The following is a 72,089-nucleotide window of genomic DNA, read 5'->3' as shown; positions in this document are numbered from 1 at the left end:
AAACGACAAATCACAGCGGGATGGTTAAATAGTCTTTGGCTCGGTGGCAAATTCCTAATAGGAAGCAAAACTTGCCATCGGACCAAAGTCTATTCAACCGTTCACAAGTGTTTATCCTTGAACAAGCCACTAGGGGGTGGTTAGGTAATCTTTAGTTCGATAGCAAAGTTCCTAACGGGAAATGGAGCTTGCTATCAAACCAAAGATTATCCAACCATTCACTAGTGTTTTTCCTTAAAAGAGAAAGGCTTCCAATGTTCCAATTCACATTCTTCATATTCGAACACTAGGGGAATAATATAAGGATATGACAACCTGATTACCATGAAAACCGGGACTGCAAGACCCGAGAACAAAAATGTCTCACTGGGACCGGGGACTGCAAAGGCAGCCCTGTAAAAACAAGTTGTACAAATTAGCCACATGTAATGGTAAGTTCTTTTCTTTTAGAAAACGAACGCATATGTACTTTTGAAGATAGAAGGAATAAAATAAAGTCCTTTAATTTTTTTTCTTGTTTCTTGTCCAAACAATAAACTAATTTTATCATGTGAAAGTTAACTAAGTACTTCAAATTCTAGTGTCGGAATGAATAGGAAGTGTTCTCTTCAAGAGCACTGTAAACATAAGAGGTCCCTCTCTTATGAAACCACCATAATAAAGGGTTGATTTTAGAAGAGTTTATGCTTGGAACCCAAAATTTCTATCGGGGGAAAATACACCCGAAGCCTTGACTAATTTGATGCAAAAAGAATAAACTTTGTGCAATGCTCAAACAAAAAGTACTTCTATTCATGAAACATACTAAGCAGCACAAGTACAAAAATACAAAAGGAAAACATGTTACAACCCATATTCACGTACATTAGTTTATGTCATAAGGTAGTCGACGTAAATCCATGAAGATATTATCTTTAATATGATAAAATGTTAATCATATTGGTCTTCGATTATACAAGGGTGTATAAGGGTAGTTAACAAGTATTAGAAGTTAAACGAATCAAGGATGTTGTAACCGTATGTTCTGGTAACCCTAGAGGTGATTAATATACTCAAAAGGTAGTGTATTAAGGTATTTTAATCATATAATATCCGTATCAAAAGTCATGAAGTCAAACGAGTTATGAAACAAAAGTCAACAAAAGTTGTCGCAACTTAGGTTCATAATTTTACTTAAACTTTAGGTCAAATGTTACTAAGCTTTTCTCCCAATTTACTTGGAATTATGGAGCAATCTACACACCAAATTGAATATATATGAATTTAGTTTCCAACACATTAAACTATTTGTTAATACAATCTCAGAGTAGATAGATATTCACATTTTCGCGAGACTGCGCCAAACAGCTCTCTATGGGGCCCACATAGGCGATTTGAGACATATGGATATATATAAGATGCCTCCACCCCGTTTTAAGTCACTATTTTTCAGTATTTTTAAACCTTAGAACCCTAAAAACATTCTCTCAAGTTAATCTCATGATCCAAGACCCAAACAAAGGGCAACAACACAAATCAAGTGTCGGGAATCCCATGGCGCTAGTAAGTTTCTTGTTCTTCTTGTTGGTGCTCATTTTTGTGTTATTCCAGCTCATGTGGAAGATTGTTTTAAGTGGTTTATGTTCTATAAATACTCCCTCAGGTTTTTAATATCAACTCAAATTGATTTCAAGTCTTCTAAAGTGATTCTAGTGCCGGGAAACACTAATTGATTGCTAGTTTCACCTCCTTGTTCTTGTGGCAGCATTGGAGGGATATTTCGTGGATAATTAAGGTCAAATTGGAGATGTTATTTCTATTTAAAGGTAAGGAACCTCTTACTCTACATGTATTTAAGATTATCCAAGTTGCGGCTAAGTCATTGAAGCTAGAACTTGTGAAATATATGTCAAAAGGCTTGGTAGTAATGTTGTTAGTTGGTGGACTATTGTGAGAGGCTCAATATGATTATTATTGATGTTGTTTGGGATATTTGGTGATTTTTTTGACTTGTGGGAAGTCATATAAATAGGGGAGGTTCTGTCCGTTTCATCGTAAAATAGGTTGCGATCGATACATAATAGTTACGACGCTTAAACGATAATGATAGTGTCATCTCTCTTATTGTAGACTAAGGAGTCATGACATTTGTATAGCTTGAGGTTGGGAAATACAAGGTATGTGAGTCTATCTCTTTCCTTCTTTTTCACGACTCCGGTTGTACATAATGTAATGAACGAACTTCCAAAGATACTCTACTCTTAGAAGCTAGCGGTACTTACATTGTTTCCCTTCTTATGGAGCGATTGATGTTGATGTTGCTTCTCTTATTCTTATGTTATAAATGTTGTTGGTACTTCCTCATTCTTATAGGAGTCATGATGAATATTTAGTCCTAACAACGTGTACAGAGGATACCGACCTTACGTCACTTTGAAAGGTTCAGAATTTTATTCTAATGAGTCCAACATGCATTATATATATGTATCTATTTTACTCTACCGAGCCGCGCTATAGACAGCTGGGTACAGAACCTATTGTGCAACCACTAATCAGTTTGGTTTTACTAAGATCCACGTGGTCGGGTACGATTCTACTGAGCCTTATGATGGCCGGGTATATTTTTACCGAGCCTATTACGGTCATGTACGATATGATGATGATGATGCCCACAGAGGCGTACGTTTTAAAAGTTTATGTATATATACATATGTATCATGCATTTCATGTTAGTATCCCTTAGAGATACCCAGATGTTACATGTTGTATATTCTCTATCCCTATTAACATTACAGTTCATACTTATGATTTCTTGCCTTGCATACTCAGTATTTTATTCATACTAACGTACTTTTTATTTGTAGACACAGCATGTCGTACTGCACGTCCTGATAGACAGGTAGACGCAACTCACCTACCACAATAAGCTGCCCAGTTCAGCGGTTATTGGCGAGATCCCTTCTCCGGACTTGCCATGGTCTTGGTATGCATTTTTGTTATAGACATTATAGGTATGTCGGAGCCCTATTTTGGCAATGTAGAAGCACTTATATTCCTTTAGAGGCTCATACACAAGTGGCGTCACATGTATAATTTTGTATGCCTTGTCGGCTAATTTTTGTTGTATAGTGTTTCATGGCAGCGTGGTAGCTTGTACCTTATATATGGTTTCTTGACAGTCTTGGCATCTCATGTTATGTATGCTCATGCCATTATCTTTTATTCTTGGTTGTTCATGATCCACATCTACTATTTATATTGATCTAGTCGGCCCTTAAAGAAAATAAGGAAGGTTAGATAAAATGTACGTTGGTGCTCGCCAAGTATGGCCCGGGTGCTAGTCATGATCCTCCAGTTTGGGTCGTGATAAACTTGGTATCAGAGCAATATTGTCCTAGGGGTTGTCTATGACCCGTGTCTAGTAGAGTTATAATTATAGATGTGTAGTGTGCCACATTTATAATTAGGAGGCTACATGATATCTAGAGTTGTTACCTTCTTCCTAAATCTAGATCGTGCATAGAGTTGAGTCTTAAGTGTTCGTCTCTAATATTCACCTTGTTCTTTTTTAGCGTGCCCTCGACTAGGAAGCAAACAATTAGTAGATGGCTTGATACAGCTACGGGAGAGGGTACCATTCAGGTGCCTCAAGCCAGAGCAGGCCATAGTGAGGCTCAGAGTGAGATGTCGTCTCATACCTCATCTACTTCATTTCCTCCAGAGGATATTAGGAGGCACCCAGCATTACCAGTTCCTCCGTCTCGCACTATAGGCCATAATATGTGGAGTGTGGTGCAGTTGTTGACTAGCTTGGTAGTTACTCAGGCTCAGAGGCAGAATATCGGTGCTATTGATAAATCGATTAGTAAGAGAGTTCATGATTTTATTAATCTAGGCCCTTTACTGTTTACTGGATCACACCCCAAGGAGGACCAGCAGACTTTTGTTGATCAGGTTCATCGTACACTGTCGGTTATGCATGCTAGTGATACAGAGGCAGTAGAGTTGGCTTCTTATTTGTTATGGGATTTAGCAATTTTCTGGTATGATAGTTAAGAGAGATCCAGGGGTCCAATCGCTCCTCCAGTTGTGTGGAAGGAATTTTCTCAAGCCTTTCTTCGTCACTACTTGCCAGCTGAGATACAACGAGTTAGAGGTGATAACTTGTTGAACCTTCGACAAGGTAATATGAGTGTGCAAGAGTATTTCTTTAGCAAGGTATGCTCCCCATATGGTGGCCGAGATGAGAAATAGGGTGCATTTGTTCGTGAACGGGTTGGGATCACATTTGATAAATGAGTGCACGACAACCTCCTTGGTGGAGGGCATGGATATTTCCCGTATTCAGGCTTATGCCTAGACCCTAGAGGATCGTCAGTGCCAGTAAAAAGCAGATAGGGAACAAGATCGGGGCCAGCATAAAAGGGCAAGATTTGCAAGGTATTCTGATGACTTCTGAGGCAGTGTCAGGCCCCATTCTTCGAGGAGTTCGGCGCCACTTGTAGCTAGTGATCCTCCATAGTTTCAGAGGCCTTGATGTGATTGATTTACCTATTCTGGTCCAGGTCAGAGTTCGCGGGCATCAGGCTTGCAGTATCACAAGGATACCATGTTGTGATCAGTGCGGCAAGGCCCACTTTGGACTGTGTCGTCGAGGTTCTGATGCATGATATTCTTACAGACAACCTGGCCATATGATGCGGGATTATCCTAATATAGGAGGTGGTGGTATGGCTCAGCCGACTGGATCTGTGTCTGGTTCTTCCTCATTAGTTCGACCTCCAGCATGGGGTTTTCAGTAGTTAATAGGTCGTGGTAGAGGTAAAGGTGCAGTTTCGAGTTCGAGTGGTGCTCAAAATTGAACCTATGCTCTAGTAGGTTGATAGGATCTCGAATCATCTCCGGATGTTGTTACAGGTATATTGTCTGCATTTTCTTACGTTGTATATGCGCTGATTGATCCGGAATCTACATTATCATATGTTACACCATTTGTGGCTAATACCTTTGGTGTTGAACCTGAATTAATAAGTAAACCACTTGCGGTATCTACTCTGATAGGGGATTCTGAGATTGCTAGAAGGGTATATAAAGGTTGCACAGTGATGATTTATGGTCATCAAACCTCAACAAATTTATTTGAGTTAGAAATGGTTGATTTTGATGTGATAATGGGAATGGACTAGTTGGCCTCATGCTATGCAAATGTTTACTATCATAAGAAGTTAGGTTTCGATTTCCTGGTGAACCCGTCATTGAATAGAAGAAGAACATTGCTAGGCCGAAAGGTAGGTTTATTTCCTATCTTAAGGCAAGGAAGATGATCTCAAAAGGTTACATTTATCATCTCGTTCGCATTAGGAATGCAGAGGCGAAGCCACCTACTCTACAGTCAATCCCTGTGGTCAATGAATTTCCAGATGTTTTCCCAGATGAACTCCCAGGCCTTCTTCCTAAAAGGGAGATTGAGTTTAGCATTGATGTGTTGTCTGACACTCAACCCATATCTATTCCTCCATACATGATGGCCTCGACAAAGTTGCGAGAGTTGAAGGCGTAGTTGAAGGACCTTCTGGATAAGGGCTTCATTAGGCCTAGCTCCTCACCTCGGGGTGTGCCAGTTTTGTTCGTGCGGAAAAAAGATGGGTCGTTAAGGATGTGTATCGATTATCGATAGTTGAATAAGTTTACTATAAAGAACAAGTATCAACTTCCAAGGATTGACGACATGTTTGACCAACTCTAGGGTGCCAAGTAGTTCTTCCAGATTGACTTACATTCAGGGAATCATCAGGTGAGGGTTAACGAGAAGGATATTCCAAAGATGGCCTTCCAGACAAGATATGGGAACTTTGAGTTCTTGGTGATGTCGTTCAGGAAAACAAATGCCCCAGTAGCTTTTATGGATCTCATAAATACTATATTCAGGACCTATCTTGATGTTTTCGTGATCGTATTCATTGATGACATTCTGGTGTATTCTCGTTCGGAGGTGGAACATGCGGCCACTTGCGGATAGAATTACATACGCTTCAGGATCATAAGTTATATACTAAGCTCACCAAATGTGAATTCTGGCTGAACTCAGTAGAATTCCTTGGCCATATTATATCTGACGAGGGTATTAGTGTCGACACTCAGAAGATCGATGCAGTAAAGAATTGGCCGAGACCTACAACACCATCAGAAGTCCGCAGCTTCCTGGGGCTAGCAGGATATTATAGGTGACTTGTAGAATGGTTTTCCTCTATATAAAAACCATTGACTAAGTTAACACAGAAAGCTACTAAGTTCCAGTGGTCTGAAACTTGTGAATGAAGTTTTCAAGAGTTAAATAATTTATTGACATTCACGCCAGTGCTCACTCTCCTAGAAGGAACAGAAGGTTATGTTGTATATTGTGATGCCTCAGGTATAGGTTTGGGGTGCGTATTGATGCAACATGGTAAGGTGATTGCTTATGCATCAAGACAATTGAAGAAGCATGAAAACAATTACCCGACCCATGATTTGGAATTGGCTGCAGTAATATATACTTTGAAGATAAGGTGGCACTACTTATACGGCGTCCATGTTGACATCTACACAGATCACCAAATTTTACAACACATCTTCAAGCAGAAGGAGTTGAATTTGAGGCAGCATAGGTTGCTTGAATTACTGAAATATTACAATCGAGATATTGTACCATCCCGGTAAAGCCAATGTTGTGGCAGACGCTCTCAGTCGTAAGTCAATGGGAAGCTTAGTACACATTGAGGTAGGTAGACAGGGGTTGACTAAAGAGCTTCATCAGCTAGCCAATATGAGAATCAGATGTGTTAGACTCTAATGATGGAGGTGTTACTGTACTTAATACATCAGAATCATCTTTGGTAGCCAAAGTAAAAGCACGACAATATGAAAATCCTACCTTAGTAAGATTAAAAAAGAGCATTCAGTAGTGTAAAATTACGGCTTTCGAGATTGGAGGAGATGGGGAATTGAGATACCAGGGCTGATTATGTGTGCCTAATGTGGCAGGGTTGCGAGAGAAGATTATGAATGAGATTCATCAATCCCGATATTCCATTTATCCCGGGTAGACAAAGATGTATCATGATGTTAAGGAGAAGTATTGGTGGTATAACATGAAGAAGTCTATTGCAGAATTTGTAGCCCACTGTCCTAAATGTCAACAAGTAAAGATCGAACATCAGAAACCTGGTGGATTGCTTCAGAATATAGAGATTTCGACCTGGAAATGGGAGGTGATTAATATGGACTTAATTATTAGATTACCTCGTTCTAATCATAAGTTTGACTCCATCTGGATGATAGTTGATCGACTTACAAAATGTACCCATTTTCTGCCAGTTAAGACAACTTACACGGCTAAAGATTATGCGAAGTTGTATATAAAGGAGATTGTTAGGATTCATGGTGTGCCGGTATCTATTATATTACACCGAGGATCTCAATTTATGGCTAACTTTTGGAGGTCTTTTTAGAAGGGTTTAGACACACAAGTGAATCTCAGCACTGCATTCCATCCGCACACTAACGGGCAGGCTGAACATACCATTCAGACACTTGAAGATATGCTACGAGCATGTGTTCTAGATTTCAAGGGGAATTGGTATGATCATCTACCACTCATAGAATTTGCCTACAATAATAGCTACTATTCCAGTATTAAAATGGCTCCGTACGACGCACTGTATGGGAAAAGATGTAGATCACCAACTGGATGGTTTGAAGTCGGTGAAACAGAATTATATGGGCTAGATTTGATTCACCAAGCTATTGAGAAGGTGAAAGTGGTACAAGAATGACTGAGGATGGCGCAATGCAGGCAAAAGTATTATTCTGATGTCCGACGTTGTGATCTGGAGTTTAAGGTTGGTGATTGGGTTTTCCTGAGGATCTCACCAATGAAGGGTGTTATGCATTTCGGGAAGAAATGTAAGCTAAGTCCGCGGTATATCGGGCCATATAAATTCTTCGACGAATTGGATAGGTTGCTTATGAGTTAGAATTGCCATCCGAATTAGAATTTTTCCACCCGATTTTCCATGTATATATGTTGAGGAAATATATTGGAGACCCTTCTCGAGCCGTACCTATCAAATATGTACAAGTTACAAACGATCTATCATGTAAATAAGTGTTAGTGGCTATATTAGATCGACAAATCCGCAAGCTGAGAACAAAAGATGTAGCTTCTGTCAAAGTATTGTGGAGTAACAAGAATATGGAAGAAATGACATGGGAATCAGAAGAGGTGATGAAGTATAAATACCCTTACAATTCTAGAATAAGGATAACGAGAATGCCAGGGAAACGCAGGACGCATTAAAAGGTGAAATAGCTCTATGAGGTAAGCAATAGCTTGAGAATAGTCTTCATTTATACAAAATGGTGATATGCAGATAATGCACATATCCATAATGCTTTGTGTAGCCTTTTGAGGCAATATGTTAGGTTTTACTGCTTGTAAGTTTGGCTAGTGTCCATATTATAGGGGAAACCCGGCCGAAAATTTATGTTGGAATCCATGATGATTTAGACTGCCCATAAACCTTTACATTCGAGGACGAATGTTCCTAAGAAGGAGGGAGGGTATTACAACCCATATTCACGTACGTTAGTTCATGCCGTAAGGTAGTCAACATAAATCCCTGAAGATATTATCGTTAAGATGATAAAAAGCTAATCCTATTGGTCTTCGATTATACAAGGGTGTATAAGGGTGGTTAACAAGTATTAGAAGTTAAACGAGTCAAAAATGTTGTAACCCATATTTTTGGGTAACCCTAGAGGTGCTTAATATACTCAAAAGGTCATATTTTAAGGTATTTGAATCATATCATATCCATATCATAAGTCTTGAAGTAAAACAAGTTATGAAACAAAAGTCGACAAAAGTTGTCGCAACTTAGGTTCATAACTTACTTAAACTTTAGGTCAAGTGTTATTAAGCAATTCTCCCAATTTACTTAGAACTATGGAGTGATCTACACCAAATTAAACATCTATGAGTCTAGTTTCCAACGCATTAAATCGTTCGTCGATATGATCTCGAAGTAGAGAGATGTTCGTGTTTTCGCGAGACTGCATCAAGAAGCTCTCTGTGGGGCCCACATAGGGGGTTTGAGACATATGGATATATATAAGATGCCTCCACACCGTTTTAAGTCACTATTTTTCAGTATTTTCAGACCTTATAACCCTAAAAACATTATATCAATTTTCTCTCACAATCCAAGACCCAAACAAAGGGCAAACAACACAAATCAAGTGTCGGGAATCCCATAGCGCTAGTAAGTTTCTTGTTCTTCTTATTTTTGCTCATTTTTGTGTTATTCAAGCTCATGTGGGAGGTTTTTTTAAGTGGTTTATGTTCTGTAAATACTCCCTCAAGTTTTTAATATCAATTCTAGTTGATTTCAAGTCTTCTAAAGTGATTCTAGTGCGGGAAAACCCTAATTGATTGCTAGTTTCGCCTCCGTGTTCTTATGGCGGCATTGGAGGGATATTTCGTGGACAATTAAGTTCAAATTGGATGTTTACCATGAAAATGGCAATAACAATTAAATTTGTTGATGGGACTCTAAAAATACGTGATCTATTTTTATGCTAGTTTGCTAAGCAGTTGATGTTAAGTATGTGAGATCTAGACGAAATGGGGTTAAGGAGAGAGCTATGATCAAATCGATAGGCTAGCCACTCGGGGCCTAAGGCTTGTCGATTCTGGGCCTCGAGGTCGATCTCAAGGCTCGGCTACGAGCTATTGAGGGAAATTGGGGTAGAGATAACAGTTATAGGATAATTGAGGGAGGCTCTTTATGGCCAACAATAAGCAATAAATGAAGAACAAGTATGAAGATAATAAATGAGAACAAAAATATCAAGAGAGTATGTTAGAGGGAAAAGAGAAAGTTCTTGTATATTTCTTATGGAGCAGGTGGAGCAACAGACCTTTACAAAGTGACAAGGATCCCCTTTATACAGGAGGGAAATCCCATTATAGTACAACAAGCATTAATTACAAAGAAGCGGAGATGGGACAACTATAAGACATCCTGATTAAGGGCTAGGGTAGCTCTGTCAGTCCTAGTCGCGTGTCTTGGGAACTACCCGTTTCTTCCATGGTCGAGGCTAACGTTTTCCCGAGGTCGGGCCTCGACGAACCTCGAAGGAGGACACATGATCATAATCTTGTAGTTTCGAGACATTGAGATGGCCTTCTGAGGTGCCTCGATGTCGAGAAATTGGGCTCTCCGATTTTAGCGTATACAGATAGTCCCTGCGTTTCATAGATAGGAGTGATAAGAAATGACTTTGACATACAACTCTTTGGACTCCCCACAATGATGTCACGCTGATGATATCATACTTACGATGTAAACCTTCACGCTAACTGGTACGTCCTATGGACTTGTCTTTTCAGTGTCATTCACTGTGCTGGCGATTCCCATTCTTCAATTTGACCGTATTGCCATCGATTCAGTTTCCAATGGTGCATTGATTGCACCTGTCGATCCGTCTTGCAAAGGCATTGATGGCATTGTGGCTATATTATCATCCCCTCCTGCTTTGCCACTTTCCTCCTATTCATCTTCCCCATTGAAGGCACCACTTTGGAAGACCGAGACGAGCCCCGCAAGGCGATGGTGGTAGAAGATACTGCCGCTTAGGATGCTCACCCAAAGGGATGACGCTATAGTGGATGGTGATCGAAGATGTTGTTGCCGATGATGCCCCTTTGAGAGTAGGCTGGGCTCTTTGGCTCGTATGCCTTCTTCTACTTTATTTCCGTGTAGGGACCCCTTGTAGGCTTTTGTAATCATATGTAAGACCCCTCGCGGGCCGTTGTAATCAAATGTTTATGAATATAAAGATGTTTCCCCAATTTTGTCTTCTATGCTTGTGATATTTCCTTTCATCTACACTTATAGAGACTCTAAATGCGTGATTTTATCGGCTACTGCCAATGTCAAACCTACATGCAAATTTTTGTTCCGTCCTCTGATTGATTAATATGGCCTTGCGCGGAACCTTTTGCGATCCCTTGGATCGAACCTGGATCGGGCCGATGAACTCGGGTCGTCGGGACCTTGACTTCGAGTAGAATGAAAGTAATGTTTTGGGCCTTAAAACCATGATTTTTTACTTAAACTCCTTGGTAACCTTTGAGAAGAAATCTGTTCGGAGGCCCGTGGACAGGAACTGTCTTTGATCTCTCGAGGGCGGTCTCCGAGCGGAGGTTTGATCAAATTCGGACCACCTAGAAACTTGCTTTGAGCTCGGTGTAGATAGCCTTAGGGCTCTGTAGATAGGTCTTGAAAGAGGGTTTGTCTGAGATCAGACGGTACCCCGGGGCCAAGACCATACAAGTATAGTTTAAATGCTTATTTCCTTGGATCCTGATTCCCTTTTGACAAAAATTCCCCGAGTTTGGGTACCACCTTGGGTCTCGTAATGATGCCATTGGTTTCCTGGAGCCTAGCCTTCCCTTTGATGGAGATCCTTGAGGTCGGGTACCACCTTGGTGCTGGCGAAGGCGCCATCAGCTTCCTAGAGTTGTGCCTTGTCCTAATTGAGGTCCTCGAGGTCGGGCACCACCTCGGGATTGGCGATGATGTTGTTGGCCTTTTAGGGGCCTAACTTCTTTTGGATGGAGGTCCTCGGGACTAGAGAAGGTGTTATTGGCTTCCTAGAGCCTATCCTTGTTCTGATGGAGGTCCCCGAGGTCGGGTACTACCTCGGGACTGGAGAAGGTGTTGTTGGCTTACTGGAGCCTAACATTGTTCTGATGGAGGTCCTCAAGGTCGGGTACCACCTCGGGATTGGAGAAGGCGGCATCGGCTAGTGTTCTTAACCGATATTGAGGCAGGCAAATCATCGCCATTTTTCCTATACATAAATAAGGTTGTTTCTGCTTTTTCGGGGGTCCCACCATTTTAAGTAGTTGCTCTTCTTTTTTTGCGCCAGCCTTTCAGCACTTTGGCACCAACGCACTTGCACATATCCCCACTTTAGTTTGTCGGGGTCTGTCCGACAGGGAGGGGAGAGCTCCGCCTCCGGTCTTCAGGACCAACGAGAGTACGCCTTGCAGACTAATTCATTGATAGGAGAAGAGCATCTTGAGTTATTGAGGAAAGACGCGGATGGGGGAGAAAGTGATGTAACAAGCATTTTCCCTGGGTGAGGGAATCACAGATCATGCCGATGGATTCTTGAATGTGTACACCTACTCTTTCACATTGGGTCCTCTTGATAGGGTTGTGCTTTGACTTCTACCTAGAGTATCGGGTTACCTTGGCGCAGATCCATCCGTCATTTTGGTGAATAGTGTTGATGATGTGATTTTTTGTGAAGAATGCGGGGCTTGACTTTACTCTTAGTCACCTTATCAGGTTGTATCGGCCCTTCCACCATTGAGGTCTGCCGACCTTGCAATGTCGATCGACTATGCCCTTTGTTGTTGACGATGAGGAAGACAAAGATTGGGGTGGATGAGTCATTTTGTCCGGGTGCGGACCGCCGACATTATCCCCATGGATCTCATGCCATTCCTTGAGGAATGGAATTATACTCATAAGTGGTGCATCTCGTGCTTTCTCAGTTCTGTCTATGACAAAAGCCCGATTTTGTAACTGTTCCTTCTTTTCTTTTCTCGTAGTGATTTCATGGGCGCCAAGCGACGTTCCTGATCTACCGGATTAGTTTTGAAAGTTGGCGACCTGCTTGACTTGTGACGAGAGCAAGTGGCGAGTTGCATCCCCGGGCAGATGGGAAGCGAGACATCATGGTGAGTGATGTGTTATACTTTTCCCTCCCTTCCTTCGTTTGGAGAGGAATTTTCCCTTCATGCGCATTAAGCTTGCTGTTATAGGCCTTGAAAAGCCGTTCAAGGAGAGGCCGTGCTCCTCCGAAGAGGGGGAAGGGTTGCTAACTCCCGGGCTGAAGAACGATGATAATATGGAAGAGATGTTTTTAGAGGGTGATGGTGCTTAAAATAAGGCTGAACGGGACTGGGGCTTCAGAGCGGAAGCATCATTTGAGCCTATCGTGTTCGCGGTTCCTGGTTCTGGAAAGAGGGTTTCTCCATTGTTGTCGCCTTCTTTTTCCATCGATAATACTTTAGGAGATACTAGAAACACGGGGTCACGTACACCAAGCAATCGTGCTTTGACCAGAGCCGACTCTTTCAGGGCTGAAGGAACTAGATTGGCAGGCATGTGCTCGGCCTTCGAAGAAGCCCAGCGAAATCACTTTGTGGTGAGTTTTGGCATAGGTCTTTCGAGCTTCGTGCCTTTTGTTCCTTATTGGGCTTTCTTTTGCAGGCGTTCGACAAGCTTAAGTCCGGGCTGCTTCATTTTGAAGCTAGGCTACGGAAAGCTCTGGGTGAAGAGAGATCCCTTAGGCTCCTTTGTGTTGAAAAGGAAGTCAAGCTGGTATGCTTGCAGTATGAGGTGGATCGAAGTCGGAGATACGAGAGCTGCCCTGAGAGATAGGTACCTTGTATTTCGTATTGACGTATGCTCCTTCTTTTCGCTTTCGGAGGTTAACATTTTGATATTTCAGTTGGGTGCAAAACGGAGGAGCTGGAGCGACTTTGGGTTGAAGTTGGCAGGGTCGAACGTGAGCTAGACGACTTGCAAGCCCATGTAGATGCCCAAGTTACGACCAAGGAGAGTGTTTTGGTTAAAGTTTCCACCCTAGAGATGCAAATCCAAACTGCTCGTATGTGTGATCCTGCGCGGGCGAACATGATTGCCAGGCTAGAATCTGAGCTTTCGAAGACAAAGGCCGAGGTGGTGAATGCCCAGGCTTAGGCTGTGATGAGTAGCATTAGGGCTGACCAGAGAGCAGCAGCTTATTTGAAGAGTGTTGCCATTGCTAGAGCTGAACTAAGGAGAACTCTTGGTCGAGCAACCAGCAGTAAAGAGTATGCAAAGTGCAAATCTCGGATGGAAACCCTCGAGAAAGTTCACGCCAGGGGTTTCAATTTTTCGGAAGAGATTGAGCAAGCCAAAGGCGGAGGAGTATGATGCCAAGTTCATTCTGTCTGATGCCGAAGATGGCGAGGACAGGGTCATCGGGACATAGTCTCCAAGGGGGACATTTGTTTTCTTCTTGTTCTTGTGTATATAGCTTTCATAGTATGATTTAAATGGATCTTGTATTCTATTACCTGTATGTATAAGAGGGGAACATCGCGGCTTTGTATCTTCTGGTTTCTATTTCCCAAGATTTTAGCCAGATCAATCTGATCTCTTGAGTAAGTAGGAGTCTTTAGATTCGATGATACGGTCCTGGGGCTCATTAGGCTGGTTCGGTGGGCTCTTACGCGTTAGGTCAATGCGACCTTTAGTATAAGTTGATGTTTGAGCTCTTATGCTTTTGTTCAATCTTTTTGGGTTTAGTCTCCTAGTCGGGTTTTGACTAGAGCTCATTTGACCCTCAGGATTTCACGTTTGCGTGGGCTGGCGACAATGGCTCTTACGCCTTGGGTCGAAGTGGCCTTTTAATGTAGGCTGGCGACAATAGCTCTTACGCCTTGGGCCGAAGTGGCCTTGTAATGTAAGCTGGTAACAATGGCTCTTACGCTTTAGGCCGAAGTAGCCTTTTAATGTAAGCTAGCAATAATGGCTCTTACGCTTTGCCCTTAGGCATATATAGTTAACTATTTTGGATCCAGTTTCCGAATCGGGTTACGACTCGAGCTCATTTTGACCCTCAAGTTTTTAGATTTCAAGCTGTCGATAGTGGCTTTTAAGCTTTAGGTCAATGCGACCTTTTGTGTGTGTGGCCCTAAGGCTCATTAGGCTGGCGACAATGGCTCTTACGAGCTTGGTCGATGCGACCTTTTATGTAGGCTTTATTTTCCTCTCGTTAAGGACTTTTGAAGTAATTTTTGCCTGACTTATCGACGGTTCGGGAAGAACCTCAATTTTGAGTAACTTGCGGCGATGTTCGAGCACCTCGGGAGGTTTGGCGTGGAGGCTGAGTAGCTCGAAGCCTGTGATTTGGAGCTGATATAGTCGAAGCCTGTCACACCTCCTTTTTACACCCCGAGGGTATATGGGAGTTTTTCCAATTAAAGTGATATTATTCGAAATGGGATTAATTAATTTATTACAGTCACCACTTGGAATAGTTATTTGGTGTTCCAAGTTACCGGTTTATTTTAAAATCCCAATCGAGGAAATGTTTAGTTTTTAAAGTCTGCGAACCAGAAAGTCTAAATAAGTAATTTTGTTAACCCGGGAGAAGATGTTAGGCATTCCGGGGTTCCGTAGTTCTAGCACAGTCGCTTAAACTGTTAATATTGGCCTACTATATGATTAATTACGCATTTTAAACCTATGTGCATTTTTATGATTTTTTAATCAATTTTTCCGTTTTTTAGGAAAATTCAATGTTATTTAAAACACATCTTAAACCACGCTACATGAAATGCACCCGCGGTTCGCGACATGTTTTATTTAACATTGTTGGAAATTGAAGTCGGGTCACATGAAATGTACACACGGATTTTAGTAATCACGACTACGTCACGGGAGCCGTACCCGTAGTCATGATAATTTAATGTAGCACGCCTAAAGCAACTGCGAAGATTCATTTTTAATGTCGAAGTTACAATATTTGTGAGGGCCATGGATAGTCTAATTTATGGATGGCACACCTCCAACCTTTTATCTTTAAAGGAAATATATTTAACTATAGCCACTACAAATATTAGCTCTTAATCTAATTTATCAAGGCCCTGAGTTATGGGTTTTGTTTGGTATGGCACACCACAACTTGTTTCTTTTTAGAGGAAAAATTACACTTAATTAAAATGGCTAAGCTTAAATTAATTCTTTTGATAAAGGAGTTTAGGTTTGGGCTACATTACTCGATTATATTAGGAAGGGTTCAGCTTTGCAAAAAAACTGTATCTGGGCTTAAGACTTGCCCCAAGAAAAATGAAAGAGCCTCAGCATGCTCTTGCTGGTCCGAATTCTTGTTTGAACAAAGCTGGCCCATACTGGACATGTAAGAGGCGGGCCCATTCACTATGTGTTTCCTAACTCGGCTTGTCCACCTCTACTCACACATTTATAACAATTAAAATCAACCTGCTTTCAAATAAAATCAGGATATACAACATAGGTCTAATTCATCAATTGATTACATGGTTTATAGGATGAATAATAACCTATATTTACAATATTACTGATAGAGGGAACCTTTTACAGGTGAAAGACGAATTTTCAGGCTTGTGGCTCAGGCCAAATGTCCTAAGCCCAGATTCTTTTGTATTTTTCATCTGGCTTACTCATAGCTTCAGCCCATTTGAATTAGAGGATAGCCCTTTATCCTTCCGGATAGGGCTCATGACTTAGCATGTTCCACCACAATGATGATAATAGAATGACAAACGAATGTACTCCTAAAACAAACATTTTGATCCTTAACATGATGTAAAAATCTGATTTATTACAACTCTGAATAAATAACAAATGAAAGAAGAAAAATTTTCCAGAAAATCAAACATGCTGCATCAGATCTATTAACACATATGAACTATTATGTAAACTACTCTATTACATTTTTCAGCAACCCAACTAATCCTTGCCTCATTTGGACATGATTTGTCCATCACAAGTTGATCCACCATATGGAAATACTAGTTTCAACATAACTTTAACCAGCAGAATCCTATCTTTAGCTTAGATCTAGCTGATTTGGGCCAACTGGTGGCCAAATCTGTAGATTACAGCCATGTGACCAAAACACATCTTCACACAAAGTTACTTCTAAAAGGAGAAATTACAAGGTTCTTTTGAACATATTGACCAAATCAAAAGCTCATGAAATAGAAGACTAATCAAATCTAATCAACACAATCACAAGTTCATCATGAGAATACATTATCATATGAATTCTAGCAGCTGCAGTTTCATATCATTTCAAATAAGAGATTTTCATGAAAAAGGTCAAGCATAGTACCTTGAACAAACAGAATAAATCAGCAAGTAAGCAGGTGAACAAAGAAAATCAGCTGAAGCTTGAAGGAGGAGAAATCAAACAAACAGCAACAGCAGCCCAAAGAAATCAGAAGTTTGAACCAAATCAAGACAGCTTTGAAACCAGAAAATCCAGCTAAAGGAACCCAGAAAATCCTCCACTTCAAACCATATTTCCCAGCTTGTGAAAACCAAGAATAAGAAGTTTTTGAATGTTTTCTAAAATTTTTGAAATTTGATCTTTTTTCAGAAAAGAAAAGAGAACTTTGTACAGTAAAGATGATGTTCAATCTGTGTCAGTGAGGGAATGTTTCCCTTTTATAGAGTACAAAAAATGGAATCAAAGGGGAATATTCTAACCTAATTTTTCTGAAAATCAGAATAGTACAACATCTTTTATAGTTGTCTGTCCTTTTCCTTATCCAATACCAACATTTAGGCTAAGGATGGGGACAGCTATGAAAAGTCTAGAATATTCTGATATTTAACCTTTGTAAAAACCCAATCTTACCCTTTTAAATACTGATTATTTCAGCTTTGCCTTATGTTCTGATTTCAAATTAATTACAACCATTTTGAGGCCTTCATCTAAATGGTTAAGTTGCCTAATGATATTGCAATTCATTAACCTAAGGTTTAAATTGTTGTTCAGAGGCTCAAGCCTAAGTTTAAAATCAATTAAACCTAAGAAATTAAAACATGTAGGCAATCAAACTCAAATTCAAAAAGCTACTGAAATCCAACATGCTCAGTCCAAGAAAACCAAAAATCAAAACTAGCTAAAATCAAAATAATGAAATTGAATTCGGCTAAGGCTAAAGTAAGTAGGAATTGGCTAAATATGCTATTGATTAACCTTTTAACACCATTCTTAACAAAACTTGCAAGAACAACAAAAATAAATAAAACAAACATCAAGAAGTAAAATAAAAGGAAAAACAGAATAGGCGGATTACAATGAACTAAACCTAATCATTCCAAACTAAACAATTTGAACCTAGGCAAAATTGAATTTCTAATTGATGAAATCTTGAAACATGCAATTTTAACGAAACTAAACAGCTTGAAGCAAATAAAAGATAACCTAAATTATGCGACTAACAATTAAGAATAAAAGAGGGAGAAAGACCAAAATCAAAAAAAAACTAAAGAAAAGGTTACAAGAGGTTACCTAATGCTTATTTCTTTTGTCAATAAAAACTGAAACGCATTCAAACTCTGACCCAAAATTTGGGGGTACAAACGAACTTTAGGCAACCATCAATCCACTGCTCTTGTCAAGAGCAATGGACTCATGGAAGTCTTGGGTTCAAAAGCCCCAAAAACTGCCGAAAATGTGGAAATGGAAGGAAGTTAGGGTTCTTGAGAAGTCATATTCAAAATTTAAGGGAATTGAGGTTGATTCGAAGGGGATTAACGGTGGTTTAGGGTTTAGAGGGTGCAAGGATCATAGGGTGTGAATTTAAAGTGATTTAGGTAAACTAGGGTTTTGGGAATTCTGATTTTGATCTAATATTTTGACAGGGATTTGGGGAAATTTATTTGGAGATTCGGAAAGGAGATATGACGGGGGTTCTAGGGTGTTGAATTGGTGAGGTTTGGAGGTCTCCCGCCGTCGTGAGGCGATTTCTGGCGGCGGTTTAGGGCGGAGGTTCAGTGAGTGTATGGAAGGGTTGAGAGAGACAAAGTGAGGGGCTTTTTGGGGGGTAGGGGGTCTAATTCGGACAGTTATATGATAATTGAGTGACCAGTTCCGAGCCGTTGGATCAAATGAATCCAACGGCTGAGATGAAAGGTGGGGCAAAACGACGTCGTTTGGTGGTGGAGGATCCTGGACCGGGTATGTAATTTTGGGCTTGGGTTTTGGGTCAGATTTTAGATGGGTTTGTGGCTTAAAATGGCCCAATTGTTGAATTTAAAAACCCCATTTTTAATTAGCTCCTTATTTCCTTTTCTTTTCTTTTTCTCTTCTTTTTTTAAATTAAAATCCTAAATTAATCTAAATTGCAAAATTAAACTAATTATCTAATTACAATAATTATAAAAATTACCTAATCCTGCATTAAAAGAAAAGGATCCCTAATCTAAAAATTAAAAGGTAAAAATGTAAAAATGGGCCTTTTGTAATCTTTATTTTTTAATAAAACAAACAATTAACTAATTAATTATTAAAAAATGTAAAAACAAGACCTAAATGCAATTCATGGTATTTTTGGTATTTTCATGATTTTAATAAAAATTAAACATGCATAAAAATGCAAACAATAAATAAAAATCCTATAAAATAGCAAATAATTGGAAAAAATCTATTTTCTTGGAGTAATTTATACGCGGTAAAAATCACATGCTCACAGCTGCCCCTCTTTGCTCGAAAATATGAAGGGTTTCCGGGCAAAGATAACGTGAGCAATTACGAGGGATTTTTTCCCGTTTGAAACTCCGTGAGAAGCATCTTTTGAAAAAGACTGACCAAACCTTGCTTCGGAGGTTTCCTACATATCCTTGGCTATAAAGGAATTAGTTCAGTGTAGTTCCAGAAGTTTTGGTAGCTGGGACTACCGGAAAACTGTGATTTTACTACTGTTGCTGCTTACTGAGCTCCTTATTACACCAAAATGAAATATGAAAACAAAACTAGCTAAGCCTATCAACTACGAATTACAAGATTCCTATCCATAAACCTTCTAAAACTTGATCTTGAATCTTGGCTAGTTCTTCCTGCAGACTCTAATTTGAATCTTGATGCTCGTTCGATGCAACTGCTGATTCATTCTTCTCCAGCTTTTTGGATCAAGGCGGGTCAATGCAAAACTTGTAACTTCAATCTTATCTTGGGCAGTTCGCATCTTTTATCTGCTTCTACACTTAGAGTTCAACATCTTTTCTTGTTTCTTCTTTTCTTTTATTTGGGTTGAGACTTCTTATTTTGATCATCGCGAACCTTGTGCCTCACAGTGAAAACCTGTTCAGGCACCAAAGCAAACAAACAAACAAAATTTTCTGCCCCAGTTTTTACTAGAAAAATTTCGTGAGTTATTGTAACAAAGAACTAAACTATTTCTTTATTAAAAGCAATAAAATCAGGATAAAGAGATTAGGAGGTGGAGCCCTATATCTATAATGAAATCAACCAGGGAATGGAGATCCTATGTTGGAAAAGAGACTAGGGAGTGGAGACCATATGCCTAAAATAAATTCAACTAGGGAGTGGAGACCCTATGCTGGAAAAGAAGACTAGGGAGTAGAGACCCTATATCTAAAAATAAAATCAACTAGGGAGTGGAGACCCTATGTTGGAAAACCAGACTAGGGAGTGGACACCCTATGCCTAAAATAAAATCAACTAGGGAGTGGAGACCCTATGTTGGAAAAACAGACTAAGGATTGGATACCAAATGCCTAAAATAAAATCAACTAGGGAGTGGATACCCTATGTCGGAAAAGCATACTAGGGAGTGGAGACACTATGTCAAAAATAAAATCAACTAGGGAATGGAAACCCTATGTTGGAAAAGCAGACTAGGGAGTGGAGACCCTATACCTAAAATAAAATCAACTAGGGAGTGCAGACCCTATGTTGGAAAAACAGACTAGAGAGTGGAGACCCTATGCCTAAAATAAAATCAACTAGGGAGTGGAGACCCTATGTTGGAAAAGCAGACTAGAGAGTGGAGACCCTATGTATAAAATAAAATCAACTAGGGAGTGGAGACCCTATGTTGGAAAAGTGTACTAGGGAGTGGATACCCTATTCCTAAAATAAAATCAACTAAGGAGTGGAGACCCTATGTTAAAAAAACAGAGTAGGTAGTGGAGACCATATACCTAAAATAAAATCAACTAGGGAGTGGAGACCATATGTCGGAAAAGCAGATTACGGAGTGGAGACCCTATGTAAAAAATAAAATAAACTTGGGAATGAAGACCCTATGTCAGAAAAGTAGACTAGGGAGTGGAGATCATATGCCTAAAATAAAATCAACTAGGGAGTGGAGACCCTATGTTGGAAAAGAAGACTAGGAAGTGGATACCCTATGCCAAAAATAAAATCAACTAGGGAGTGGAGACCCTATGTTGGAAAAGCAGACTAGGAAGTGGAGACACTATGTCAAAAATAAAATCAACTAGGGAATGGAAACCCTATGTTGGAAAAGCAGACTAGGGAGTGGAGACCCTATACCTAAAATAAAATCAACTAGGGAGTGCAGACCCTATGTTGGAAAAACAGACTAGAGAGTGGAGACCCTATGCCTAAAATAAAATCAACTAGGGAGTGGAGACCCTATGTTGGAAAAGCAGACTAGAGAGTGGAGACCCTATGTATAAAATAAAATCAACTAGGGAGTGGAGACCCTATGTTGAAAAAGTATACTAGGGAGTGGATACCCTATTCCTAAAATAAAATCAACTAAGGAGTGGAGACCCTATGTTAAAAAAACAGAGTAGGTAGTGGAGACCATATACCTAAAATAAAATCAACTAGGGAGTGGAGACCATATGTCGGAAAAGCAGATTACGGAGTGGAGACCCTATGTAAAAAATAAAATAAACTTGGGAATGAAGACCCTATGTCAGAAAAGTAGACTAGGGAGTGGAGATCATATGCCTAAAATAAAATCAACTAGGGAGTGGAGACCCTATGTTGGAAAAGAAGACTAGGAAGTGGATACCCTATGCCAAAAATAAAATCAACTAGGGAGTGGAGACCCTATGTTGGAAAAGCAGACTAGGAAGTGGAGACCCTAATCCTAAAAAAACCAACTTGGGAGTGGACACTCTATGTTGGAAAAGCAGACTAGGGAGTGGAAACCCTCTGTCTAAAATAAAATTAACTAGGGAGTGGAGACCCTATGTTGGAAAAGCGACTAGGGAATGAAGACCCTATGTCTAAAATAACCTCAACTAGGGAATGGAGACCCTATGCTGGAAAAGTGACTAGGGAGTGGAGATCCTATGCCTAAAATAAAATTAACTAGGGAATGGAGACCTTATGTTGGATAAGCAGACTAGGGAGTAGAGACCCTATTCCTAAAATAAAATCAACTAGGAAGTGGAGACTCTATGTCGAAAAAGAAGACTAGGGAGTGTAGACCCTATGTCTAAAATAAAATCAACTAGGGAGTGGAGACCCTATGTTGGAAAATCGACTAGGGTGTGGAGACCCTACGTCTAAAATAAAATCAACTCGGGAGTGGAGACCCTATGTCGGAAAAGTGACTAGGGAATGGAGGCCCTATGTCTAAAATAACCTTAACTAGGGAATGAAGACCCTATGTTGGAAAAGTGACTAGGAAGTAAAGACCCTATGTATAAAATAAAATCAACTATGAAGTGGAGACCCTATGTTGGAAAAATGACTAGGAAATGGAGACCTTATGTCTAAATAATCCCAACTAGGGAGTGGAGACCCTATGTTGGAAAAGTGACTAGGGAGTGGAGACCCTATATCTAAAAATAAAATTAACTAGGGAGTGGAGACCTTATGTTGGAAAAGCAGACTAGGGAGTTGAGACCCTATGCCTAAAATAAAATCAACTAAGGAGTGTAGACTCTATGTTGGAAAAGCAGACTAGGGAATGAGACCCTATGCCTAAAGTAAAATCAACTAGGGAGTAGAGACCCTATGTTGGAAATGGAGACTAAGGAGTGGAGACCCTATGTCTAAAATAAAATCAACTAGGGAGTGGATACCCTATGTTGGAAAATCAAACTAGGGAGTGGAGACCCTATGCCTAAAAAAAATCAAATAGGGAGTGAAGACCCTATATTGGAAAAAATTTAACTAGTGATGGGGGACCCTAGGCTACCATGTTTTTGAATTTTCTTGTATCTTTTTTTTTAAATTTTATTTTAAAAAATGAGTAAAAATGCAGGAAAGAATTTGGAAGAGACTTCCCTTTTTTGGATTGATTATTGCTGCAAAACTATTTTTAGCCCTTGCGTAGTTTCTTTTGGTGGCGCGTGCTTCTTGCAAGGTTGCATCGGATCGCACTTGTTTCATGTTTGCAAACAAAGAACAATTGTTAGTTTGAAACGGTGGTTGGTTTTGTGGCCTTTATTGTTTTGATCACTTGATCTCGGCCCAACTCTTTCGATAAAATCTCTGTTGCTCGTTGGCTTTTTGGAGATCAACCTCTCTTCTAAACCCAGGGATCTTGACCTTCCAAAATTTCACATGATGGTTAGCCCGTGTGGGGATTTGGCCTTTTCATCTTATTCTGCCTTTATGGGCACTTGACTTTGGATTTCTTTCCTTTTCAATAATTTTGAATCTGGAGCATCGACCATCATGGCCAATCGAGATCGACTTGATACACCTGTTGAGGCTGGGTGCTTTTCCTTGAATTTGGCTTTTGTTAAGAAGAACCCTGTAAAACCAATCTTGCCATCTTTTCTTTGTATTAGTTTCGGAGAATGATTTGACTTAAAGGGACTCAAAGAAGAGTAAACAAAGGACAGGATTATGAATTTAACAAGAAATGTCCCTTTCGGGGGGAAAGAAGGACTTATCTGGATTGCATGCAGACTTCAATAGACATGACATGCTTCTTGTACTGGATACCTAATTTGCGCAACCATCCAATCTCTCATAAACCCATCATAAATCGTATCTTAAAACCGATAAACCTGGCCAGGATTCTATCAGTACCGATGGTTGTAGGAAATCCCTTCTTTTTGATCAATGGCGCCCTTTGCGGGTTTTCGCTAGTTGACCTCTCTCATTTCTCTTCTTATCGTTGCCTTATAGTATTCTTTGCGAGTTTTCACTAACAAGACTCTCTCATTTTCATTTTCTCTTCTCATCATCGCCTTACGGTGCCCGTGTGGGTTTTCACAATAAGACTCTCTTATTTTATTTCTCTTATTTTAATTGCATTGGATCCAAGTAGCTTCATTATCCAATCCTTGGACATTCTCACCGATTGATCGGAAGGACATGAAAGGATTTTGGGTAAACATGATTTGGACTGAATTATAACTTTGGAACCATTCAGGTGGGATCATCGCTGAACCCTTATAAATTCTGCCCTACTTTCAACTTTTGGGGGAATTTGGATTTTTATTTTGGTGTGACTAAACCCAGTTTCGATCGGGTGCCTGCATTAGGGTTATTACGAAATACAAAACGAAAAAGGGAGACAGCTATACCTTAGTGTAGGATGTGTCGGTGATGTTTCGAGGACCGATACGTCCTAGTTGCTCGAGATGAGGATGCAGTACGGTCCTTTACTTTGTTTGATCGGGTTTAATCGAAGGTGTGGCTTGATTTCCCTTTGACTCTTTTGCAATCAGAGGTACTGATGTCGGTGCCACATCGTGCACTACGAACATCTGTTGTTTCCCTTAGACGGTTTTAATCCCATCCTTTGTCAGGAATTTCATCATTTGGTGTAGAGTGGATGGTATTGCTCTTATGTAGTGTATCCACGACCATCCAAATAAGGCATTGTACCTCATGTCTCCTTAAATTACATGGAATTTGGCGTTTTGGGTCGTGCCGGCCACGGTGATTGGGAGGGTGATTTCTCCTTTTGTTGTTTCACTTGCCATGTTGAATCCGTTGAGGACTTGAGTGGCGGGCATGATTTGGTCAAGCAGTCTGCGCTACTCTATCACCCTCGACGTGATAATGTTGGCCGAGCTACATGGATCTACGAGTACATGTTTTATTTGAAAAGAATTTAAAAGGAAAGAGATTACCAGTGCGTCATTGTGAGGTTGAGACAAGGTCTCGATGTCCTCTTCGCTGAATATGAGGGCGTCCTTAGGAATATATCCCCGGGTTCACTTTTCTCTGGTGATGGATATTGTTGTCCTTCTCATTACGGGTTCTTGCAGGGCATCGACGCCTCCCAAGATCATGTGGATGGCATGTGCTAGCTTGTTTGCTTGGTTCTTCTTGGCCGCCTCTCTTTCGCAGAACTGATTTTTGGCTCGGTCGCTAAGGAATTCCCGGAGATAACCTTTGTTAAGTAGTCGAGCAACCTCTTCTCGGAGTTTCTGGCAATCCTCGGTCCTGTGGCCGTGCGTATTGTGAAATTCGCACACTAAGTTATGATTCCTTTGTGAAGGATCCAATTGTACAGGCTCGGGCCACTTGGCATCTCTGATTTTACTGATGGCGAACACGTGTCTGATGCATCGATGTTGAAGTTGTATTCTGATAAGTGGGGTGCCCCCATCGGCCCTGTGTTCCTATCAAATCTGGCTCTGTTGATGAGTCCCCAAGGATCCTGTCCTAGGTCTATCCCTCGATCATTGCTAGGTGGGTTGCGCCTCGGGGCATTCCTCCTGTCTTCGATGTATGGATGATATCGTTCTTTGTTTGGTTTTGTCTCCTTTGCCATGAGCCTGCTTGGGTATACTAAGCCCAAGGGGGCTCCCATTTGGTCATCCTCGGCCCTAATTTTTGACTGGTACCGGTTGTAGAAGTCCGACCAGGTCACAGCTGGATACTCGATCAAATTCTGTTTCAATTGTTTTGAAGCCACCGAGCTTCAGTTATTCAGATCTTGAGTGAAAGCCTGCACTACCCAATCGTTGGAGACTGATAGTAGCTTCATCCGTTCCATTTGAAAGTGAGATACGAATTCTCACAACATCTCGTTCTCCCTTTGTTTAATCTTGAAAACGTCGGATTTCCTTGTTGCTACTTTGATGGCACCGACATATGCCTTTATGAAGGAGTCTGCTAGCATGGAGAATCAGTCTATGGAGTTATGAGCTAGGTTGTGATACCACATCATGGCCCCCTTCGAGAGTGTTTCCCCAAACTTTTTCAGTAATACGGACTCGATCTCATCGTTCTTTATATCATTGCCCTTTAATGCACAAGTGTAGGTAGTAATGTGTTCATTGGGGTTTGAGGTCCCGTTGTACCTTGGGAGTTCCGGCATTCTGAACTTCTTTGTAATGGGTTTCGGGGCCACTTCCTCGAGGAACGACCTTTGTATGAACTTCTTCGAATCCATACCTTTCGAGACCGGGGGTGCGCCCGGAATCTGATCGATCCTAGAGTTGTATGTCTTGACCTTCTTATCATTGGCTTCTATCATTTTCTCGCCCGATTCGATCCTTTTAGTGAGGTCCTCGAGCTTTTTTACGACGACAGGGTCTACCATCGACCCGTTATTGCTCGATCTCTCCGGTACCTATTCGGCTGGGGGAGATGTCCCCAGAGCTACCGTGCTAGGAGTTTTCTGGCAACTTTGCAGCTGAGCAATAGCCAGCTATTGTGCCTAGAACATTTCAAAAATAACATGAAGGCTAACCTTACGTTCTTCCCTAGTGGGGGTTTTCTGTGCTTCTTGTTGATCCTCTTGGCGCACGCTCCTGTCAGTGTGGTAGCTTATGTTGATGCGCTGGGTGTCGCGCGAGACCGCATCCACGGGGATTGGTTCAGGCACATTCCCAGGGTTTTGTGGTAGCCCACCAACACCCGGAACATCCACACTGTTCTCCCCGTGGTCCTCGAGATTGTTGCTTTCACCTACATACACTGAGTTAGACATATTGACCTGAAATCGAAGATCTTGGACAAGAAAAAGTGTGAAAGATAACTTGCGTTGAGTGACGAAACCATCAAGAAATTAATTAGTATTATTTTTAGCCACACGATGGGCGCCAAACTGTTTACCATGAAAATGGTAATAACAATTAAATTTGTTGATGGAACTCTAAAATACGTGATCTATTTCTATGCTAGTTTGTTAAGCATTTGATGCTAAGTATGTGACATTTAAGGACGAAATGGGGTTAAGGAGAGAGCTATGATCAAACCGATAGGCTAGCCACTCGGGCACTGAGGCTTGTCGATTTTGGGACTCGAGGTCGATCTCAGGGCTCGGCTATGAGCTATTGAGGGTAATCTGGGTAGGTATTACAGTTATGGGATAATTGAGGGAGGATCTTTATGGCCAACGATAAGCAATAAATGAAGAACAATTATGAAGACAATAAATGAGAACAACAATATTAAGAGAGTATGTTAGAGGGAAAAGAGAAAGTTCTTGTATATTTCATATAGAGCAGCTGGAGCAACAGACCTTTACAAAGTGACAAGGATCCCCTTTATATAGGAGGGGAATCCCATCATAGTACAACAAGCATTAATTACAAAGAAGCGGATATGGGATAGCTAGAAGACATCCTGATTAAGGGCTAGGGTAGCTCTATCAGTCCTAGTCACGTGCCTTGGGAACTCCCCGTTTCTTCCATGGCCGAGGCTAACATTTTCCCAAGGTAGGGCCTCGACGAACCCCGAAGGAGGAGACACGATCATAATCTTGTAGTTTTGAAACTTTGAGATGGTCTTCTGAGCTGCCTCGATGTCGAGAAATCAGGCTCTCCGATTTCACCGTATACATTGGAATTATTCTTTCTGTTTAAAGGTAAGGAACATCTTACTCTACATGTATTTAAGATTATAAGGTTGTGGCAAAGTTATTGAAACTAGAACTTGTGAAATATATATCGAAAGGCTTCGTAGTAATGTTGTTTGTGGACTATTTTAAGAGGCTCAATATGATTATTATTGATGTTGTTTTGGCTATTGGTGATTTTTTTGACTTGTGGGAAGTCATAGAAATAGGGGAGGTGATGTACGTTTCATCGTTAAATAGGTTGCAGTCGATACATAATAGTTACGACGTTTAAACGATAACGATAGTGTCATTTCTCTTATTGTATACTAAGGAGTCGTGACATTTGCATAGCTTGAGGTTGGCCAGTATATACAAGGTATGTGAGGCTATCCATTTCCTTATTTTTCACAACTCTGATTGTACATAATGTAATGAAAGAGCTTCCAAAGATACTCTACTCTTAGAAGCTAGCGGTACTTACATTGTTTCCCTTCTTATGGAGCGATTGATGTTAATGTTGCTTCTCTTATTCTTATCTTATCAATGTTGTTGGTACTTCCTGATTCTTATAAGATTCATGATGAAGATTTAGTCCTAATAACGTGTACAGAAGATACCGACTTTAAGTCACTCCGAAAGGTTCAGAATATTATTCCAATGAGTCCAGCATGCATTATATATATGTATCTATTTTACTCTACCGAGCCGTGCTATAGACGGTCGGGTACGGAACCTATTGTGCAACCACTGATCAGTTGGGTTTTATCGAGCTCCACGTGGTCGGGTACAATTCTTCCGAGACTTATGATGGCCAGGTACTTTTTACCGAGCCTATTACGGCTGGGTATGATATGATCATGATGATGCCCACAGAGGCGCATGTTTTAAAAGTTTATGTATATATGTCTGTATCATGCATTTCATGTCAGTATCCCTTAGAGATACCCAAATGTTACAGGTTGTATATTCTTTATTCTATTTACATTACAGTTTATACTTATGTTTTCCTGCCTTGCATACTCAGTACTTTATTCGTACTGACATCCTTTTTATTTGTGGACGCTACATTTCGTGTTGCAGGTCCTAACAGACAGGTAAAAATAGCTCCCCCACCATAATAGGCTTCCCAGTTCTGCGGTTATTGGCGATATCCCTTCTCCGGACTTGTCGTGGTCTTGGTATGAACTTTTGTTATAGATATTATGGGTATGTGGGGCCCTGTTCCGGCAATGTTGCAGCACTTATGTTCCTTAAGAGGCTCATAGACAAGTGGCATCACATGTTTAATTTGGTATTCCTTGTCAACTGATATTTGTTGTATAGTCTTTCATGGAAGCGTAGTAGCTCGTACCTTATATATCATTTCTTGACAGTCTTATTATCCCATGTTATGTATGCCCATTCCATTATCTTTCATTGTTGGTTGTTCATGATCCATATCTACCATTTATATTCATCTCGTCGGTCCTTAAAGAAAATAAGGAAGGTTAGATAAAATGTACGTTGGTGCTCGACAAGTATGGCCCGGGTGCTAGTCATGATCCTCCAGTTTGGGTCGTGATAAACTTGGTATCGGAGCAAGATTGTCCTAGGGTTTGTCTATGAGCCGTGTCTAGTAGAGTCTTAATTATAGATGTGTAGTGTGCCACATTTATAATTAGGAGGCTTTACATGATATCTAGAGTTGTTACCTTCTTCCTAAATCTAGATCGTGCATAGAGTTGAGTCTCAAGTGTTCGTCATATGATACATAGAGTGTATTTTTTTCGATGATGAGGAATCCCCTTGGCACTGAAGTTCTAATTTAAGCCGATCAACCTCGGTCAAAAGTCCATCCCGCTCGGATCTCATGGCGCTAAGGCTAAGATCGAGATAATGAATTGTGGTTATATGAACCTTATTGTGATCCATGATCTTCTTATACCTATTGTCGCACCCCTTTTTCCCTTGCAGAGTCCGGGTTTCGACATTCATTGGGAACACCTCGTTTCCTTTTGGGAATTCGGTATTTAAGAGTCGCCACCTAATAGTTTAAGGTGCCCTAAGGCACCTACAACAATTAACTTATATAACTAGTTTGCATTACCACAGTGGGTAAGGTCTCGAAATAACCTTGAGGGGAAGGTGTTAGGCACCCCTCGCGGTCCACAACGGTGGGTCCCAGCCGAACTCAAGTATGTGAATTAGTCACCTAACAGCTAGGCAGTCTAAGCACACATATGCAACTAAAGAAAGTTTAACAGATAGGCAATCTAAGCACACAAGTGTAAATAAAGGAAGTTTAACAGATAGGCAGTCTAAGCACACATATGTAAATTAGGTGAGTTTAACAGATAGGAAGTCTAAGCATACATACGTAAATAAGGTGAGGGAGGTCCTAGGTTTGTTAGCCTATAGGATCATATCTGTACAATAGTCGGTAAGCCTTCCTCAAATAGAGGGGTTACATGTGGCATTAACGCATAGGTCATCATATTCTTTACTACCCAATGCCTTCCCATTGGTCATAGCCTAAAGCGTTCTAGCAACCTTAAGATATATCATATGTGTGCACTACCCGTGCCTTTACTTATATAGTCTCGGAGGTATTTTAGGACTTCTAGTTAGGGTGGATCTAGACTCTCCTACAGTAATTAAAAGGAGAAAACTCTAGGCGACAAACAAAACAATTAGGACTGTCAATTAAAGAACAATTAAGGGGGCTCACATTTTACCTCCACAAATAGAACAAACCAATGCATGTCTCAAACAGCAGTGTTTTATAAATTTGAAAAGAATCCTAATGACAGGATATCTAGGTGAACACAAATCAGAACATATGCAAAGCCTTATTAAAGCGGGAACCAATACCTAATCAATTTGCCTATTAATTTAGAGGGGGTTGCTGAATCTGGATAGTTAATCAGAAGCATAGTATTACAGTTTACATGATTTTTAGTCGCCCTACAGGCTTGCCTAGGCGTGTATCAATGATATCCTATGGACATGATCTGTAGTTGTCAATTAGAAGTGCAATAACCAGTCAAACCATTTTAAACAAACAGTTTGGGTTCATTAGATCCTATAGGCATATCGTCTAGATATGAGGACTGATTTTAGACAATTCATCAATTTTAAAACATGATTGGCATGCGAGGATTAATTTTAAACTAACCAAACATAGTATCCAGAATGTAATATTGGTTTTAGACCCTACAAGCATGGTCTCTAAGTGCTAAATACGCTGAACATATTTAGCATGACTCCTAAATGCAGAAATTAACTTTAAACTTATAGGCATGATATCTAAAAGTGCAAGACTGATTTTTAGCCTATAGGCATGATATCTAAACGTGCAAGACTAATTTTTAACCTATAGGCATGATATTTAGAAGTGCAAGATTTGATTTTAACATATGGGCATGGTATCTAGAATGCATGCAAATAGTCAAACATCACAACAATATGATTTCTGATTGCAGGAGTGGATTTTAACCCAATAGTCATGATATCTAGAATGCACACAAGTGATGAACATTGTAAGGTCCTATAGGCATGGCTTCTAGGATGTAAACACTGATTTTAAATCCTATAGGCATGATATCTACTCATTCTCAATAAAATATATATAATAATCCCTCCATGTTTACTAATTTCCCCGATATCTATTTACAAAGTAATTAATATTACAAACCAAGTGTAAAAATGAATTACATGAATGATAATAGTATATTATAGGGAGCCTGGATAGGCCCAAAGCAAAACCTGGGGAACCAGGCCTTCAAACAGTCTCAAATACCACATCTCATAGTACAAGAGGGGTACTCTGATGTGTCAAAGTTCCCAAGGGCCTCAGGGACCCAGGGTAGGGCTCACACCAAGGTCCTCTTAAAAATCATCAGCGTGTGCAGTGTTGAGTAGCCAGCCCAGTGTGTCAAAGTTTAGAGGAGCCTCGTGGAATCCAAAGCAATTCTCACACTATAGGGGCAAGAGCCTAAGTGTTCTAGGGATTGAAGTGGATAGTTCTTTACAAGAGTAATTTTGAGAAAAAGTTTTAGACTTTCAGGAAATAAGGAGCAAACATGGTCATTCTTGGAACTTAGGCAAAGGTTTCAGCAAATAGTATTTAGAAACAAATAACATAGTTTATTGGCTGTTACTAAGTGACCAAACATAGAAGTAAGGCATGTTGAGGATCAAACAACCACATGTAAAGGGATTAGGGAGCAAGGTATCCAGATAGGAGATCATGCTAGTAGGGAAGTAAACAAGACATAGATCTAATTGAAAGTAGAACCCCTAGTTCTAATTAAAAACAGAAATCAACAGGCTATTGTAGTAAACACATGTACTGGACAGGAGTAGACATAAACATATAGATTGAACATTGATAGTCATGCTAGGAAACACATAGTTAGTCATTCTATTGACTACATAGTTTTGAGCAGAAGTAGCCACATAGATTGGATAGAAGTAGTCATGTTAACCAACACATGGATTGAACAGAAGTAAGTATGCTGATAAATACACAGATTTGATAGAAGTAACATGCCGATAAACACACAAAATTTAAACAGAAGTAGCATGCTGATAAACACACATTTTAATTGAATGACAATGGTAGAGGCATACCAGTTAAGGAAGCAGAAACAGAAGGTAAAGTAAGCAGGATTAAACAGCCTAGCCTTGGCTTTCAGCCGGCTAGTCTAGCAGTGATCACAAGTAGCAGAGAGAGAGATGAGAGTAAAGTTTTTTTGTGTATGTGTGTGTGAATTATTGTTCGTGTGTAAAGTAGAATGAGAGTGAATATTTATATAGGAGTCGAATAGTATAGGTAAGTTAGGCAAGGCAAATTGACATTGTAAAAATAAGGTAAGGAAATAATCAAATAATCAATCAAGCATGATTGGGGACAGGAAATTAGGGAATTATACCATAAATAACTCTAATTGAATATCAAATAATGCAAGAAGTAGATTTATCAGTCAATTAGGGTTAGATCCCTTAAATCAAGTAATTAGTTTCACAAATAAGGCAACACGGGTAATCAGAGACCAATCAAAGTGTCAATCAACCCATAGATAGACAAGAGATGTCAATTAAGAACTCAGGATTAAGGAAAACAATCAGAGATCAGTAAATTAGTTTAGTAAATAAAGGAAACCCTAAATAATTAGGCTAATCAATCAATTATTCAAATAATAATGGACAAGAGGTCGAAATCAAACACTGAATAGTCAAATAATTAGAGTATGAGCATAACCATGCGAGAAAGATCAAATTAAACATAAAAACTTCAGAAAACCTTTTGTAAAATGGAAGAGAAATCCTAGATAATTAGAAAGATACTTAAGGCTGATTAGTAGCAGGAAGATTAGGAGAACCTTAAAGAAATAGTCATGGAAACAGAAAGCACTTCAAACATACATAGATTCGAATAACAAAAATCAGAGAAATCAAAAACCTAAATTAGTGTAGTGCTAAAAATCGGTTAGTAGTAGAAAAGTAAAAGAACCTTAAAGAACAACCATGGGAATTTGAAAACACTTCGAACATGCAGAGGATCAAACAGCAGATAATAAAGAGATCAAACTTAAGATAACATAGTGCCAAAAATCGACTAATAGTGAAGAAACAAGAAACTCTTTAAAAACAAATCGATGACGAACTCAGAAAATTTCCAGATCTACAAAGATATGGATGAATTCGTGTTTGAAATGAGGGTTTTGAAGAATTAATGAAAGGGTAAAGAGAATCCAGTCTCAAACAAGAGATTTGAACAGTAAAAGCATCGGAATAGTAACACTCACAACTATAGACGGACTCTCCGATAGTGTTGAACCATATCTGATTAGATCTCTTCGAGACTTTTCCAGGAAATCATAAGAATGAGCAACCAGGAGATGTAGAAGATCAGTAGGAGCCTCAAATGGCCATGGCAATCCATGGATCGAATAGGAATCAAAGGGATTAGGGCTGGTTTTGGGTAGTGGCTGCTAGGGTTAGGATTAGGTCTCAGGGAGACGGAGAGCATTAGGAATTCTAGGGCGGCTGTTTGGTAAGAATGAATTAGGTTTGGGGGGGTCGTTTGGTTAAATTTAGTAAGAAGTGATGGTGGCTGTTGATCTCTGTGATCAACGGCCAGGATTGAAAGGTTTGGGGCCAGGTTTTAATTCAATTTGGGTCTGGTCTTAGTGGGTTAGGGATTTGGGGTTGAAATTGGGCCACTTAATTAGGCTAGGTCCGAAATAAAAAGGGTCATTTGTTAAATACCTATTTAATTGATAAAAATAATTTTAAAATAGTTAACAATTATAAAAAATAACTTTCATGCATAAAAATATTTTAAAATAATTACTTAATATTTTAAAAAATATAAAAGGCTATTTTTCAGTAAAATAATGTAATAATGCATGCATGGGCTATAATTGTAAAGTAATTGTAATTGTATCCTAAAAATGCAAATGTGGCTATTTGTACAATAATTGAAACTTGGTATAAATGTAAATGATAAAATTAAGCCATAAAATTATTATAAAACTATTTGGGATGCAATCAGTGATTATTTTATAAATAAAATACTGGGATGAATTAATTGAAATCTTCCAAAAATGCAGAAATTGTAAAAATACTAATTGATGTCAATGCATAGTTTTGAAAATATTATAGGGAAAAATTGGGTATCAACACCTATCCTCCATCTAGGCACGTTTCTCCTCAGCAGTAGCGGCCTCTTCAGCTTTGGAATTCAAGGCTACCTTCAAGCTATTCACTCACTCAATAGAGGCAGTCTCGCGCTCGGCAGTAGCAAGCACGGCATCTTGAACTTCAGACCACTTACCCTTAGCTTCTTAGAATGCAACATTTAATTGACAAGTTTCTTGACTAAGGACCATTACCTCCTGCTTGCCAAGCTATAGTCAGGCCTCGACATCACTCGCCTCAACGGATTTCGCTTCTAATACCAGGAGGAGAGGGATGAGTTGGTCCCTCTCAGCCAACAATTGATCATGCCCGAACCTAAGTCCCTATTTATTGAGGATCAATTTTTGAAGGTCCTCGAAAACAAGGAAGTTGGTTTACGAAATAAATACCAAAGTTAGAAACCTTGTCATAGAAAGTCAAGAAGGAAAAAGCAGTAAAGAGAACAAGTACAATACCGCTGATCCATTATGCACGGAATTATTTATCATATACTCCCCCGAAAGAGAGTGTATTTTCTTCTTATCTTTATCTGAAGCCAGCGATTTCAGATAATTGGCAAGTTGCATCGGCCTGGACAGTAGATGGAACTCTGTTTATTATGGAGAGAGAGACACTCCTCCTCCCCTAGGGATCTGTAGAAGGGGGGAGTAGTTGTGCCCCAAATTCCCGTAGTCAGGGGACTAGGGAGGAGGGACATCCTCCTCTCAGGCATTTGCGGCCGGTAGGGGAGATGTAGTAGTTGCTAGTGATGAAGGTATGACCGACATGGAGGGATATGAAGATGATGGTGTTGTAGGTTGAGAAGCAGTTGCGGCAAAGGCAGTGCTATTTGTTGGTTGCTCACCACTCGAAGGCAGAAGAGGCCGGTACTCGACCGCATAGTACCGAAGGTAGCAACTGGGACTAGAAATATAGAATCAACATTTTCCAAGAAATCCATTTCCTCAAAGAGCTCGCCCTCAGTTAGGATTCTAAGCTCTTCAGATTGAGCATTCTATTAAGTTGATGAAGATCATTGTTTCCTTTATAAGGAAGCCCCTTCATCACTAGCTTCCATATCATCGTCAATAACCATAGTGAATACGGCTGACTCAAGCAAGACTTTCTTCACTTTCTTACTATTACCCTCGGCTGATGAAGAACGCTGCCTTTTTGGTTTCTTGTTCTCCGGCCGGGGACTCCAAGAAGAAGCACTTGCGCCAAAAGTAGGCCCGAGGGCACCTGTCAGAGTGAGAGCCTCCTTCAACAACCGCGCGACTTGTTTGGGATCGACCAAAATGTCCTCCTTAGGGATGGAAACAGAACCCTACGGGAGACCTGAATCCAAAAAAAATGGGGTTAGCCAACTTATGTACAAAGATAGAATGAAGCAAAATCAGTTTAACGTGGTTCTTGGCTCTCCACCCATACTTGGAGGCCAACTCTTTCCACTGGCGGGTCTCAGGCATGGTGATGTCTAAAATCTTCTGAACCCACCGGTCCAGGCCTTCAACTATTGGTGGTGTCCACCGAGTTGCTGAAATAATGAAAGGAGAAGGGTTAGCAATGACATGAAACAACCTTTTTTCAGAAAAAGAGATAGACTTTAATCTTACATGAACGAGTCCTATAAAGGATGGAGTGTGGACGGGATGATATCCATGGTAGCAATGACAACAAACTGCTCTATCCATCCATGGTCATTGTGGTTATCTATGCTGGTAAGCAATGCATGGTGGCCACACTGCTGAAATTTATTACTCCCCCACAAAAGATCTTGGGGGAGTAGAGGTTCATCATATGAGCCAAGGTAAGGGGCTCCTTCGTTTCATGGCACATCCGCTGCAAATAGGCCACTGTTTGCCATACCGAAGGGCCCACCTGCGCCAAACAAACTTGGTACCAGTGGCATTGTTCCAAAATCATAAGGTCAAGTCCCCCGCTCAAAGAAAATGGACCCAAAGTGAAGGGATACGCGTAAACATACGTAAAACCCTTCTTAGTAAAGGTCACTCTCTCCACTGGTTCAGAAGCAATGATGTTTAAGGCATGGCAGTCACAACCCTCCTTCACAACAGGAATACTAGAAGGGCGAATAGAAGAATGGTATTTACCAACAACCCAAGTGTGAGTGTTTGAAGTAGGGAACTTCTCTTCGAAGTCCTTATCTATGTTGAGAGGTTTGGGATGATAGTGCTCACTGTAGGAGGATCAACATCAACATCGACCTCTTTGTCTTTGCTCCTCTTCGGGCCCCCACCGAAGAGTAGACCAGAGTCCTTGGAAGAATTAGTGTAAGAATCCATAATCAACAGAAGTTGATAAGAGTTTTTTGAAGAAGACCAAAGAGAGAAGAAAGTAGAAAGGAGTTGAATGCAAAGAAGCTGAGAGAGTTTATGACAATGTTAAGTGTGAAAGAAGAAGAATGATGCGGCTAAAATCGTGGCCATGATTACCTCGAAAACCGGAAAAATATTGCTAAATCATGGAGTAACGCATGTTTGGGATATTAAATGCATGGAGATGTGTGTCTTATCAAGCGGAAGCAATTTTTCAAAAGGGTTCAGAAAAATTTCCGCCAAAAAAGGAATCTTCATCAACTTCGCGGTGACACAAAGATGTACAACTAGAAAGTAGGGAGACTATCCGTATATGGTAAGTCGGTTTATATTAAATATTCAAATGACAGTGTGACATGTGAAAACGGAGGCAAAGGGGAGATGAAGCGAGAGAAAACTAAGGCCGAGGACAACAACTTCAGTTGGAACCAGGTAGATCCGGAAGGGAACATAGCCAATGGGAACAAACAAATATTTGTCACCAGATAATATTTAATGAAGAATATTTCTCAGTATTAAATTCACAACCGTTGTAGAGAATTTTGGCATTCATGACCTGTCGTTACATATTCATCAATGACCCTCATGATTTTCATTTTAGAGGAACTTGATCCTAGGACCATGTTTCCTAGGTATAACTATAAATAGTGACTTCAACAACCATTATAACAGACGAAGTCTCTGAAAAAACTTATGCTACACACTATTCCCAAGCTAAATAACACTTTATTTTCTGTCTAATATTGTTCTTATCACTGTCTTTGGAAGCCATACTCCCGTAACCAGGCTACCTGCTGTTTATTTTAATTCAACACTAAATCTTATACTTTAATTAATTTACTTATAATTTTGGGATCAAATCGATTCGTTTATCCATAAACCACGCTATAAATTCAACTGTATCATTTTACGGGTAAACACTCAACCAAACCAATGAGTCAAGGCTCTTTCTTGTCTACATAATTAATGATAAATTTTATTCATTGTTTCTATTCTATAAGTATCGATAACGGTGATGATAAATCTACAATGCGGACCAAAAAAAAAAATATAACATAACATGAAGCAAAAGTGTGTAATTCAACTCCTGCTCTGTCTGCTACAACATCAAGCATTATGTGTAGAGTACTATGGGAGAGGTGGACATAAGAGTTACCACCAAACTACCAATCTCATATAATTGAAAATACTAGTCTTAGGATACGTACTTTGCACGTGTTTTTCATGTCAATGAATAATTTTTTTTATGAAATCACACAAATAGTATTATACGATATGTTTAAACTATACAAAGTGTAACTTTCTAAAAAATATGTTTGTAGATCCATATAGCTAGCTCAATGAAGGATAAAATTATACCACATGGAAGTTCTCAAATTGTTTTAGAAATATCTCGCCAAAATTATTATTATTTGTATGCTTTAATATTGAAAATAAACATAAATAAATGAATAATTTTATCGCGATAATTTTTCAAATAATATAAATTAAAAAATTGAATCTGTCTTTTAGAAATATGGAAATGAAACGCCTATAAAAATAATTAATAAGTAATATATAAATTGTAAAATGACTAATATAAGTTAATATTTTACAAGAATTGGCCTTTAAAATTTTCATATTATGCATAAATTTTAAGATGGTCAAAATGAGTTAAAAATTATATTTAGTGAAAATATGGACTACAGTTTAATGACACTAGATTTAGTGTACACGCTTTGCGCGTGTACCCTATATAAAAACGTAATTTTTTAAAAAAAATAAAATAAATAATACTTATATGTATCTCTGTTATAAAATAAAGATTAACAAAAAAATATATAAGTTTCTAAAAATAATAAATATTAGTCATATGTTTAGGGATTTGGATCCAGTTTAGTGATTCTTTCTTCCAGTTTGCTTCTATTAATTGCTTCATTATGCAAAATTATTATGGGAACAATGTTTGATTTGTTCGATTTTACATATAAGACCTCGCTCGGTATATGTCATTTATGTCATATTAATTTTTAAAAAATTTGAATCTGATAGACTATCAACGATTGAAAATGTTTATCCATATTTTACTTAATTTATGAGAGCGCTAACTTGTATCCTTATTTTTATTATGCCTTAGTAATCATATTAGGCATCACAACTCGACAAATACTAATCGTTCTTATAATTGATATCTCGATCGTATCTTACTCTACATATGTTGTCTTTCTAAAGTACTGGATTGCATAATATAATCAATTTTATTTCTATTAAGAGAGAAAAAGAATATACTAACTCTTATTAAAATTAACTTTCTTATCCTATATGTGTGTAATGCGGATACTAATTAAGATTGTACTTATTATGTTGATAATTCGATGAATATTGAGATAAATTAGTTTATCCTTATTATAAATTACTCAAAAATATTTTTATTCATTTTTTGCTTGGTTTAATGGGCCAGTATTGTAATTAATTGGATTAAAAATAATGACATATAAGACTAAATTTAAAATATAAGAAATTAGTAATCTGCGACTAAAATATGAAGAAATCTCGGGTACATGATTAAGATAGAGAATAGATAAGCCATAAAATATAGAGTAAGGCATTAATGAATCGTCTTGACACAATATAATAATATTCTTGGAACCAAAAAAAATAATAATGTAAGAAACAGGTTACTATCACGACCCTAAATCCAGACCCGGTCGTAATGGCGCCTCTCGTGAAGACAAGGCCAGCCGACACAAACTTACAATTAAATTAACAGATAATAATTCATAATTAAGTCATTAATAATGATAAATCCCATAATAGAGTGAAATATATCAGTTGCGGAAAGCCAAACACAGTTCGACATCGGGGTATCACCAGTCATGAGCATCTAACATAGTCTAAGTGTATAAAAGATTTTATACAATCTATTACATAACTAGAACAAGGGAGATAAAATAGGAGGGAGAAACACTGGGCTGCGAATGCCGAGCAGCTACCTAGTGGACTCCGAATAGCCTGCTGAGCAATCAACCCTCACTGCCGGGACCTGAAGCTCCTGAATCTGCACACAGGGTGCAGGGAGTAAAGTGAGTACTCCAACTCAGTGAGTAATAACAATAAATGAAAACTGAGCGATAAGAAATCACGTAAAGCACAACAACATGCTATAAAGAAGCAGTGTAAAACCAATAAAAGGCAAGAAAATAGTGAAATCTTATAAAAACACCTTAGTTCAGAATAAGCTTCTTTAAAATACCTTTTTAACAGTTAAACAGGTAAATGAAAAGCAACTGGAAAAGATAAACATATAAAATCTGCCCCTCGAGCACAATGTCAACAAAATCAGCCCCTCGGGCAATAACATGGAACAACACCAGCCCCTCGGGCAATATCACATATCACACTAGGTACCCGCACTCACTTGGGGTGTACAGACTCTGGGAGGGGCCCCTTACGGCCCAAGCGCAATATCAAGCTATCTCGTGGCATAATCTAATAGGCTCTCGGCCTCATATCAAGCCACATTGTGGCGTACAACTCAGGCCATCGACCTCATAATCATAATCAGTACAACACTACTGCAGCGTGCAGACCGATCCAATAATAATCCTCACAACATAGGCCCTCGGCCTTACTCAGTCATAAATCTCTAAAAGCCACTCGGGCGTAGTAAAATATGATGCTCAGTCCAAAATATCTTTTACAATGTTAAAAATAGAGTAAACATGACTGAGTTATGAAAACAGTATAATAACATGACTGAGTACAGATATAAAATTAATACAATGAGGAAATAGCAGTAAAAATCCCCAAAGAGTCTAAATAATTGGCATGAGGCCCAAATATGGCATTCAACCCAAAACATGAGATAGCAAGCAGTTTTCAATCAAATACGCGGTAAAACAGTCAGTCGGGATGGGCTAAGTCACAATCTCCAACTGTGATTGACCCCATGATCGTCATCTAACATGTGTGTCACCTCAATATAGCACAACGATGTGAAATTTGGGGTTTCATACCCTCAGGACAACATTTACAATCATTACTCACCTCCATCCGGTCCAAACTCTAGCCCGTGATGCCTTTGCCTCTCGAATCGCCCTCCGGATATTCCAAATCTAACCAAAATCAGTGCAAAACCATCAAAATATGTTAAGGGAACAAAGCCCACTTGAAAGAAATTAAATTACAACACAAATTCCGAAATTGGCCAAACCCGACCCTCGGGCCCACGCCTCGGATTCCGATAAAAATTACATCAATAGACTCTTTATCACTCCTCGAGTTCATTCATATCATAAGCACCAAAATCCAACCACAAATGACCCCTCAAATCCCAAATTCTAGGTCTCCAATTACAAGCCCTAGTTCTTCAATAGTTAGGCTTAAAGTCAACAATTTCCATGATTAATGAGGTAGAAATCACATTAGGATCGAGTATTAAGTCCCTAAATCTTACCTCTAAAAGTTCCCCCCTTGATTCCCTCTTCAATCCTTTTTAAAAAGCTTCAAAATCGCCCAAAAATGGAGGAACTTATGCTCAAAATCGCGGATTAGGCCTTTTAAAACATTCTGCCCAGGCATTCAAATCCTTCTTCGCAAACGCGGTCAACCCCTCGCGTTCGCAAATCACAAACTTAGGTTGACCAAAAATCCCTCTTACGCGAACATGATCAGCCCTCGCGGACACGGCATTAACCTCGCGAACGCGATGACCAACAAGCTCAACCCTTCGCGATCGCGGGACCTCCTTCACGAACGCGAAGGCCAACTTCACAGCCTCCCAGCCTAACCTTTCACAAACGCGAAGGCCAATTGTCTGCAACACCCAACAACAGATTTCTACAATCTTTCACAATATGAAATGGTCAGTTTAACCACTAGAAACTTACCCGAGGCCCTCGGGACCTCAACCAAACATGACAACATATCCCATAACATCATTCAAACTTGTTCCAACCTTCAGAACACTCAAAACAAAATCAAAACAGCAAATTCGCATCGAATTCAAGCCTAAGAATTCCCAAAATCTTCTAAATTCCGCTTTCGATCAAAAAGTTTATCAAACCACGTCCGAATGACATGAAACATTGCACACACATCCCAAATGACACAATGAACCTACTACAACTCCCAAAATTCTATTCCGGCCCCCATATCAAAATCTCACCTATCAACCGGAACACGCCAAAATTCCTTTTTCGCCAATTCAAGCCTAAATCTACTCCAGACCTCCAAAACACATTCCAGTCACACTCCTAAGTCCCAAATCATCTCCAGAAGCTATCTGAACCATCAAAACTCACATCCGAGCTCTTTGACACATAGGTCAATATCCGGTTGATTTTTCCAACTTAAGCTTCCTCAAAAGACACTAAGTGTCTCAAACCTTACCAAAATCTCTCCGAACCCTAGACAACCAACCCGGTAACACAAAATACAGCTGAACAAGGCCATAAGAAGCAAAAATGGGGGAAACGGAGCGGTAACTCATAAAACGACCGGCCGGGTCGTTACATCATCCCCCTCTTAAACAAACGTTTGTCCTTGAACGAGTCAAGAAACATACCTGAAGCCTCAAACATGTGAGGATATCTGCTCTGCATCTCCCACTCGGTCTCCCAGGTAACCTCCTTCATGGGCCGACATCTCCACTACACTTTCATTGAAGCTATATCCTTTGACCTTAACTTTCGAACCTAACGCTCCAAAATAGCTACTGGCTCCACATCATAAGTCAAATCATCATCTAACTGAACCGTGTTGAAATCCAGAACATGAGATGGGTCCCCAATATACTTTCGAAGCATAGAAATATGAAATATCGTATGCACACTCGACAAGTTGGGTGGCAAAACAAGTTCATAAGCCACCTCCCCAATCATCCGAAGCACCTCAAACGGCCCAATGAACTGAGGACTCAATTTACCCATCTTCCCAAATCTCATAACACCCTTCATGGGTGAAACCTTCAAAAGAACCTTCTCACCAACCATGTAGGACACATCCCGAACCTTCTTGTCAGCAAAACTCTTTTGTTTCGACTGCGTTGTACGAAGCCTCTCCTGAATTACCTTCACCTTTTCTAAAGCATCCTGCACCAAGTCTGTCTCCAATAGCCTAGCCGCACCCTGCTCAAACCAACCAACTGGAGATCTACACCACCTCCCACACAAAGCCTCATATGGAGCCATCTGAATACTCGACTAGTAGCTGTTATTATAGGCAAACACAGCGAGCGGTAGAAACTGATCCCACGACCCTCCGAAATCAATGACACAAGCACGCAACATGTCCTCCAATATTGGAATAGTGCGCTCGGACTGCCCATCCGTCTGAGGGTGAAAAGTTGTGCTCAACTCAACCTGAGTACCCAACTCTAGTTGCATAGACCTCCAAAACTGTAAAGTAAACTGAGTTCCCCTATCTGAAATGATTGAAACTGGGGCACCATGAAAACGAACAATCTCCTATATATAGATCTTTGCCAACTGCTCTGAAGAATATGTAGTACACACAGGAATGAAGTGCGCAGACTTGGTCAGCCGATCCACAATCACCTAAATAGCATCGAACTTCTTCAATGTCCATGGGAGCCCAACTACAAAGTCCATGGTGATCCGCTCCTACTTCCACTCTGGAATATCCATCTGCTGAAGCAAGCCACCCGGTCTTTGATGCTCATATTTCACCTGCTAACAATTGAGACACCGAGCTACAAATCCAACAATGTCCTTCTTCATTCTCCACCACCAATAATGTTGTCTCAGATCCTGATACATCTTCGCAGCACCTAGATGAATGGACTACCACGAGCTATGGGCCTCCTCCAGAATCAACTCCCGAAGCCCATTTACATTGGGCACACATATCCGCCCTTGCATCCTCAACACCCCATCATCACCAATAGTCACATCTCTAGCATCATCATGCTGAACTCTATCCTTAAGGACAAGCAAATGAGGATCATCATACTGGCGCTCTCTGATGCGATCATATAAGGAAGACCGAGAAATCACACAAGCCAATACCCGACTGGGCTCCAAAATATCTAACCTCACAAACCGGTTGGCCAAGGCCTGAACATCAACTGCAAGAGGTATCTCCCCAACTAGAATATATGCCAAACTCCCCATACTCACCACTTTCCGACTCAAAGCATTGGCCACCACATTGGCCTTCCCCGGATGGTACAAAATAGTAATATCATAATCCTTTAGCAACTCGAAACATCTCCGCTACCTCAAATTGAGATCTTTCTTCTTGAACAAGTGCTGGAGGCTACGATGATCAGTAAACACCTCACAAGAAACACCATACAAATAATGCCTCCAAATCTTCACGCATGAACAATGGCAACCAACTCCAAATCATGAACAGGGCAGTTCTTCTCATGGGGCTTCAATTGATGAGAAGCATAAGCAATAACTCTACCTTCCTGCATCAACACACACCCAATACCAACTCTCGAAGAATCACAATACACAGTATAGGAACCTGAAGCTGATGACAACACTAACACTGGAGTTGTGGTCAAGGCAGTCTTGAGCTTCTGAAAGCTCTCCTCACACTCATCCGACCACCTGAATAGAGCACTATTTTGAGTCAACTTGGTCAAGGGTGATTCTATAGATGAGAATCCCTGAATGAACCGGCGATAATAACCCACCAAACCAAGAAAGATGCGAATCTCTGTGGCTGAGGATGGTCTAGACCAACTCTAAACCGCCTCTATCTTCTTTGGATCAACCTGAATAACCTCGCTGGACACCACGTGCCCCAAGAAAGCCACTGAACTAAGCCAAAACTCACATTTGGAGAACTTTGCATAAAGCTTCTCCTCCCTCAACCTCTGCAACACAACTCTCAAATGCTCCGCGTGCTCCTCCTGACTACGCGAGTACACCATAATATCATCAATAAAGACAATCATGAACGAATCAAGATAAGGCCAAAACACATTATTCATCAAATGCATGAACGATGTCGGGGCATTGGTCACCCCAAAAGACATTACCAAGAACTCATAATGACCATATCGGGTCCTAAAAGCCATCTTATGAATATCCGAGTTCCTGATCTTCAACTGGTGATAACCTAAACAAAGATCAATCTTGGAGAACACCCTCGCTCCTTGGAGCTGGTCGAATAAATCATCAATGCGAGGCAGAGGATACTTGTTCTTAACTGTTACTTTGTTCAACTGTCTATAATCAATACACATCCTCATAGAACCATCCTTCTTCCTTACAAATAGAACAGGCGCACCCCAAGGCGACATACTAGGCCGAATGAACCCCTTATCAAGGAGTTCATGAAGCTGCTCCTTTAACTTCTTCAACTCCGTTGGTGCTATACGATATGGTGGAATAGAAATGGGCTGAGTGCTCGGCACCAGATCAATACCAAAATTAATATCCCTATCTGGCGGCATGCCCGGCAGGTCTGCAGGAAACACATCGGGAAAATTCCTCACAACTGGAATAGAATCAATACTGGGAGTCTCTACAATAACATCCCTCACAAAGGCTAGATATGAAAGACAACTCTTCCCAACCATACGCTGGGCCTTCAAGAACGAAATTACCCTAATGGGGACATAATCAGTCGAACATCGCCACTCAATCCGTGGCACACCCAGCATAGCCAATGTCATTGTCTTAGCATGACAGTCCAAAATAGCACGACATGGAGATAGCCAATCCATGCCCAATATAACATCGAAATCCACCATACATAATAACAAATGATCTACTCGGGTCTCCAGACCCCCAATAGTCACCACACACGACCGGTACACACGGTCTACAACAACAGTATCGCCCATTGGAGTAGATAGACGAACAGATGAAACAAAAGACTCACGGGGCATATCCAAATAACGAGCAAAGTATGATAACGTATAAGAATAAGTGGAACCGGGATCAAATAATACAGAGGCATCTCTGTGGCAGACTGAGACAATACATGTGATTACGGCATCTGAAGCAATAGCATCGGGCCTAGATGGAAATGCATAGAAATAAGCCTGACCGCCGCCTGATCGACCTCCCCCTCTAGGGTGACCCTAGTTGACTGACCTCCACCCCTAGCTGGCTGGGTGGGTGGTGGTAAATTAATTGGTGTTGAAGCCGATGGCTGACTCCTCTACTGAGATAAACCCACAAGACAACGAGGATACTGCTTCCACATATCACCCATCTCTCCACACTCACAGCAACTCCCGGGTGCTGGAGATGCGGACTGAAGGGAACCCCTAGCACCGGAATGACTAGCAGATGCACTTGGCATAGAAGAGCCCTAAACTGATGGAGCACGGGATGAACTTTGACCTGAAAGGGCACTAAGTGATGGCTGGCACTGATGAGAACTATAGAAACCATGACCCGATGATACCCTATGATAACCTGGGTGAGCTGGCTGAGCATGCCTGAATGGACAGCTTCTGTCGTGCTGAAACTAACCTCTCAAAGGAGCACCACCATAACTACCCGATCCTTGAGGCCTTTTGGCCTCCCTCTTATCTCGCTCCTAGCGACGAATTGACTCAATCTCGCGAGCAATGTCTATAACCTCCTCAAACATAGCACTAGACACCTTCTCCCTGGTCATGAGAATACGAAGCTGATATGTGAGGCCACCAACAAACCTCCTAATCCTCTGTCTATATGTCAGAACCAACCAAATAGCATGGCGAGCTAACTCTGAGAACCTCATCTCATACTACATCATAGTCATCTCTCCCTAAAGTAACCACTCGAACTGCCTGCGCAGCTCCTCTTTGCAAGATTGCGGCACATACTTTTCCAAAAAGATGACGGAGAACGGCTTCCAGGTAAAAGGTGCTGCACCAATAGTCCTATGCCTCTCATAAGCCTCCCACCAAGTGAATGCAACTCCAGAATACTGAAAAGTAGTGAAAGCGACCCCGCTAGTTTCCAGAATACCCGTTGTGCGAAAAATCCTCTTACACTTGTCCAAGAAACCCTAGGCATCCTCGCCCTCTGCACCACTAAAAGTCGGAGGCTGAAGTCTACCAAACCTCTCCAACCTGCGCTGCTCGTCCTCTGGCATGGCAGAAGCTTTATAGTCCTGAGCAGCTGCAACCGGCTAGGCTGGATGTGCCCCCGGTGTTTGAAGTCCCTGCACGACCTGCTCAGGTGTGCAAGCGACGGGAGTCTAAGTGCCTCCCCCGGCCTGAGGAGTAGCTGCAGTTGTAGTTGTCACACCTCCTTTTTTACCTACACCCCTAGAAAAGGTGTATAAGAGAGTTTTTTCCAACTTAAAGTGACAATCGAAATGGGATTATTTTATTTAAAATTCAGAGTTGCCACTTGGGATAATTTATGGTGTCCCAAGTCACCGGTTTTAAATCCCGAATCGAGGAAAGATTGACTCTGTATTAAAGTCCGTGAACACATAAATCCGGGTAAGGAATTCTGTTAACCCGAGAGAAGGTGTTAGGCATTCCCGAGTTTCGTGGTTCTAGCACGGTCGCTCAACCGTTATAATCGGCTTATTTATCTGATTTTAAAAAACACTTTTAAACCTATATGCATTTTACTTCAAACCGTTTTTAATTATTTTAAGGAGGTCAGCGTTATCTAAAAACACGTCTTTGGACCACGCGACATGAAATGCACCCGCAGTCCGAGACACATTTTATTTAACGTTGTTAAGATTTGGATTAGGGTCACATGAAATGCACACCCGAATTTAGGAAGGTAATTTTAAATTACGCGCCTAAAGCAACTACACATTTTTAGCTTTGCGAGGGCCATGGAAGTTCAACTAAATGGCGCACCTCGATTTCTAAGGATTCAAGTATTAATTAAATGAGGGTCATGCATTTTGAGATTTTTATTCGGCACGGCACACCTCGATTCCATTTTTTAAAGGAAACTTGAATTAAATTTCGGAGGGCCATAAACTATGTATTGCCTAATATAGCACGCCTCCGATCTACTCAACTAAACGAATTAAAGATATTCATATTTAAAGTTGTACTTTTACTTTCAACACCTCCCAAGAAATATAATACATTGCAGAACTTTTGACTAGGGATCAATTGCAGAAGCGATTTATTAGAACCAAGAATCCTCCTTATACGTGTATGTATACAATATTGATTATAGCATGAAATAGACAAGGTAACGTATAACAATTACAACAAGATAGAAAAAAACAATCTGTAAACTTGTCGTATGAGAAGCAGATTCAAACTTTCAAAATGAACCAAATACACTGCTGAAATCGACTCCATTTGATTAACAAATTATTCCATTTAGAAATGCAGAGAATGCAAATTGTTCCATTTTAACAACTTTAATCTGAATATTCAAAACTTCGAGAATACAAATTCATACAAACCATAAACACTAAGATAGAATACCACAATTCTTGAATTAATTAAATAAAGGAGGTAGAAATGGACCTCAATGTCTCAGAACCTCCAGATCCATTACATGGCCGGAAAACAGAGTCTCAAACGGAAACCATCGGCAACGGAAAACATGAACCTCGACTCAGCCATGTCTCAATTAAATCCATATTTGAACACCAAAATTCTGAGATTGAAACTAACGACGCATAACATTTTTCTTTAAAATCAAAGCCCAATTAACACAAAAACATAAGCAATGGAAGAATAGAAGAAGAAGATTAAAGAGTTCCGAAACACCAAATCCTCACTGCCTTTTTCCAAAAATGTGATTATCTTTTTCCCCTTCTACGTGTGTGTGTGCGCCTGAATCTACTTTTCGTTCAAGGGAGGGAGATGGGGATTCAGCTAGGCTCTGTTTTTTCATCGAGCTGCTAGAGGAGGAAGATGAAGAGAGCAGCAGCTGGTGTTCAAGGTTTTGGCGAGTTTTAGTTAACGGGAAGAAGCAGAAACAGCGATGTCCATGGAGATGGAGTTTGGGTGCTAGGTTTTTTTTTAAGGAGAAGATGATCAACGATGGGGGGTGGTCTGATTCTTTTTGTTCTTGCGGCTGTTTCTTGGTTGAAGCTCAAGCCATGGAAAACTTGTTGTTCTTCAATGAAGAAGAATACAGCCGAGCAGTGGGGGGTCTCTATGGTGTTATGCGGCTGAAGGATCTCTTTTTGTGTATAGGCGTTCCCTTTTCTGTATATTTTCGTGTGTGTGTATTATATAGAAAGTGAAGTGAAAGGTCCCCTACCCAAAATGTGAATGAGAGAGAGAGAAAAAGAATTTCTGTTATTTTTTGGATTCCAATGTGCATGTGAGATGGTTAGGAATAGATAAGGTGGGATCCACATGATTTAATGAATTGATTCTTATTTGCAAATTTACTCTTCCGTTGCTTCATTACTCTTTTTGTTTTGCAAACTTTTCACGTTTTCTTTCTTTTTTTTCTTTTTCTTTTTTTTCTTTTTCTTTTTTTTTCTTTTTCTTTTGTTTTAATTCCTATTAAGGATAAGATAACACTAGTTACAAAAATACTATTTATCTAAAGTAGACAATATTAAAAAGAGAACTAAAATAATCCTATTAGAGAAACTCAAATACTACTGGATATTTACTAAATACTTATAACTTAAAATTACACTAAACCAAGTAAAAATATTTTTTGAAACTTTTCGTTTATCCTTTGTAAAAATAAAATAAAATAAAACTAGCTATACAAAAAATATCAATAATCCAACATAAAGAACAAAAATATTTTTTTGTTAGTTTTTTTTTAGTCTTTGAAATAAAATAAACCGAAGAAGTTTAAAAAATAGCTAAAATAGCGATATTAGACCTAAACTAAATATTTACATGCTAAAATGTGAAAAATCTTGGGGAGGGTCAAAAATCACATGTCTACAACTGCCCTTCTTTGACTGGAAGCGCGAAGAGTTTTCAGACAAAGAACGACTAGACATGTTTTTTGACTCGACCCTTATTTGAAGAGACTAAAACTAAGAGAAAAGGGGAATATGTCCTGGCCCTGGTATTTGAGATGCCTACATATCCTTGGCTATAAAGGAATAAGGCTACGTGTATTTTAGAGGTGAGTGAGATGATGGAGTATGCCGAGGTGGAGAGGCGGTCGAGGTGCCGTTCCGCCGAGGTTCCGGTCCGCGGTCCTGTTATTATATCAAAATCAAAAGAAATGAAAAAGACTAGCTAAGCCTGTCAACTACGAGTTACAAGATTCCTATCTATAAGTTTTTAGAAGCTTGATCTTGAGTCTTGAATGGTTCTTCATGCAGACTTTGGATTTGAATCTTGACGCTTGCTAGTTGCAAGTGCTAGCTCGTTCTTCTTCAGATTTTCGGATCAAGATCGGACATGTAGTGCTTGTGACCTCAACCATGTCTTGAGAAGCTCATATCTTTCATCATCTTCTGCATTTGGATTAACTTCTTGCCTTTCTCTTTTTTTTCTTTATTGTGACTAACTTCTGTTGATCAGCTCGGACTGTTGACTCGCATTCTTGCCGCGAGCTTATTTTGTTGCTGACTTGAATTGTAATCTGATATGCTTTCCCTTTTCTTCAGGTGAAGGCCTGATTACTGAACTTGAATTATAATCTGAGATGCTTTCCCTTTCTCCAGGTGGACGCCTGGTTACCGGCACTTCAATTGTTTGCCTTCCCTAAAACTGGTGTTGTTCTCCCTTGCTCTCTAGGTGATCGCCTGATTGCCAAAATTTTATCTGTATTCCCCTGCTCTCCATGTGGGCGCCTGATTGTTGAACTTGAATTGTATTCCCATGCTCTCCAGGTGGGCACCTGATTGCTGAACTTGAACTGTATTCCCGTGCTCTCCAGGTGGGCGCCTGATTGCTGAACTTGAACTGTATTCCCGTACTCTCCAAGTGGGTGCCTGATTGTTGAATTTGAGTTGCTTCTCCCTATTCTCCAAGTGGGTACCTGATTTCAACAAAAATAGACAAAACAAAGAAAATTTTCTGCCACAGTTTGGTACCTGGGCACATATGCGAGTGTTACACTAAATCATATTACCAAATATTACTAAGAATTTGAAAGTTAGATCCCATTATCCAGGAGGGTCCTGACAGCTCCTAGTTACACGACAGTTTTAAATCTAAATTATATCTCTTAAAGGTATTACTTTAGCTACATCTTATTATCTAAGCCGATCTTCAAACTTCACCCCATTATTCGGGAGGGTCTTGACAACTCTTAATTAAATGACAATTTTAAATCTAAGTTATATCTTTTAAAAGTGGGACTTCTGCTAAATCTTGTTATCTAAGAGGGTCTTAAACTACTCCCCATTATCCAGGAGGGTCCTGAAAATCAAAAGTCAAGTTTTATCTTAAGAGTGACAATTTTATGGCTAAATTATATTACCATACACCAGAACTTACGCTAAATTTTGTTATCCAATGGAAATTTTAAAGCTAGGTCCCATTATTCATGAGGGTCCTGACAACTCTTAATTGAATACTATCTCAAACATGCAAACTTTGAAGCCAACTTATATTCCTTGGGGTTACATTTATGCTAGATTATGCTACTCATAATTGTTTTGAATTTTAAAACAGGTCCCATTTTCCAGGAGGGTCCTGAAAATTTACGGTCAAACCTGTCTGGTGCTTGCCTTTCCTTGCAGAGGGTTTCTCCGAAACAAACGAGATTTTCTGCCCCTGTTTAAATCTTATCAATTTAAAAATATGGTGGTTGGTTTGTGGCCTTGACTTCGAGGGCGATTGCTCCTTCACTTCCCATGATAACTTGATTTCCATTTCGAAGACCTTGCTTGTTTATTAACTAGTCAATTTCTCTGTCATCCTTATCACATAAAGTACCTCCTCTCCGTTCAGACTCAATACCCTATATCTGTTGCATTACTCATAAACTGACATTTACCAAACCCTTGTGTTTCACATGAATCTCAAAGCATGACAATTGTCACCCACTCATCGCGTATATTGTTCTTTCTTGACTTAAACCACTAGCCCTGGCCTTGAGGTCTGTTTCTCCTTCACTTTCCACGATAACTTTGATTTCTGCTTGGACGACCTTGCTTGTCACTGATTAAACACCTTTTGTCAATATTACCACAGAAAATACCTTTGATCCGTTCACCAAACACCCTCCATCTTGTTACATTGTTCATGAATTGATATGTACCAAACCTTCACGTTTCACCGAAAATACCTTTGATCCATTAACCTAACACCCTCCATCTGTTGCATTGTTCCTAAATTGATATGTACCAAACGTTCGTGTTTCACCGAAAATACCTTTGATCCGTTCACCTAACACCCTCCATCTGTTGCATTGTTCCTGAATTGATATGTATCAAACCTTTGTATTTTACAACGGTCCCAAAGCATGTTGATTGTTACCAGCTCAGTGCGCTTATTGTTCTTTCCTGACTTATGACACTATGATGTGCTAGCCAGATCCCATTTTGTGTAATTGGAAAACTGGTGGCAAATTTTGAAATCATTTCTCACTTGTTAGGACCAAACAGACTCGAGAAGAGGAGGTAAACAAGACAAAAGGAACAGAGTAAAAGACAAAAGAAAGGGATGATTCCTAACAAGAAAGCTACAAAGTAGAAACCTATCAGATGTGGATACCAACTCTAATGACCATGACATGCACCTGTGGCCTATTCTGTTAAGCAAGCTTGATGTTCAACTCCTGTTATACCCCCAAACCATGAAACTAGGCTTCAATGCTCCGATTATCGAATCTGATTCACAATCCCTAATCGACTTGTAGTGCCCGAAGGGTTTTCACCATCAAGCCTCTCTCATTTTGTTCTTTCTCTCAACTTACAGTCGCCTCAAGGTGCTCGTGAAGGTTTTCACCAATAAGACTCTCTCATTTTTTATTTCTCTTAGCTTTGTCGCCTTATGGTGCCCGTGAGGGTTTTTACCAATAAGATTTTCTCATTTTAATTATTTTTCTGCTTGGACCAGAGTGTTGCCCCTGATATGAATTACCTCTCCTTGCTTGACTTGGCATCTCTCGAAGACTGATTGGAAGGTCTTGCTTTGGACCGTAACGTGGGCTTTTGGATAGGGTTAAAAATAAAGGATATCAAAGGTTCAAAACAATTCACATGGGTTCAAAAATTACAACTTTCGGAATCAGATTTCTTACAACAATCACAACTTCTGCCCTAGTTTCTTGCTTTGGGACTTTTGGATTTTTATTTTGATGGGACTGAACCGTGAGGCTGCCTACGTATTCTTAAAAGGAATCAGGTCGAACGTAGTTCATGACATAGAAATTACTTTGTTGTTGTGATTTTCTCTTTTCTCTTTCTTTTCTTTCTCTTTTTGTTTTCTTTTTCTCTTTTTGTTGTTTTTCTTTTTTTTTCTCTTTTCATTCTTTTCTTTTTCTTTTTTTCTCTTCTTCTTTTACTTATCTTTTGCGCTTGCGTTTCTGAACTTTGCTATTGATTCCAAAAGAGGGGTATGAAAGAAAATAAATAAGGCTCAAAGGGGTAACGAAGGATAAAGTGTTTAGATAGCAGAACAAAATGACTTCGCCATTCCAATCTTCAAACACATGCCAAGTACAAACCACAATTAAACAAACCAAGGAAAACATTCGTAACATCTTTTGATTGTACCAGACTTGATAACCATATCCATACATTCGTCTTCTACACCTGTTAGATACAAAGCATCATTTGACAACAGTCTCACTCTCATTACCACGAACGGCCCCTGTCAATTTAGGCAAACTTGCCTTTAGCTTCAATCAGATGCGGCATGATGCATTTCAATAGGGTTTCTTTATGTTCTATCTGCCCCAGTTTCACACAATTTGGGCTTGAAGTGATCTCAAAATGCCTTTACTTATTTCCCTCAAATGTCCCTACATCTTCAACATTATTTCATTGCTTCATGATTAAACTGACTTTTAAAACCAGGCTGAGAACTACGCGTGCATGTCATGACACTAGAGTTAATAGGAAAAGAACTATAAAAAGAAAAGAGAACTAAACAAAAATGACTAGAAATCACAGAAAACAGAAAATTGCATTAGACAGATGGTGAAAGGGTTTAGACAACAAAACAAACAAACTAAACTGGGGTTACAAACCTAGACCAAACCTAGACAACACTAAACGGGCTACTATGACTAAACAAACTAGGCAAAATAAAAGGATAGAAGGGTTTGAGTCACAAGACAATATCCGGATTACAACCCTGAAATAACCCGGACATCAGAAATGAGAACAAAATAAAGCACCAAAACTCCTCCCTGGCTAACCAAGAAAAGAGCATCTTTCCAATCATCAAACTCAACATCTTAGCCACTGACTTCTGCATCAACAATACTAGGACCTTCACAAGTCTCCATCACATTGTTCTTAACAGATTGCCTTTGGGTTCCTTTGCCTGCTCATTCTTAGGATCAATATCTGATAGTGCTGAAAGCTTCGTAACACGTGGACCTCCGAGGATCCCAGAAGAATTCTCACATTCCTTTTCAAAATAAATCATACCCACCATATGCGTCTCATTATGCGCAGGTGACGGACTTTGGCTAGTGTTTGCTTCATCTAGATTTTGCACGACAATGTCGCATGCATCAATAAGCTTCTGAATCGCGTTCTTCAGATTCCAACACTTCTCTATGTCATGCCCCATGGCATCTGAGCAATATGCGCACCTTTGAGAAATATCAAACTTCTTTGGAAGAGGGTTTAACATTTTTATCTGGATCGGCTTCAACATGTCCAATTTCCTTAGCCTCTGGAACAGACTTCCATATGACTCTCCAAATGGAGTGAAGGTTTTCTTCGTCCGCAACCTCTCATTCTTAAATGCTTGATTGGGCCGGAAACCTGATCTAAGGGGGTTTCGGTAGGCTCGTGGGGGTGGATAGGCATTTTGTGGAGCTGGGTACTGGGAAAGTGATGTACGACTTTGGGAGTTCTGTGGAGAGAGGTAGCATTGGGGAGGGTCATCTAATGCACAAGGATATCCATGGGGACGATGTCGAGGCTGGAAGTGTTGAGCAGGAACGCCCATCATATCATCTTTTCTGTTTCTCTTTCTTCCACCCAAGCTTATTGGGATGTTCTGAATGTCTTTCGAGCAACTCATGATTTTGCCTAACTTGATTCCCTCTTATACTAGCTCCCCTATTTTTAACACATCATTGAAAGGCTTTCCCAAGGCTGGGATTAAATGACTGAAGTAGTTGGGCCCCTGGGCTTGTAGGAAAAGATCAACCATTTCTTCTTCACCAATCGGGGTATTGACTCGAGCAGCTTGCTCCCTCCTTCTGAGCCCAAACTCCCTAAAGCTTTCCTCCGGTTTCTTTTCCATTTTAGATACGGAGGAGCGGTCTGGGTAATGCCTGATTTGTATTGAAAGTATCGAACAAAATCTTGAGCCATGTCACCCAGTCTAGACCATTTACCGACATCTTGACGATTATGCAATTCCAAAGCTGCCCCAGTCAAGCTCTCACTGAAATACGCCATCAACAAATCATCTTTCAAGCTAACACTTCTCATTTCACTGCAATAATCCCTCAAATGGGCTACCGGATCTCCACACCTATCATACAAGTTAAATTGTGGCACTTCAAATCCCGCGGGCAGGCGAACGTCAGAGGACACAGACAGCTCTTAGCAAGCCATGCTACCCTGGTCTCCCATTCCTTGTTTGTTCCTTATGGACTGTTCTATTCCTTTCAGCCTCCTGGGTATCCCATCTCGCCCTTCTCTTCCTGTGACTTTCTCATGTTCAGCATGAAGCTCATCCCGAAGGCTCTTCTTGTATGAGTCAGGAACCTTGCGGGCAACCTTTATGGGGTAGTATTGGTCATTATGAGCTTTGAGTGGATATTAATTGTTGGGAATAGTGGATATGACAGTAGGGCAATTTTGAGAAGACGTAATTGGAGGAAGAGTGATGGAGCTACTAGGGTGGTTGGGAAAGCTGTGATAAACGGGTGGATCTGGAGAGTATGGGGAATCATCCGGCACTACGATCGGAGTTTGGGTAAAGGCAGCATCTAAGAAGCTAGGTGGTGGCGGGGGTGGTGCCTTCCCAGTCATCTAGGCCTGATACATGTTCGTCATGTGTTGTCTCAACATCCTTACCTTATTAGCCAAACCAGTGTCCTGTTCAACCAACTGCTTTCGGGCACCGGTATCAACCAACCCAGTTTTGTTGTTGTCTGCCATTGCCTTTTATGTTGTGGAGAGGAGTTACTATTTCGAGAACCACAAACCAACCACCTTTCTAGTATGAAGATATCAAAAGGAACAAAATGGGGTCATCCCGTTAGCGTTAGGGCATTAACAGTTAAAATATCACATTGCGTGCAATGCACCTAGTCACAGTTATCGGTTCTAGAATGACTTCGAGGGTCATAAGGTCACTTGGCATCATCCCAATTTGTCCATTTGAATCTTCTCTTTTCTTTTCTTTCCTCGCACTTCTTAGCTCGCTCATTTTCTTTCCTCTTTTTCTTTCTGATTATCGCACTTTTCTTTCCTCTCATTTCTCACATCCCATGATTTCACCTCTTTTTTTCCTTTTTTCTCTCTTTTTTTTTCTTTCCTTTTTTCTTTTAATAAATAAAAAATGGTTCGATCGAACCTTATGTAGGTTGCCTACGTATCATGACGCTGCATGAATCAGATCTTTGCGTAGTTCTGGAAGATCGAGAGTAAAGCACATAAACTAACATTTTCTTTTTCATTTTCTTCTTCTTCTTTTTTCTTTTTACCTTAGTGACTACTCCGATGAGAAAAGAAAAAAACATTTTTTTTTGAATTTCCTAGACTGAATGCTCTATAACCTATTCTAAACCCAAGCTTAATGAGCATGTTTTTTTTTCTTTTTGAAACAAATACTCTATTAAGGAAAATCCTAGAAGAGAAAACCCCTTTTTTTTATTCTTTTTTTGGAAGAAAATCTAAAGAATTTTCATTTGATATCCTGACGCAAGATTTCAAACAAGCAATAAACAAAATAAAACCACATGTTTTTTTATTTCAATTTTGATTGCCTAAAGGAAAAATTCTAATGATAAACAAAAGACAAAGTATGTTTTTTTATGTACAATATCCTAAAGTTCTAATGAAAATAAAAAGAAATTTTTTTCTTATTTTTCACTAATTTCCCAAAGAAATGCCTCAAAAGAAAATCTTTTTGATTTTAAAATTAATACCTTAAAGAAAACTTTTAAAGAGGTACTAAAAGAAAATTCTCGTTTTTTCTTTTGAATTTTGGTCTGAATATAGTAAAGAAAATATAAAAATAATTTTTATTTTGATATTAATTGCCTAAAGGAAAAACAATCTCAAAGGAATTTGTTTTTTCATATCTAGAATTAGTATTCTAAAGTATAACGAAAATATAAAAACGCAAGATTTCTTTTTTTTTTTGGATTTTTGACTTGTAACACATTTCCAATTGCAAAAACAAAAGACTAAGCAAACTTAACTAGACAATACAAACTTTAACATCACATAAAAAACTGAATACTACTATACAGGACTAGAAAATAAAATAAAAACAATTGACTCAAAAACATAAAATGGCTCCTCGAGCAGCTCATGAATGCAGTGATCCTGGGGTATCTGTCATGCTCAAACTCCGGTAAGTAGCTCCAGACCTGTATGAGAAAACTTAAACCATCACTATGTGAGCCAATAACATTCCCTAAGACACATGCAAGACATGATTGGGGCTATTTTTGCAAAATGGCCTATTTGGCCAATAGGTGGCTAGAAGTGCAAAATTTGGCTAAGACCCCACAAAGCCAAGAACCTAAGATTTACTAGGAAGACCGGACCATATGTGGGTTGCCTACGTATCACGTCCCGAAAGACAAGAATCAGGTTTGCGTAGTTCGGGCAAATTGGATACGGACAAGAAGAAAAAAACAACTAATTTTAGAGAAAATATTTTGTCTTTTTTTTTTTTTGAAAAATGATGAAACATGCAAAATATTTTTGGATTTTCTTTTTCCTTTTTTTTTTGATTTTTGATTTTTTGAAAAATGATGAAAAAGAGTAAAATCTTTGTTTTTTTTTTAATTTTCAAGCTCTTTTTTTTCCTTAACAAAAATGTGACAGAAAACATAATTAGGCCCCACTCGCTTTATCTTCACACTTCACCCTCTCTTTTTATTTTTCTTTTTTTTCTTTTTTTTCTTTTTTTCATTTGCCCTCAATGATCATTTGTCCGCCAAATGACCCTTTTACCCTTGAATAAATGCAACATTTAGCACATAGGATGCATCAAGATGGTCTGTTATTTTGGGTACACCTGTCCTAGACGGACCCAACCCCTTTGTTAAGTCCCCAAAGTCATATGCATGTGATGCGAACAAGCGTTCCTACTAGGGATCCAGCATGAAGCTATGTTATTCTAGGTTTAAAAACCTGGGTTTATTTGTTCAAGACCTGGCTAACCCGAGCGGACAGCTCGAGCCGAGGGGGCAGCGTACCGGGAATACAAAAGCTTCACCGGCTTTGCAACTTATCCAAACCTCATTCTAAAATTTGGGATATGACTCTAACAGAAGAGAAGTCACACGAAGTGTACACTTCTCCATAATTTAAAAGACTCAAAGAGAGGAAGGGTTTCGTAGAAGTTTATACACAGTTCATAGAATATCAAAGCGGTAAAAGCAACAATTAGCCCATTAGGACCAAATATGTAATAAAATTAGATAATGGATAAAGCCAACTATAACAATTCATCTAAGCTCGAATTCTTGAACCCTGAACCAGAGATTATGGGTTCGATCCCCAGCAGAGTCGCCAGAGTTGTCACACCTCCTTTTTTACCTACACCCCCGGAAAGGGTGTATAAGGGAGTTTTTTCCAACTTAAAGTGACAATCGAAATGGTATTATTTTATTTAAAATTTAGAGTCGCCACTTGAGATAATTTATGGTGTCCCAAGTCACCGGTTTTAAATCCCGAATCGAGGAAAAATTGACTTTGTATTACAGTCTGCGAACACAAAAATTCGGGTAAGGAATTCTGTTAACCCGAGAGAAGGTGTTAGGCATTCCCGAGTTCTGTGGTTCTTGCACGGTCGCTCAACTGTTATAATCGGCTTATTTATCTGATTTTAAAAACACTTTTAAACCTATGTGCATTTTACTTCAAACCGCTTTTAATTATTTTAAGGAGGTCGGCGTCATGTAAAACACGTCTTTGGACCACGCCACATGAAATGCACCCGTAGTCCGAGACACATTTTATTTAACGTTGTTAAGATTTGGATGTGGGTCACATGAAATGCACACCCGAATTTAGGAAGGTAATTTTAATTTACGCGCCTAAAGAAACTACGCATTTTCAACTTTGCGAGGGCCATGGAAGTTCAACTAAATGGCGTGCCTCGATTTCTAAGGATTCAAGTATTAATTAAATGAGAGACATGCATTTTGAGATTTTTATTTGGCACGGCACACCTCGATTCTATTTTGTAAAGGAAACTTGAACTAAATTTCGGAGGGCCATAAAATATATATTGCCTAATATAGCACGCCTCCGATCTACTCAACTAAACGAATTAAAGATATTCATATTTAAAGCTGTACTTTTACTTTCAGCACCTCCCAAGAAATATAATACATTGCAGAACTTTTGACTAGGGATCGATTGCAAAAGCGATTTATTAGAACCAAGAATCCTCCTTATACGTGTATGTATACAATATTGATTATAGCATGAAATAGACAAGGTAATGTATAACAATTACAACAAGATAGAAAAAAAACCATCTGTAAACTTGTCGTATGAGAAGCAGATTCAAACTTTCAAAATGAACCAAATACACTGCTGAAATCGACTCCATTTGATTAACAAATTGTTCCATTTAGAAATGCAGAGAATGCAAATTATTCCATTTTAACAACTTTAATCTGAATATTCAAAACTTCGAGAATACAAATTCATTCAAACCATAAATACTAAGATAGAACACCACAATTCTTGAATTAATTAAATAAATGAGGTAGAAATGGACCTCAATGTCTCAGAACCTCCAGATGCGTTACATGGACGGAAAACAGAGTCTCGAACGGAAACCATCGGCAACGGCAAACATGAACCTCGACACAGCCATGTCTCAATCAAATCTATATTTGAACACCAAAATTCATATATTGAAACTAACGATGCATAACATTTTTCTTTAAAATCGAAGCCCAATTAACACAAAAACATAAGCAACCTTTTTTTAGTACTTTTTTTATTCTCAATGAAAACGGAAGAAGAAGAATAAAGAGTTCCGAAACACCAAATCCTCACTGCCTTTTTCCAAAAATGTGATTATCTTTTTCCCACTCTACGTGTGTGTGTGCCTGAATCTACTTTTCGTTCAAGGGAGGGAGATGGGGATTCAGCTAGGCTCTGTTTTTCGTCGAGCTGCTGAAGGAGGAAGATGAAGAGAGCAGCAGCTGGTGTTCAAGGTTTTGGCGAGTTTTGGTTAACGGGAAGAAGCAGAAACAGCGATGGCCATGGAGATGGAGTTTGGGTGCTAGGTTTTTTTTTTTTGAAGGAGAAGATGATCAATGATGGGAGGTGGTCTGATTCTTTTTGTTCTTGCAGTTGTTTCTTGGTTGAAGCTCAAGCCATTAAAAACTTGTTGTTCTTCAATGAAGAAGAAGACAACCGTGTAGTGGGAGGGTCTCTATGGTGTTATGCGGCTAAAGGATCTCTTTTTGTGTATAGGCGTTCCCTTCTCTGTATATTTTCGTGTGTGTGTATTATATAGAAAGTGAAGGGAAAGGTCCCCCTACCCAAAACGTGAATGAGAGAGTGAGGGAAAAAGAATTTCTGTTATTCTTTAGATTCCAATGTGCATGTGAGTTGGTTAGGAATAGATAAGGTGGGGTCCACATGATTTAATGAATTTATTCTTCTTTGCAAATTTACTCTTCCGTTGCTTCATTACTCCTTTTGTTTTGCAAACTTTTCACGTTTTCTTTCTTTTTTTCTTTTTTCTTTTTTTTTCTTTTTCTTTTATTTTAATTCCTATTAAGGATAAGATAGCACTAGTTACAAAAATACTATTTATCTAAAGTAGACAATATTAAAAATAGAACTAAAATAATCCTATTAGAGAAACTCAAATACTACTCGATATTTACTAAATACTTATAACTTAAAATTACACTAAACCAAGTAAAAATATATTTTGAAACTTTTCTTTTATCCTTTGTAAAAATAAAATAAAATAAAACTAGCTATAAAAAAATATCAATAATCTAACATAAAGAACAAAAATATTTTTTTGTTAGTTTTTCTTCTTCTTTTTTTTAGTCTTTAAAATAAAATAAACCGAAGAAGTTTAAAAATATAGCCAAAATAGCGATATTAGACCTAACCTAAATATCTACGTGCTAAAATGTGAAAAATCTTGGGGAGGGTCAAAAACCACATGTCTACAGTAGTAACGGAGACCGCCTGAGCTAGGTCAGTGCATACTGATAGAATCTGAGCTAGGGCCTCCTGAAGACCCGGAATCACAATGGGCACAGTTGATGCCTAAGCTGGTGTTGCTGGAGCGTCCACAACTGGGACCTGATCCTGAATTGGGGCGGCCGGTGGATCTGCAGATGTTGCCGTAGCTGTTGTGCGGGCCACACCCCTGCCCCTACCACGCCCGCGTCCTCGGCCTCTAGTGGCCATAGCTGGTGGTATTGGGGGTCGTCCATCTTGACCGGTAGCGCATGTCCTCACTATCTGTGAGAAAATACAATAACGGAAGTTTAGTACTCGGATCAGCATATTCGCACGACAAGAATTTCAAGAATATAAAGTTTTTCCTAAAGGTTCTCGAGGATAAATACAGACGTCTCTATACCAATGTGCGAGACTCTACTGAACCTGCTCATGACTCTTGAGACTTATGTAACCTAGGCTCTGATACTAACTTGTCACGACCCTAAACCTAGACCCGATCGTGATGGCACCTCTCGTGAAGACAAGGTCAGCCGACACAAACTCCCAATAAAATTAAAAAATAATAATTCATAATTAAGTCATTAATAATGATAAATCCCATAATAGAGTGAAATATATCAGCTGCGGAAAATCAAACACAGCCCGACATCGGGGTGTTACCAGTCATGAGCATCTAACCTAGTCTAAGTATATGAAAGAGTTTATATAATCTATTACATAACTAGAACAAGGGAGATAAAATAGGAGGGAGAAACACAGGGCTGCGAACGCCGAGCAGCTACCTAGTGGACTCCGAATATTCTGCTGAGTAATCAACCCTCACTAGCGGGACCTGAAGCTCCTGAATCTGCACACAGGGTACAGGGAGTAAAGTGAGTACTCCAACTCAGTGAGTAATAATAATAAATGAACACTGAGCGATAAGAAATCACATAAAGCACAACAACATGCTATAAAGAAGCAGTGTAAAACAAATAAAAGGCAAGGAAACAGTGAAATCTTATAAAAACACCTTAGTTCAGAATAAGCTTCTTTAAAACACCTTTTTAACAATGAAACAGGAAAATGAAAAACAACTGGAAACGATAAACACATAAAATTTGCCCCTCGGGCACAATGTCAACAAAATTAGCCCCTCGGGCAATAACATGGAACAACACCAGCCTCTCGGGCTATATCACATATCACACTGGGTACCCACGCTCACTGAGGGTGTACAAACTCCGGGAGGGTCCCCTTACGGCCCAAGCGCAATATCAAGCCATCTCGTGGCATAATCTAATTGGCTTTCGGCCTCATATCAAGCCACTTTGTGGCATACAACTCAGGCCCTCGGCCTCATAATCATAATCAGTACAACCCCACTGAGGCATGCAACCCGATCCCATAATAATCCTCACAACACAAAAATCTCTAAAAGTCACTCGGGCATAGTAAAATATGATGCTCAACCCAAAATATCATTTAAAGTATTAAAAACAGAGTAAACATGGCTAAGTTATGAAAACAGTGTAATATAACATGACTGAGTACAGATATAAAATCAAATCAGTGAGTAAATAGCAGTGAAAATCCCCTAAGAGTCCAAATAATTTGCACGAGGCCCAAATATGGCATTCATCCCAAAACATCATGATAGCCAGCAGTTTTCAATCAAATACGCGATAAAATAGTCATTCGAGATGGACTAAGTCACAGTCCCCAACGGTACACGATCCTACGCTCGTCATCTAGTGTGTGTCACCTCAATATAGCACAACAATGTGAAATTCGGTGTTTCATACCCTCAGGACAACATTTACAATCATTACTCACTTCTATCCGATCCAAACTCTAGTCCGCAATGCCTTTGCCTCTCGAATCGGACTCCGGATGCTCCAAATCTAACCAAAATCAGTGCAAAACTATTAAAACATGGTAAGGGAACAAAGGCCACTCGAAAGAAATCAAATTACAACACAAAACTCGAAATTGGCCAAACCCGACCCTTGGGCCCACACCTCGGATTCCGATAAAAATTACATCAATAGACTCCTTATCACTCCCTGAGTTCATTCATATGAAAAGCACCAAAATCCAATCACAAATGACCCCTCAAATCCCAAATCCTAAGTATCTAATTATAAGCCCTAGTTCTTCAATATTTAGGCTTAAATTCAACAATTTCCATGATTAATTAGGTAGAAATCACATTAGGATCGAGTATTAAGTCCATAAATCTTACCTCCAAGTGTTCCCCCTTGATTCCCTCTTCAATCTTCTTCAAAAAACTTCAAAATCTCCCAAAAATGGAGGAACTTACGCTCGAAATCGTGGATTAGGCCTTTTAAAACATTCTACCCAGACATTCAAATCCTTTTTTGTGAATGCGATCAACCCCTCGCGTTCGCGAAGCTCAAACTTAGGTTGACCAAAAATCTCTCTTACGCGAACGCGATGCTTCAGCATTCAACCCTTCGCGGACGCGGCATCAACCTCGCGAATGCGATGACCAACGAGCTCAACCCTTCGCGATCGCGGGACCTCCTTCACGAACGTGAAGGCCAACTTCACAGCCTCCCAGCCTAACCCTTCGCCAACGCGAAGGCCAATTGACTTCAACTCCCAACAGCAGATTTCTGCAATCTTGCACAACATGAAATGGTCTGTTTAACCACCCGAGGCCCTCGGGACCTCAACCAAACATGCCAACATATCCCATAACAAAATACAAATTTGTTCCAACCTTCAGAACGCTCAAAACAACATCAAAACACCAAATTCGCATCGGATTCAAGCCTAAGAATTCCCAAAATCTTCTAAATTCCACTTTCAATCAAAAAGTCTATCAAACCACGTCCGAATGACTTGAAATTTTGTACACACATCCCAAATGACAAAATGGACCTACTGCAACTCTCAGAATTCCATTCTGACCCCTATATCAAAATTTCACCTATCAACCGGAAAACGCCAAAATTCCTTTTTTGCCAATTCAAGCCTAAATCTACTCCGGACCTCCAAAACACATTCTGATCATGCTCCTAAGTTTCAAATCACCTCTCGAAGCTATCCAACCATCAAAACTCACATCCGAGCCTTTTGACACATAAGTCAACATCTGGTTAACTTTTCCAACTTAAACTTTCTCAAAAGAGACTAAGTGTCTCAAACCTTACCAAAATCTCTCTGAACCCGAGCCAACCAACGCGATAACACAAAATACAGCTGAACAAGGAAATAAAAAGCAGAAATGGGGGAAACGGAGCGATAACTCATGAAACGACTGGCCGGGTCGTTACAATTACGAATTATTTTAAAATAAGTGACATACACAGACAAAAAGTGAACAATAATCAAATGGAAAGTCAAATAGTATTTGGTTCAAAGTCCATACAATTAGGTTGTCGATTTTTGGTAAAATCTTATTTGATTTTGAAATTTTAATTTTTTGACCTTTTTACATTGTTTAAATAAGAAAGCACTTAATAATCAAAATTTTGGTATATTTTAAACTCCTAAGAATTCATTAGGAAAAATAATTAAATGACAATTGTGTCCCATTTAAAATCTAACTTTTGAGGGTAAAAAAAGTGAACGATATTTCGTAAGGAGCTTCGTGCTTTTAATATAACTAGTTACTATGTACGTGAAAGAACAATTTGGTAAGAACTTATTTACAAGATGATATAATCATTGTAACGTAATTAACGTGATAAAAATACAACAATCATTTAAACGCTAAAAATTAATGTTATTACATAGATAGAATACTTGAATTCAAAATTATATCGCCTTAACCTACAAAGATGATCAATTTAGTTAAGTTAAATGATATTCTATTTATGGTGTATAAATATTCAGTGTGGTAGTATCATATCTAATACTTCTTTATAGAGGACGTTTTTGGTGTATGTTTCCTTCTATAACTTTGGCTTATCCATCTCAAAAGTAAAATATAAAGTTGTCCATCTTTGAATCACCTCCAAAAAGGATTACTTTTTCACTATTGTACTTTGACATATTTGTGAGCGTTGTCTCAATTATTTATAAAATTATGTCAAATTTAAGTTATGTCGGATATAACCCGAGTAAACTTATTACTACTTTATCACATTCAAAGCAATAAAATATTAATCATAAACGTGTTTTGATAAATCAAGTCCATGATTAGTTAAGATTTTAGAGAAATATAAATATTTTTAACTGTTGCAAAAAATAATAGCAGATAATTTTTTTCCGTATATATGTGTATTATATATAGTATACATATTTTACATACTTTTTAGGAGAAATATACATTTTTTTTACCAAGTTATGGCACATGAGCATCTAATGAAAATAAACCAATTAAAGAAAAAAATTGTTAAACTTCGATATATTGGAAACTTAGACGAACTTGTTTTAGGAAGCCTAATCTAGACTAACATCAATCGATTTTCGTTGAGAAATTGCTAAAGGAATCAATTACTCATACTGAAGTAAAAATAAATAAATTAAAGATCACAATCTCACCACTTTTTTATCTTGTAAAATAAAAATATTCATCTAACCTATTATTTTAACACTTTAAAATTAGATTTATATTTTAAAAAATTATCATTTAATTATTTTCTTATTATTTAATATTTTAAAAATTAACTCTATTTGTTTGAAATATGTAGTAACTCCTAATATTTAGGTAAAAGATACAAACTTAATTTAGTTGTAGCTTTATATGTATTAAATAAAAATTAAGATTTTAAAGAATAGTAAGAATTTCAACTTTGTTTAAAATTTTATAGATGTTTTTTGTATGTAGTACTAAAATTTTCTTTATCACGTAATTTTCTTTATCACATGCCTTGTTATAAAAGAATTATAGTTAGGAACAATACTTTTCGAATTCAAGTAGGATCAACATTGTAGGGTCGGGTATATGTATAGTTTAAATAGAAAAAGAATTCTATCATTAGGTAATTAACAATTAGATCCTTAAATTATACAAATATTTAAGGATATAAAAGTTGATCAATATTTCAGGGATATTTTATTCATTCAACATTTAGCATAAATTATTCGTGCTTTTATAATAACTAGTTACTATAACGTGTAACGACCCGACTGGTCGTTTTGAGCTTTTGTACTTTGATCACCAGTTCTCGGGCATGACTAGCCCCATGTGATGTATTATGATTTATGTAAATTATCGGTTTTGGTTTTCAGGGTAATCGGAATGAATTTGAAAGAACAGTTCTCAGTTTGAAGCTTAAAATTTGAAAGGTTTGACCAAATTTTGAATTGTTAGTATATGATCTCGGATTTGAAATTTTGGTTATTTGGTTAGCTCCGTTAGGTGATTTGGGACTTAGGAGAGTAATCGGAATGTATTTTGGAGGTCCGTGGAAGGTTTAGGCTTTAATTGGCGAAATTGGAATTTTGGCGTTTTCCGGTTGATAGGTGAGATTTTGATATAGGGGTCGAAATGGAATTTTGAAAGTTGGAGTAGGTCCGTTATTTTATTTGTGATGTGTGTGCAAAATTTCAGGTCATTTGGACGAAGTTTGATAGACTTTTTATCGAAAGCGGGATTTGAAGGTTTTTGAAATTCTTAAGCTTTAATCCGATGTGATTTTGGTGTTTTGATATTGTTTTGAGCGTTTCGAAGGTTGGAACAAGTTTGAATAAGGTTATAGGATATGTTAGCATGTTTGGTTGAGGTCCTGAGGGCCTCGAGTTTAGGGTGGTTGAACGGATCATTTCATGTTGATGGAAGTTGTAGAAAAACTGTTGTTGGAGTTGCAGGTTTTTGACCTTCGCGCTCGCGATGGATGTCCTGCGATCGCGAAAGGTTAGGAGGTGAGGCAGTTCAATTTGGCCTTCGCAATCGTGAAGGTGGTCCTACATTCGCGAAGGTTGAGGCTCGTGGTCATCGCATTCGCGTGGGTTTAGCCGCTTTCGCATAGAGGAACGGTGAGCAGCTGGGTCCGGGTCAGTTTATTTTTCGCGTTCGCGAGTGGGTGGTCGTGTTCGCGGTGTGTTGTGAAGCTAAGGGCTCGCGTTCGCGATGAAGGGAAATGGTCAACTTAAGTTTGTGCTTTGCGAACGCGAGGCGTTGACCGCATTCGCGAAGAAGGATTTTGATAAGCTGGGCAGAATGATTTAAAGGGCCATATCCGCGATTTTTAGTCCAAGTTTCACCATTGTTGGGCGATTTTAGAGATTTTTGAGGAAGATTGAAGAAGGAATCAAGAAGAAACACTTGGAGGTAAGATTTATGGACTCAATACTCAATCCTAATGTGATTTCTTCCTAATTAATCATGGAATTTATGGAAATTAAGCTTAAAAATTGGAGGTTAGGGCTTGGAAATTGGAGACCTAAATCTAAAGATTTGAGGGGTCATTTGTGGTCAGATTTTGATATATTTGATATGTATGAACTTCTAAGAGTGTAGGGATTCTAGTTTTGTGATTTTTATCGGAATCTGAGACGTGGGCCCGAGGGTCGGGTTTGGCAAATTTTGGATTTGTGATGTAAATTGGTTATTTTCGAGTGGGCTTATTTTTCTTAGCATATTTTATGGTATAAATCTATTTTCGGATAGATTTGGAGCATCCGGAGGGCTGATTCGTGAGGCAAAGGCATCGCGGGCTAGAGTTTAGACCGGATAGAAGTAAGTAACGATTTTAAATGTATGTCCTGAGGCTATGAAACCCCGGACTTCACATCGTGCTGCTACTTAACGTGACACACACACTAGATGACGAGCGTGGGGTCATGCACTATTGGGGATTGTGACTTAGTCCGTCCCGAATGGCTATTTTACCGCGCATTTGATTGAAAATTATTTGCTATCATCATGTTTTGGGTTGAATGCCATATTTGGGCCTCGTGCCAACTGTTTTGGACCCTTAGGGGATTTTTACTACTATTTGTCACTGTTTTGACTTTATACTTGTACTCAATCATGCCATATTCTACTGTTTTCATAATTCAACCATGTTTACTCTATTTTGGCATCTTAAATGATATTATGAGCTGAGCATCATATTTTACTGTTCCCGAGTGGATTTTAGAGATTTTTGACTAAGTAGGGTCAAGGGCCTGGGCTGTGAGGTTATTATGGGATCGGGCTGCATGTCGCAGCGGTATTAAAATGATTCATGATTATGAGGTCGAGGGCCTGAGTTGTACGCCATAAGGTGTCTTGATATGAGGCCGAGAGCCTGTTTGATTATGCCACGAGATGGCTTGTCATTGCACTTGGGCCGTAAGGGGCCCCTCCCGGAGTCTGTACCCCCTAATGAGTGCGGGTACCCAGTGTGAGATGTGATATAGCCCGAGAGGCTGATGTTGTTCCATGTTATTGCCTGAGGGGCGGTTCTTGATTTATGTTGTGCTCGAGGGGCTGATTACGAGTGATTGTGAGGTAGCCCTAGGGGCTGGTTCTGTTAATATTATGCCCAAGGGGCGGTTTATGGTACATGTTTTGCCCGAGGGACTGTTTACATTTCTATCTTGTTTACTCACTATTTTATCACTCGTTTGAAACTATTGAAAAATTGTTTTAAAATGTTTTACCGATACTGAGCATGATTTACGAAGTAAATGATTTCTGTACTGTGTTGGAAATATCCTACATTTGTTGTAGCGTTTTGAAGAGGCTTACGTATTTTTTTACTACTCAGCTTTCATTTACTTTATTTACTTACTGAATTGGCGTACTCACATTACTCCCGGCACCTTGTGTGCAAATTTAGGAAATTCTGAACCCGGTAGCGGGTATTGATTGTTCAGTGGTAGAGTCATCGGAGTTAGCAAGGTAGTTGTCCGACGTTCGCAGCACTGCCTTTCTCCCTCTTGTCTTCCTTGCATTGTATTTAGGATATTTTTGGACTCTTTGTTGTATTCAGACCTTAGTAGATGCTCGTGACTTGTGACACCCTGATGTCGGGCTTGTGTATTTATTCTGCACTATTCATTTAGACTTCCATTATGAGATATTTGATTAATTAAAGACTTAAAAATGACTTTTATTGATAAATGGTTAATTCGAGAGTTGTGTCGGCTGGCCTAGTTTCACGATAGGCGCCATCATGATCGGGTCGGTTTTAAGGTCGTGACAAATTGGTATTAGAACCTAGGTTACATAGGTTTCATGAATCATGAGTAGGTTTAGTAGAGTCTCACGGATCGGTACGGAGACGTCTGTACTTATCCTCGGAAGGGTGCATAACCTTTATGAAAAACTTCACATTCTTTAATTTTTATCGTACGTCCTTGATTCAACTTGGAATATAACTCATTGGATTCCTTCCATGCATTCGTATGTGCGCATAAGCGCTCCGTATCAGATATGCATTAATGGTTTGTGATTCCCTGATCGAGGGGCAAGATGTGATATTTGTGTGTTGATGTTGGGCCAGTCTGGATGACTTGAGGCTGGTTTTTACCTATAGCTTGAGCACAGAGGTGTTGATTGTTTGAGCACGTGCTTTTGGATTTGTATGTATGATAGTGTCCCTATTAGTGGGAGTGATGACTAGGTAGCTATGTGATGATGTGTGATGTGACTGCAAGATGTGTTCATATGAATTGAATGAGACGAGAAGGGTTTGCTTAAGGACAGAAATAACTATTTGGTACTTGATTTCCATTTTGATTCGATGTATGGCACTGAGTTATGGGAGTGTGAAGAATATTTTCATGTTTCTTGTTGGGGAGTGAAGTAAATTTCATGTTGCGATATGAGTTTGGACTCAGGAAGATTAAGTTGTTGCGTAATGTTTATGATGGTGGAAGGGTATAAGGAGATGTTAGCTGAGGCGAAGCAGGTGGGTTATCTCCTGTGGAGTGTTCTAAAGTTTGTGTGACCCTTATGTTGTTTGTTGGAAGATCTTTGTTAACCAGTGAAAAATGTATGTTGTAATTTGAATTTGGGTCGCTTAAGAGAGTGAGCTTGACTGTTACGAGGGTGAATGCGAGATTTGCAGAAGAATTGAAGTACTAGATGGTTTGTGTTGCACGAGCTTATGAAGGATTGAGTTTAATCTCACTATGGTATTATAGCAGTAATAGAGCATACGCATTGTGAGTTATTATGTGTTTTGATCTGTGGTGTCGAGCCAAGTGGGGGAGTTTGCTATTGACTAGTTGATTGCACATTTGTGTACTATATTGGTTCCAGTTTGGAGCGTATTGGCAAATTAGTTATGGCTTACGGAGAATGAAACCAAGGATGGCTCGAGTAAAAGAAGTTTCAATAAAGGTTATGTTATGTTTTATGGGCGTATGAGAATCACAGATTTACTTGAGTTGTTATTGGTAAAGGATGTACGATGCATAGAATAGGAAGTTGCTTAGTTGCATTAAGGTGAGGTTACATTCTGTGGTGTCGGAGTGCCAATGGAGCATAGGTCGTCCGGTTCGTTTGATCGGTCTAATTGTGGTTTGAGTAGAGTGGATGACTCTCGAGAATGGTTCTAATGGGCTGAAGATTTTACGTGTAATAATTGGAGAATTTCAAGTTGTATATTTGGCTAGCAACTGAGATTTGCATTAGAGGGTGTCGAGACTTGTGGCATTTCTATAAAAATTATGGGATAATATATATCAATATCAGGAAGGTGGAGGTAATGGCTTCGGATTCGTAGGAAGTCTCTTCGGGGTAAAAATTTTGAATGTGGTGCTTTTGGAAACATTTAAAAGAGTATTCAGCAGCTTGTGATCCTTAGACAATGTGGTTTTGTGCCTGGGTTTTACAACCTATATCCACACGTGTTAGTTCATTCCATATATTAGTTAACATAAATCTAAGAAGGAAATACCTTTGAGATGATAAGAAGTTAATCTTATTGGTCTTAAGTGATACAAGGGTGTATAAGGGTGATTAACAAGTATAAGAAGTTAAACGAATCAAGGATATTGTAACTCGTATTTTCAGGTAAACCTAGAGGTTCTTAATACACTCAAGAGGTCATGTATAAAGGTATTTTAATCATATAATATCTGTATCATAAGTCTTGAAGTCAAACGAGTTATGAAACAAAAGTCGACAAACGTTGTCGCAACTTAGGTTCATAATTTTACTTAAACATTAGGTTAAATATTTCTAAGCTTTTCTCCTAATTTATAAGGAATTACGGGGTGATCTACCCGCCAAATTAAAGATCTATGAGTCTAGTTTCCAACTCATTAAACCGTTTTTCAATACGATCTTGGACTATAGAGATATTCATATTTTCACAAGCCTGCGCAGATTGGTAGATGACAAGTAGGTGCATCACCTACTTGCCAAAATGATAGGACAAAATTAAAAGACCTAAGTCTGCCAAGAGAGGACTTTTAAGGGGTTATTAACTCAGTTATTTCATCCATTTTTCAGACCCTCAAAACCAAAGTTAACCCCTGCAACTCCTCCCCAAAAATCCCACACAAACCCTAATCGATTTCCCCTCTCTTTCAAGTTCTATTTGAAGGTACAACCTAGAGTTTGAAGAACCAAGGGAAGGGCTGAGTTATCCAACAAGTAAGGTAAGTTACTGCCATCTTTCATACATTTTTCTCTGCTGTGAATTCATGGTAATTCGTTCTATACATGTAAGAACTCACGGGACGGTGATCGGAAGACGTGAGTTCGAGTTATTCACTTGTAGCGGACTGTTTTGTGGACTGTTTTGTGTTGCTATTGGGCTGCGTGTTTTACTATCGTTTTGTGGAGTTTTGGAGGTGGAAGGGTGTGGAGAAACACCATATATATGTAGGGTTGTGGGCTGATAGTTATTCATAATATTTCCGGGTCGTTTGACACGACTACGGTGGTCGTCGTATGTATGATGTAATTAGGTTGTGCGTGGACTATTTTGGGAGGCTCAATATGTTTATTATTAATGTTGTTTGGGCTGTTTGGTGATTGTTTTGAATGGTGTGAAGTCATATATATAGGGGAGGTGTTGTCCGTTTCAACGTAAAATAGGTTGTGGTCGATACATAATAGTTATGACGCTTAAATGATAACGATAGTATCGTTTCTCTTATTGTAGACTAAGGAGTTGTGACAATTGCATAGCTTGTGATTGGGGTAGTATATACAAGGTTTGTGAGGCTATCCCTTTTCTTCTTTTGCTCGACTCTGATTATACATAATGTAATGAACGAGCTTCCAAAGATACTCTACTCTTAGAAGCTAGCAGTACTTACATTGCTTTCCCTCTTATGGAACGATTGATGTTAATGTTGCTTCTCTTATTCTTATGTTATCAATGTTGTTGGTACTTCATGATTCTTATAAGGTTCGTAATGAAGAGTTGGTCCTAATAATGTGTACAGAAGATACCGACCTTACGTCACTCCGAAAGGTTTAGAATGTGATTCCATGAATTGAGCATGCATTATATATATGTATCTAT

General features: G+C 39.3%; 2 long non-coding RNA genes across 2 annotated transcripts; both read right to left on the bottom strand.

Moving 5' to 3' along the window:
• Positions 1-39,085: 39,085 nt before the first annotated feature.
• On the bottom strand, positions 39,086-48,821 carry LOC142182558 (uncharacterized). The gene is made up of 2 exons (XR_012711367.1): positions 47,759-48,821; positions 39,086-39,385 (listed from the first exon to the last, which is right to left on the bottom strand). It is a non-coding gene; the product is annotated as an uncharacterized LOC142182558 (long non-coding RNA).
• Positions 48,822-56,661: 7,840 nt separating this feature from the next.
• LOC142161818 (uncharacterized) lies at positions 56,662-60,074 on the bottom strand. The gene is made up of 2 exons (XR_012693462.1): positions 59,279-60,074; positions 56,662-56,906 (listed from the first exon to the last, which is right to left on the bottom strand). It is a non-coding gene; the product is annotated as an uncharacterized LOC142161818 (long non-coding RNA).
• Positions 60,075-72,089: the final 12,015 nt, after the last annotated feature.

This window comes from Nicotiana tabacum, chromosome 7, assembly GCF_000715075.1.
Source record: "Nicotiana tabacum cultivar K326 chromosome 7, ASM71507v2, whole genome shotgun sequence".
NCBI classification, from domain to species: domain Eukaryota; kingdom Viridiplantae; phylum Streptophyta; class Magnoliopsida; order Solanales; family Solanaceae; genus Nicotiana; species Nicotiana tabacum.
This window is presented reverse-complemented; position numbering and strand designations above follow the sequence as displayed.